This window comes from Pygocentrus nattereri, chromosome 13 (assembly GCF_015220715.1).
Source record: "Pygocentrus nattereri isolate fPygNat1 chromosome 13, fPygNat1.pri, whole genome shotgun sequence".
Taxonomy (NCBI): domain Eukaryota; kingdom Metazoa; phylum Chordata; class Actinopteri; order Characiformes; family Serrasalmidae; genus Pygocentrus; species Pygocentrus nattereri.
This window is the reverse complement of record NC_051223.1, coordinates 116,447-188,195: the sequence shown is the minus strand read 5'-3', so window position 1 is coordinate 188,195 and position 71,749 is coordinate 116,447. Positions and strand designations below refer to the sequence as shown.

Genomic DNA, 71,749 nt, shown 5'->3' with positions numbered 1-71,749 from the left:
GGCATGTCTGATGGTGCTGGACAGGGTGGTTGACTGTAGAGGTCTGTGCTGGACTGTTTTTTCATCCTGCGCCAGCCGCCCTCTCCCACAGGAAATCACAATCATTTGTCTCCTGCCCACAACAGCAATGTTTCGGCCCGCTCCCTCCCCCAGTTTCATTGAGGCAAACTGACGTCCGATATACACACACAGACAAACTGCTTATCCTTCTGAGTCACAGGGATATCTGACGTAGTTTATTCACAAATACATTATTCTCTGCTGAAATAACACTGAACAACACAACTTCATGAAACGTCATTTATCCCAGTAAACAGAAAGCATGAATTACACTCAATCAAATCAAGTCAAATTTATTTGTAGTGCTTTTTACAACGGATGTTGTCACAAAGCAGCTTCACAGAATTCCAGAAAAGACAAAGTTTTAACAGGAATGTAATGTAACTGTAGTGTTTTGCTGGAGCCATCTGATTAAAGGCTCCACCATCTCTATAAGCTACGAGAATTTGGATGTTCACATGATCGGTTGCTTTGCAACTCTTTAAAAAGACTTCATTCATTTTAACTGTTTTACTCTTATCCTTATATATATATATAAAATATGATTTAGTGGTCATTCGACTTTATTTAGCCAATTCATTAATTTGTGGGATTTCTCTTCATGCATGCTTAGTCCCACTCCTGTCTGCAGTGCCCTGGTTTCCCACCTGTTCCCGTGTGCGACACTGAAAATTTATCCTTATATCCTTTTACTTTGCAGACCTCTGTTTGAGTGTTTCAGAAAAAAAGCATCTCTGAAAGCACAACACATCAAACCTAAGATGGATGGGATAGAACAGCAGGAGAACACATTGGGTTACCCACTCAGGAATCTGGGGGAGGGGTATTAGTATTAGAATGGCGTTCCTAATAAAGTTGTTATATATATATATATATATATATATATATATATATGATGCATAGCTAAGGACCACAGAAACAACCATATTTGTCTTTCTTTATAGATACCAGGATGTTGTAAAGTTCAGAAATCATGTGTTTTATGATTTAGGTTTCAAAAGTTATTTATTATAAACACCAGCTTCAAAGCTCCAGTGCAGAATAAAGCACACCAAGCATGTCTTGCCTGATCGATACGTTTAGAGGAGGAAACGACTGAACCGTTTGATTTCAGGTTATCGGTTTAAATACACTCTGCAACCCCGAAACTTTGTGTGTGTGTGTGTGTGTGTGTGTGTGTGTGTGTGTGTGTGTGTGTGTGTGTGTGTGTGTGTTTGTTTGTGTTTGTGTTTGTGTTTGTGTGTGTGTGTGTTTGTTTGTGTTTGTTTGTGTGTGTTTGTGTGTGTGTGTGTGTATGTGTGTGTGTTTAAATAGAGGTTTACTCTTCTGAGTAGTCCGTTCATCAACTTGTCAGTTGTTTGTGTTTCACTGTTGTTCATTTTATTGCTAGAGGAAAGATGCAGGAGATCCAGAGGGCTGGGAGTTTTCTTCTCTCATTAGCTGGAAGTTTCACAGAAAGGAGCGGTCCTCTGACACCATACGTCGGCGGCGCTGGAGAAGAAAAATGGCACCTTCTGATCGCGTCGGTGCTTCAGCCATCTTTAAACTGGAGGGTGCACTGGTGAGCTCTCAACTTACAATACATCCAATGTAGACTTCTCTCAGTGCTCATAGAAAGAAGAGATTTTAGAAGACATGTCTTTTAACTTTATTTACTTTACAGGGAATTGATGCGGAAGCAAAGGGGGATGACAAAGGATCAAAATCAGACGCCACTAAATTGTTTGGAGCCAGTACACCCAATGTGTCATGTACCTTTGACCGTAAGTAACAGAAGTAGTTATTCTTAGAGTTTGTTTTCCAAAAGTCTGGTTCTACATCGGATAAATATTTACCCTGGAAAATCCCCATTTCCAAGATTATACTGTTCCAGCCATTAGAGCAGTAGCTTTTTTGCTGTTTCAACTGCAAGATGTGTGTTTCTTATTCCTTTCATGCATTTCTCAAGAAATGAACTAATGTTGAACCTGTTATTATGTTTGCAGGATGTTACAGCTACCACCTACGGGTCTACGTTTACCAGGCCAGAAACTTGATTGCTTTGGACACAGACAGTTTCTCAGGTGAGTGAACTACAACCCAACTAGTCTTGTGGAGCTAGACATGAACTCATACCGAGAATAAACCTTGGACAACCATGGTGAATTTTTTTAGAATATACAGTATCTCACAAAGGTGAGTATGCCCCTGACTTTTCTGCCAATATTTTATTAGATCTTTTCATGGAACAACACTATAGAAATGAAACTTGAATACACCCTAATGCACTCAGTGTGCAGCTTGTACAGCAGTGCAGATTTACTGTCCTCTGAAAAGAACAACACACAGACGTTAATGTCTGAATAGCTGGCAGCACAAGTGAGTCCACCTCACAGTGAAGGTGTCCACATTGTGCTCAAAGTCCAATATTTTGTGTGGCCACCATTAGAATTCACCAGAGCTGCACAGGCTGCTACTGGAATCCTCTTCCACTGCTCCATGATGACATGACGGAGCTGGTGGATGTTAGACACCTTGCTCTCCTCCTAACTTCCGCCTGAGGATGCCCCAAAAAGCCTACTTAAGCATGTAGATGTCTTTTGCATGTGCGGAGAACACAATACATGAAGTAAAGTGAAAAATTCCCTCTTGCAACAGGAATAAAATTCCATTAAACTGGACTATGCTTTAACTGGGCAAGTAATAAACGTTGACAGTGGGTTATCAGTGTCTATATATTGCCTCTGCCATTTACAGTTGTGATGATACAGCCTGAGTAATAGTGATGTTGAAATTGGCTGCCACATTCAAGAAAATATGAGCTCTCTGATTTCTGTTCCGAAAAACTGTTTTTTATTGTTCATTGAACTGTGTCCTGTCATGCCCGTTAAAAAGCGTGTTAAAAGGGCACCACTTAACCAGCATGTTCTTACATGTTCTTACCACCTAGCAATGATGAGAATTTCATCCACAGCTATTCCAGCAAGCTGCTGATGGAATCTATTTGAAATCTATTTGAAGTCATGTTTAGTTCATTTCTGTCCTGTGACCTGCAAGTGCAGCTAGAATCTCCTTTGCATTTAAAATAAAAGGATTTTGCTCCTCCGTCTTGGACACTAATGGACATAATGTGAATTTGTGTGCAGCTGGCCAGGCTTGGTAAACTATTTTTTACCATATTGTGTTGGCAAACAATCCTCTCTCTGCCTTCAACGTATCTGAAGTGATTTCACTTAACTGATTTTGTGCATCAAGCGTACCTTTAACAAAACAAAGTGAATCTCTGATATAAACAGCTTCTTTCTTGTGTTACTGAGTACATTTCAGACAGTGAAAGAGCACAGGCTTGAGGTATTTGAGGGCATTCACTTGATTGCAGTGATTTCACTGCAGTACAGCACCAAGTTTGACAGCTTGTCCTCTGGCAGGTATTCTCGGTATGAGATCACGCCTGGCTCCATGAGACTCTTACCTTGCATGTCTTTTAATATTAAAGTATTTTGAAGACCATATATGTCAAAACAGCACTATTTAGCACTAACCATTCTTAATAACCTATTTTGTGTTGGTTTGATTACAGATCCATATGTACATGTATCATATTTACACATGAGCAACACCACAGAAATCGTCAAGTCTACCTTGAACCCAACGTGGGATCAAACCGTTATCTTCAACAGTGTGGAAGTCTGTGGCGACCCCCAAACGCTGTCTCGCAACCCACCCCAAATTGTGCTGGAGGTTTTCGACAGTGACCAAGTGGTTGGTTTTTATAATTTCATTATCTTAAACAACTTGTTTGACATTATTTGTGTAAGTGATTATATTATACTATGTGAAATCTTTTTAATACGCCAGTCATTAAAAATAAGGAGAGGATAACTGAGTTTTTAAGTCTGAAGTATTCCCTTCCAGACCTTGAATCCAGTTCCTAGTTAGGATTATGTAAACAGTGGTAAATAAGTAAAACACTAGAGGGCAGATTTACTAAGAGAGGCATTAATAACTAACAGTCTACCTATTGTTTGTGCTGGTGGAGGTGGCCAGTTTAGCTGGTTATGTACTAAGAACATCCATGCAAAATACTTTGTAATTAACATATGACCATCCATCCCATCCATATGACCAGTGCAACATAAATCCATGTTTGGCTTTTTTAAAAAGCCTGTTTCTGCCAGCTAAGAGGAAGAAAAAAGTTAGTTGTATTCTTTTCCAATTATTATTTAAATTTGCATATTCATCTGAAATATTAACTTAAATGATTATTCCAGCATCATTAGTAACAGTTATGAGAAACTAAGACATAATATTCTGACATAATGTGTAAGAAACTCAAAAAAAGTAATTATTCTGACAATGTTTGTACAGGTGTTACATAACTCACAGCCAGTTTTTACCCCCAGTCTTGGTAAAGTGATATATGTGGTGCATTATAATCGCGAGTGGAAGTGGAGACTCCAGGACCAGCGCCGATATCTTGAATACAACAGGAATCGTTTAAAAGAGGGCTGTGTAATTAAATTTAATACTGGTTCAATATGGTACTGACGAAATCACTTCAATACTATCGAGTATTGAGAAATTCTCTGTTGTTTAAGTAGTCGTGTTAGCATCTATTTAGCGAGAGCTAATACGCATGCTTGTTCCAGAATCTCGAATGCTGATCTAAATCACATTCTGACCGTGTGTTATTAACATCAGCGCTTCTTGATCAGTCTGCAGTCCACTGTGGTCAGTAAATATATCCACCTGTCCAGAGACATTTCTGCATGCAGGGGACAAGGTCGAAAACCAATATCGGCTGGCTGTGATCTTTGGGCCCTCAGACGGCACTGCATTAAAAACAGACACGATTCTTTAGTGGAAATCATTGCATGTGAACATGATTTGTCTGCATCCACAAATAGAAGTTAAAACTCTTAAAATAAGTTGCTAAAGTCTAAAAGTACCTAAAACATATAAACAAGATCTAGAAACGCTGTCACCGGGATCATCCGGGACCATCCGGCTTATTATTATCAGCTAACAGTCCAAAAGCCAGCATCTGTGATGATATGGGGGTGTATTAATGCACATAGCATGGGTGACTTGTACATCTGTGAAGGCATCATTAATGCTGAATGACTTATATAGGTTCTGGAGCAACATATGCTGCCATGCAGATAACATCGTTTTCAGGGAAGGCTTTGCTTATCTAAACAAGATGATGACAAACCACATTCTGCATGTATTACAACAGCATGGCTCAGTATGGAGAGTCTGGGTGCTGAACTCCATGGTTAGTGTAGTGGGTGACACCTCTGCCTTCTACCCTGTAGACTGGGGTTCAATCCCCCACCTGGGCAAACACCCTACACTGTACCAATAAGAGTCCTTGGGCAAGACTCCTAACACCACCTTCGCCTCCCTGTGTAAAATGATCAAGTTATATGTCGCTCTGGATAAGAGCGTCAGCCAAATGCTGTAAATGTTAATGTAAACTGGCCTGACTGCAGTCCAGACCTGTCACACACATTTGCTGCATTATAAAATGAAAAACCCGACAAAGGAAACTCCAAAATGTTGAAGAGCTGAAATCCTACATTAAGCAAGAATGGGAAAACATTTCACTTTCAAAGCTATCGCAGCTGGTCTCCTCAGGTTCACAGTGCTCACAGAGTGTTGTTAAATTGCATTGTGTTTATTTTGCAGTGTTCCAACTTTTTTGGAAACAGGGTCATATTAATACTACTACTAATAATCATAATGAAATCTGATTAAATAATAAAACAATACAACTAATACCTGTCCTCCGAGTTTTAAAACTCTGACCTGCTGTATCCACATGAACATAAATCCATGAAGACTGATTTCATTTGCGCTCTAGCTAGATTTAAATTAGCAGACTTTGTGACCTTATTAGCACAATAACAGATTCGAAAATGATTTCTACATGATGTGTAAAGCAAATTTACCATTTTCTCTTAATAAAACTACTCATTCTGTAGCTGCTAGCATGTAGGCTAATAGTTGTAGTGTTGTAGCTTCTGATATAGCTAATGGTAAATAGGCAAACTGCTTAAAATTTATCATTTCAAAAATAGTGATCAACACATCAAAAACATTTTCATTCTGGTGCACACAGTGATCATTTACTTCTTTAATGTGATTTTATCCTCATATCCAATTTTGAGCGATACCCTAACTTTTTCACAAATATTCCTTTTAATGCATATACCTACAACAGAACGACTTTTATATGATTAGAAACGGTGATTCCAAGCTATTTAACTGTGATTCCAAACTTCTGAATGGTTGTGTATGTGTTGAGTGTAGGATGCTGTAACATCTATACTGCACACTGCAGGGTAAAGATGAGCCGCTTGGTAGGAGTAAATGTCTGCCCATAGTAAAACTGAACCCTGCTGCGGACACAACTCCTAAACTGACGTGGTGCCCTGTCATCCACATGGGAAAGCCTGCTGGAGACATACTGGTGTCTGCAGAGCTGATTTTGAGGACACAGGTGACTTTTATTCTGGTTTTCATTTTTCTTAGTCCCTTTAAACATTCCCTTTAAAAGGATTTGTGAAATGATGTAGTTGTAGTTAGGCATATTTCTGTCACTCTCTTCAGGGCAGTGAGACGGATCTACCCATTGTTCCCCCAAAAAGAGGGGACATGCTGTACATGGTGCCTCAGGGGGTTCGTCCAGTAGTGCAGCTCACCGCCATAGAGGTAAAGCAAACTGGAATTTACATAGATTCTACAGATATTTGCATACACAATGTATGCAAAAAACATCAATATTTGTCAGGCCAATTAGTTGGATAATGTCTAAGGACATTAGGAAAAGATTTATCACCTGACTGACCTGTATCATCATATGCAAAGATTTAAATGTCTCTGATATTTTAAGTGAAAACAGGTTAACACCTTCTATACAGAAAACATAGAGGAAACATAAATATGGCCCTTTTTATGCAGATTTTATTGCACAAAGAAGGTGAAAACTTTTGCACAGGACACATTTTTTGTTATTTTCTAATATTTTAAATTCAGTAAATAAACAGTAGTTGTGCAGTAAAATATGTGCATCTTTATTTTCGGACTGGTGCATCTGCATATTGGTTATCTCTTGGTGTGATTTGTGCAGATTTTGGCCTGGGGTTTGCGTAACATGAAGACGTATCAGTTGGTACCTATCACCTCCCCCAGCTTGGTTGTGGAGTGTGGAGGAGAGAGAGTTCAGTCTGCCGTCATCAAGAACATGAAGAAAAACCCTAATTTCTCTGGAAACGTCCTTCTTTTGAAAGTGGTAAGAACATTGTTGTTGTCCTGTTTTTATCCTGGGCACAAATTGATTCATAGGTTTTAAGTCTTAATGTACTAAAGTGTTCTCTACCTGCTCCTGAAGCTCTTACCCAAAGAGGAGATTTACACACCTCCGATTGTGCTGAAAGTGATTGATCACCGACCTTTTGGGAGAAAGCCTGTGGTAGGACAGTGCACCATTGACTCACTGGAGGAATACAGATGTGACCCCTACGGCTCAGTGGCTGAAGTGGCTATGGCATCTAAAGGTGCTCTCATGATCCCTTATTGAATTCTTAGTGCTATGTTAAAACACACTTACTTTGTTGAATGTGAATACTTTTCTGTAGTGAGTCACTTGTCACTTACTGTGTCTTAATTCAGGCACTGTGCAGTGAAATTCATTACATAGTGTTTGCATCTTTATAAGGTAGTATAATTTCAAGTGAAACACTAATGTTTTATTCTAAATGGCGCTGGTTAATCACCAAGTGGTACTCACTGAAGCTTTGCAGGAATCCCATGTGGGTGCACCTAAAACTGGTCTGTATGATATTCAGTCCAAAGTCTTTGATACAAGGTTTGTTCAATAATGTGAGGACGTTTGATGAATTGTCTAATAGTGGGGAAACCTGACCATCACAACTATTTAAGCTTGTTGGGTATCCCATTCCAAAACCATGAGCATTCACATGGAATTGCCTTCCTCCACTCTTCTGGGAAGGCTTTCCACAATAATTTTGGAGTGTGCCCCCTCAGTCAAAAGAGCATTTGTGAGGTCAAGCACTGATACTGGTCGAGAAGCTTTGCTTTGTGATAAAAGTTCCAATAAATCCCAAAGGTTTTGAGTGAGGTTGTGGTCAGGGCTCTGTGTAGGTCACTTGGTCATGGAATCCCATTTCATGAAGATAAACAGTTCTTGTGGTGATGTTGCTACCATAGGCAATTTATAACTCTGTAGTGGGTGATACAGAGTTGATAACAGAGGATACATGACATTTTTACACTATGCACTCAGCATTCATCAGTTGCTGAGCTGTTTTGGCTCCTGGATAATCTCTTTTTGCAATAATAGTACTTACAGTTGACCGAGACAGATCTTGCAGGGCAGACTAGTGGCAGGTGGCATCTGATGACCGTGCCATGTTTAAAATCAGTGAGTTCTTCAGTATGACCCACTCTACTGTGTGTTTGTCTGTGCGCTGTGTGCTATACAACTGTTAGCAGTGGGTGAACTCACTAGAAGGGTCCACATATAGTGTATATAAGTAACACTTATCACTTGGTCCCACCTGGTAGACTATATGCCTGATTTTGGTTCATTTGTGGTATATCTGGAATACATTACTAATAAATGATTGTCATGTGGATTTTCACCACCTGCTGGAGCGCTTTGCAGTCAGATGAAGAGCAGTTGCTGAACTGCACTGAGATGCAGTTTGTGAGTGTGCTCTCAATGGTACAGCGGTAAAACTTCACCAGTGTTCTATGACACAAGTGAGCTTTTTTTGAGGCTCTGTAGGAAGTAAAGATGCTGTTGCACCTTTTTGACCATGATGGAGGAGTTTAGAGACCAGATGAGATCAACAGAGATGTGCATACCAAGGAACATGAAGTCAGATACACACTCTACCTCGGCTCCGTTGATGTAGATGGGGGAGTGTGTCTGGCTCCTGTCCCTCCTGAAGTCCACTAGGCACTCCTTGGTTTTCTCTGTATTAGGGTTCCAGGTTGTTATCAGTGATAGGCAAATTGGTGTGGCTTCAGTGTAACAGGCAGACAGGACAAATGTGAAAGAGTAAGTCTTTCAAAGCACTTGGAGATGATGGGGGTGAATGCAATAGGGTGGAAGAAGAGCTGAAGCAGTCAAATGCTCTGGCACTGGCACAATGGTGGCAGTCTTGAAGCTAGTTGGGACAGCTGCCTGGGCCAGTGACAGATTGAAAATGTCTGTGAAGACCCCAGCCAGCTGCTTAGCCCAGGCTTTTAGCACATGACCAAGTGCCTCTTAGACACCTCCACTAAGGTTGGCTCTGGCCAAGTTGAAAACCTCCTGATCTCCAGACCTGAAAGCAGCATCTCTTGCTTTGAAAAGGTGGCAAACCTCTCTGTTCATTTGGGGCTTCTGGTTAGGGGAGGTTTTTATTATTTTGAAAGTTGTCACTTTTGATGACTGGGGTGTACTTGGGCAGCAGGGGCAAAGAGAGGTGGTCAGACTGTCCCATGTGGGGGAGGGGTGTGGCATTGTAGGCGTTAGCCACACTGGTGTTAACGTCATCTAAAGTTCTTTGACCCCTTGTGGTGCAGGAGACGTTCTGATGAAACTTTGGAAGTACAAATCTAAAATTGCTTGTTTTTTTTTTAAACACATAAATACAAACACCACCACCGCGGCTCCTTATCCGAAGCTGCAGCTGACCTATCAGTTCTGAATAGAGTGTGCCCTTCTAGTTCCATCACGCTGTTAGAAACATCGCCACTTAGCCAAGTTTCCGAAAAAAACCCCCATAAAACTGCGATCCGTAAGCCTTTTCTGTGTGAGGGTCCAGATCTTTAATCCGTCCAGCATATTCGACAGAGACCACACATTGGCGCAGAAGATCCTAGGTGGCCGGGCTATTTTGGTCTGTATGAATGGCAGGTTTGGTCTCAGTCAGCTCCAGGTTTAGCTGTTTGGAGTGGAATGGAAGGTCCAAAGTTTGTGCAGTGACGATTAATATGAAGCAGTGTCTGTCTGACATATCTGAGGTATGCACGAGTGAGTTGAGTAAAAATGCAAGATATCGGTAGGTAAATAAACACGATTTAGCTTAAACTGGCGAGATGCTCAGCCTCGCGATCTCAGTGTTGCCAACTCCTCAGCAAGGAAGGCGGCTGTCGGCTGTCCTAAAAGTCGCTAGAAGACACTAAATAACATCATCGCCTAATTTGCATAATTGTCCATTTGCGTGTATTTGAAGCCATAGAATAAAGGAATAATGCTGTGGGAGAGAAAAAATGAGTAAAAAACCACCTGAATATATTAGACCTACAAATGAACTCTGAGTAAATGAACTTCTTCTGTTGATTCTTTTCTTTTTTTCGCTCACGGCAGCACCCGCTACTCGCTGAGGACAGTAACTGAAGAGCATGTGTATTCACCTCAGAGTCTCCTAAAGTCTCCAATAACACCAGAAAAAGTCGCTAGAGGGTCTGAAAAGGGGGGCAGTCGTGGGCTGGAGGTTAGGGAACTGGACCGGAAGGTTGTCGGTTTGATCCCCAGGGCCGACAGTCCATGACTGAAGTGCCCTTGAGCAAGACACCTGACCCCCAACTGCTCCCCGGGCACCGTGGTTAGGGCTGCGCAGTGCTCTGGGCAAGTGTGCTCACTGCCCCCTAGTGTGTGTGTTCACTAGTGTGCATGTATGTGGGTGTTTCACTGTACGGACGGATTAAATGCAGAGGTCTAATTTCACAGTGTGCAGAACACAGAGACAAATGGTTCTCAATTCTAATCTAAACTCAATTCATCGCTAAATATAGCGTCAAAGTCGCTAAGTTAGCAACACTGCACCATCTTGGTCTTGGCTACCAATACATTATGTTTTGAAACAGATATTTTTAACTGCAGCAATGGACATATTAAAATGATGGTTAATTATGAAACATAAATACTACAGAGGTTTTGATGAGGGCTGTTTGGAGAATGAGCATTCAAATATCATAATGCAAATAATAAGAATTAGAATAATAAACAATGTGTGAATTCCACACTTTCCACAATGAAGTCTGAGCATCAGGGTTGTCACTTTTATGCTGAAAACAAATTTTCTTTTTCTGAAGTGGCTTTGATGGCAACTGCTCATCAGGAGCTCCGCATAAACATGGAGGAAAGAACCCTTCTTGAAACCCAGGTAGAGTACGCACAGTTAAGCTTTGCAATAATGTGGAACTCAGTTCTGAGCTGCCTGTATTGTATCCGTGTGTTTTTTCACTGTAAGTGTTGTGACTTTCAGTTTATGTATGGCATCTCAGCAGCTGTTGGCAAAATGGCTCCATCCATTCCACTCAGTGTATGTATGGCATAAATACTGTTAGCAAGCAGAAAATCTCAAATTTTGCTTAAGCATAAAGGGACACTCTGGCCAAAAAGTAGTCTCTAGAGCACGACCTTCTGGTGTAAAGAATAGGAACACCTCCTTCTGATGATATATCTTGAAGGTGGGAGGGACTTTAAAAGGGTACAATTGCCTTGGGTTGGATTTTTGGACTGCAAAAAAAAGCATTAATATATATATATATATATATATATATATATATATATATATATATATATATATTTTTTTTTTTTTTTTTTTTTTTTTTTTTTTTTTTTGGCAATTGCAGAAATAAGCCAGATAACAGATTTTACAGCTAGCAACAGTATAATAGTGGTAACTGTCTAAAGCTGAAAGATAAATTATTTTTAAATCACAATTTGAATTTTAATTACAGTCTATATTATCAACAATGGTGGCTCAACTTTTAATTGCCAAAATGTAACCTAACTTGCAGCCTGTAGATCAAAAGCAACCAAACCGTGTGCTGTTTATGGATCATTCTACCAAATTGGTTCAAGGTCAGAGTTGAAACCCCATTTTGGGCTTTTTTTGGAATTGTCAGATATTTAATGGCTGGGTTAGTAGTGATCACTTTAGCTAATTTTGAGCATAATTCAGAAAAGCTAGCCAGTACATGACTAGCGAACACATCTTTGAATAGTTGTACAAACATAAAATCATTAAAAAAACAAAAATATTTACTTAATTGCAGAAAATGTATGTTTCAGAAGTGATAGTTCTTAATGTTTCATGCTGATTTTCAGACTTTGGGGCCCATTTACTTCAAAACAATGGGATGTAACTGCTTACCATGGGCCCATGAAGGACAGGGATGCAGTCTCACTTCCTGCTCTAAAATGCAGGGGTGTGGCTAAAATAAGGCTCTGCATATGGAATTTAGCATCTCCAGTCTGACTGACTGCATGTTTTTGGACTGTGGAAGGAAACCCGCACAAACGGGGCAGAGTAGCCACTAGTCCCCCCTTCTTTCTATGAGATGACAGCTCTGTCCACTGTGCTGCCTGGCTTTACTTTAAAAGAAATCGAAATTAAAAATACAGTCACAATATTCCTCAGAAAAATCACAAATTTGCATATTTTCTCCAAATCATTCAGCCCTATAAATGTCTTCCAATCATCACTGCAGTGGAGAGAATGGGAAAATCAGTGTAAAGTTGGGCTGTCTAGATGTCCTACCTCAGTTTGGCTCCTTTTCTCTTGATGAAAGCGTAAAAAAACTCTCTGGCATCCAATTTGTGCTGCATGAACATAGAACTGACGAGCAAAGTAAGAGCTACGCTAATGTTAGTATGGCCTATAGATCATACATCACTACCCAGCAGTCAGGGTTTGTTAACACCCAAGAATCAAACACAAGATCAGATCAGACCTGCAACACAATCCTTTCCGGATTGCAGGAGCGTTTTAATTTTATTATTAGCCCATTAGCACCTCAGTTCTAAAAAATTTTACACAATTCTACACCAGTCATTTCACCAAACTCACTAGCTGCACTTCAGCTGCAGTTCAACCAATATAAACAGCTAATATCAGCTCAGCAGCGTAGAAATTGAGCCCAAGCATTAATAAACTTGAGCAAGGAAAGGATGGCAGGTGTCAAGGTGACACCCCTGGGTTAACACCACAAGAATTCCCAAAGAATGTGCGACATATTTGTGACCTGCGTGCTCAGTATTGTAGTGAGAGGACACTGAAGAACGAAAACAGGAAAACAATATGAAATTGTGATTGTTGTCAACACCGCCGTGCTGCCTAACACTGCCATAGCATTGTTGCTCCCCGCTTTGAACCAGAAACCTGATATTCACTTTGTATGCGCAGCAGAGGTGTGTCACTTCCAGTAGGGTCTTGCAGCGTTCCTGCACATGCGTAGTCCAGATCGGGTTTCTGGTTCAACTCGGGCAGTGAAAAACGTAATAATTACTAGTTTTAGGCCGGAATGCCCCTTTAAAATGTTCCCTGATTCCCTGAGAAATTAAAACACCACTCCCTGTTAATCTGCTGATTGATAACAAATGTGAATAATCACTATAATCTTCATCTAATCTTTAGCAATGAGTCAGTTTCCTCACCTTTAGCACCACGCCCTGCTGATTTGTTGTGCTGTTGTACTTTTTTGGTTTATGTGGTGTAATTGTGTCTGTTTATCATTAGTGTCAGATCAAAACCTGGTATCTTAGTTATTTAAAATTGCTTCAGTATTATTTGGAATAAAATCTTGTTATCTTGGAAATGAAAGAGAGGTACAAGGTTTTGTTCCAACAGTGACCATGGATATTTGCTCACGTAGCTAACTGTCTGGTTTTGTTTTTGCATGACATCAAACCCAACAGCAAGAGAAGGTGAGATTTTTGGCATTTCAATGATCTACTATAGAGGTAAATTCAACTTTTATTTATTATTATAAATCTTACATTTATAATACATTTTTCTTACAGGAGACAGAGACGATTGATTGGTGGAGTAAGTTTTATGCTTCCATTGGAGAACACGAGAAATGTGGGCCATACCTTCAGAAAGGATACGACACCCTGAAAGTAAGCTCAAGTCACTGTACATGAAATATTTACCTGGTGAAGGAGTGGTTTGTGTGGAGTGAAACAGAATGAACTAAGCCAGGATGTAATAGCATGAGACAACATTACACAGGCCATAAAGGTAAAACAAATATTAGGTCAGGAAAATAAGATCCACAAACATTCGGGATATTCCGTTTTATGGAAAATCACCTTTATGTGTTGTTTTAATGTGCACATTCTTGTATGTGTTCAGGTGTTCAATCGTGAACTTGAAGATGTGGCTGAATATAAGGAGCTGACCGATTTCTGTAAAACATTCAAACTGTACCGAGGCCAGAACGAGAATGGTGATGATGACCCCACTGTGGTGGGAGAGTTTAAGGTAAAATCTTACCTTTTTTATTAAAAAACTCACATTTTTCATTATTTTATTTTCAATTTATTTACAAGATTTGAGAATGAAGCTGCAGGTTCATGACAAATGAAGACAAATATTGAATACGTATGTTACTTCTCATGGTATTCAACAGAAGAGAAATTGTAAAATGTGAAGTGTCTGCTGTTTTTTCCTTTCACGTAAAATGGATTATTCTACCGGTTGCTAGGATTTAGTACAGCGTTCACTTTAGACAAGTGCCCTACTGGATAAACACAAACACTCAGCCTTCATATTTTCAGTCTCACTGCTCCCATTTCATGTATGGATATCTCTGCTGAACAGGATGTTACTTTACATGCGTTACTGGATTGTTGTAGGGATGTTTGTAGGTGGAGATCACTATGAGCAGGAAACTCATGAAAACTTGTTTGTGAAAACTTGCTGTTTTTTCTAAGAATGGAGGGAAAAGGTGGGTTAGTTTTTAACCAAACTAGATGCTGCTGTAATAAAACTTGCTGTATTTTATAGCTTGTTCAGCTGACACTTTTTAGTTGGTGTCTTTCTGTAGATGATATTGGACAGTATTTTGTCTTTACTAGAATAAGCTGTGCATATAGCTTAATAAAAATAATCATAGTCTAATTATTTGAGACAGGCTGTACGTTTAAGAGGCATCACCCAAACTGTAAAAGCAAAGAATATGTGAATTTAACGATGAGCTTGATGTTATTGTAATAGGCTGTCAGAAATGACCATTATCTTGTACACAAAAAGTACTTTCAAAGCGAATCATACAGTTTCTACATTAAACTACATTAGAAAATGATTTTGTGACTGTATCTGCTGTTTTAGTCTAACAGAGCTGTACTCCTCAGCAGCCAGACTTGAGCTCTTCACCACCACAGAAGGGCCACACCCTTCTACTCCTCTTTTCACCTAGAGGTCCCTTCTACTAAGACAATGAGAGCAGTGGTCACTAATATACAAAATCAACTCCCAGAAAATGATATGTTCTTCGCAGAGGAACGAATAACACAGTGTAATTTTTACATTTGTTTTCAGGGGGCCTTCAAAGTCTATCCGCTCTCAGATGATCCGGCCGTACCTTCTCCTCCACGGCAGTTCAGAGAGTTACCAGACAGTGGCCCACAGGAGTGTGTGGTCAGGATTTATGTGATCAGAGGAAATGACCTTCAACCCAAAGACAACAATGGTTTGGTAAGTTTTTTACCACATCCTCAATCAGTAAATCAGTAAACCTGTATTTATCCTTGAAAAGCAGGCATAGTTTTACATCAACCTCATCGATCATGAACCCCACACATAAAACCACAAACAAAAGCTCTGAAACACGACTAGAATGAGTCAAATAGAGGAGACACATTTCAAAACATGATATTCACCCCCGTCCATGCAGTCCATATATGGAAACTACACTGTTTTGTGATGTGAAGAATAGACATGTGACAGACATGACCATATAGGGATAAACACAAATAGGCAAAACAGACCGTTCTAAATACCATCACAGTAAAGACACGGACAGCACTGAACACGATGACATAACACAGCATTAAACGCATCACACAGCAGTGCATTTCACAAACAACCAACTAATACATTTATGTTTATTTAGCCATTCCACCTACACAAGGTCCTATATAAGGTATATATATATAATCAGTCTTAAAGGCACAGTAACAAAAACATCCTGCTTTGCTCCAAGCCTTTAATTTCAGTAAAATAATATGAACGCTACACTTTGCCTGTGCTTGAGTTCTTGTAAGCTAACTGCTTATAGAACATAACCAAGTTAACGTCAGGAAAGTAGGACACATTTAAGGGCTGACCTGTGGGGTAACAAACAGGTTAAAGAGCCAGTCACACTTGCATCTGCCAGCAAATTTCCCCCAAAATGCAGGAAACACTGTCTAAGCACAAACCTTTGAATATTTCTTCCTTACTGGCTTTAAATAAACACATGATAAAGAGACTGCATGATACAGCCAGAGCTGGAGATGGAATGTTTCTAGACTTTTGTGTTTTTTCTGTTTATGGTAAGCAAGTTACCTGGCTTGATGAAGCTTGGGCACTCATTCTTAATGGTTTATTGAAAAGAAACTTCTGTACATTTTAATGCACTGTTTTTAATTAATGTTAATTAGAATTTAATCACTGGTCTGATTTTAATTAATTACTGTTCATTTAAATTATTATTTTTAAAAATGAATACATTTAAAAAAAAATGCATTTTCAAATGTTATGGCACATTTTATGTTGTTTGGTTTTTAAAAATGTTTAACTCAGCAAATAAAAGGAAACTGCACCATATTTTGCAGATAAAAATTATTTTCACTTAAAAATCAACAAAACATAGACTGGTGTTCAAAATATGCATATGACTGTATGTAATTTATTTTAGCTAAAGATCATTGTGCAGCACTGTAATTATCTGGATTACTGTTCATTTTGTTTTATTGCTGTTTATGTTACCATGCAGGCTAATTACACTGACGCAGAGATTTCTTTTTCTTCACCAGTCTTCCCTTGTGGCCATTTCACAAGGTGATAGGACTGCAGATGTCTAATGTGACTGCAGCTTAACAGCTGTTGATACAGTAGTGAACATCCTGCTATTTATTTTCCACTTCTGGAAGCCTGAAACAGCTGTCCAGTGGCAGCTATTCAAAGGCACTAAACAAATTATGAGAAATATTCCGTGTAATAGCTTGAAGCTTCCATAATGTTTGTTTAATTATAAACAGAGAGTGGAAAACTCAGAAGAACTCCAGTTATTTTGGAGTCTTCCGATGTGCACTGTGCTAAGTGCCCCTACTGTGCACTGTGCTAAGTGCCCCTACTGTGCACTGTGCTAAGTGCCCCTGCTGTGCACTGTGCTAACTGCCCCTACTGTGCACTTTAACACATACCAGATCAAGCTGCACTCACCTCATGTCTATAGCACACAGTTCCTTGTCCATTTGGCCCGGTGTTTTTTTTCCCATGTAGTGTGACCCATACATCAAGATTTCCTTGGGAAAGAAGACCATTGATGACCGAGACAATTATTTACCAAATACCATAAACCCAGTGTTTGGAAGGTAGAGTTGTGATTTTCAAAGCTTGAGGCTCATTCATGACTTTGACCTGGATCTCATTAAAGATAACCACTCTTCATCATTCTTTTTCCACAGGATGTTTGAGCTGTCATGCTTTCTCCCTCAAGACAAAGACCTGAAAATCTCGGTCTATGATTTTGACCTGCTCACATGTGATGAGAAAGTAGGAGAAACAGTGATTGACCTGGAGAACCGACTCCTCTCTCGCTTTGGCTCCTACTGTGGTCTTCCTCAGACATACTGCATGTGAGAATCCTCTGATGAAAGGCTGTCAGACTCTACGCCTGGAGGGCCACAGCACTACAGAGTTTAGTGTTCTACTAGAGCCTGTTTAAGGAGAACCTGATCACTTCTTATTTCTCCCATTTGAAGAAAAAAGCTAAAGGGCACCTGCAAGTGATTCCTCAAGGAATAGGGGGAAATGGCTAAAATGAACAATTAAACCTGTTTCTGGCCATTTATGTGGAAACATCCTTTAATTTGGCCAATTTTGCCAAAACAACCATCTGTAGCTAAGAGTCCAAAAAGGCACACTTGGCCTTGCTCTCTCTGAGTATGATGGCCGTCCCTCTGCTCTCAGGCTGATGCTACGCAGCACAGACGTGTGTTAAATGGCATAACAGAGCTGGCAGTTTGTGTTCTCCTGCAAGCGTGTTCAGCTGTCCAGTGACATTGTGTTAGTGGCAATTTGTAAAGATGTGTTAACTGGCTTCACATGACTCGGAGGAAGTGTGTGCTAGCCCTCACCGTCCTAGCGCTGGTAGTGTCGTGCGGCTGGGGAAATCTAGCCTATTGGGTGGAACTGGACACAGCTAAATTGTGGAGAAGTTTTTGGAAAAAAAAACGTATATTGTGCTGTTCTCAGAACAAAACCTGATATCTCCATTTTTTATATTTTTCAGTTTTTGATATAATTTGAACATGCCTGTTGTTTTTTCATGATGAATGACCAAAAGTTCCATTTGACTTGCATTAAAAGTAAAGTAGGTTTTTCCTTCTCCTGTTACCATTTTGGAGATATATCGATATATTGATATATATACATATATACTTTTGTCCAGTGCAGTGCATGAAGCTAGTAACAAGACTGACTGACTAAAATTCTTTACTAAAGACTCGGACTTGCATCCCTGAGACTCAACTCAGATTTGGCTAAAGAAACTTATGAATATTTGTGCTACAAAGGGACACATTTGTGGGTGAATCGTGCATAATTCACTGGCACAGGGCAGCATGAGCTGAATTCAGGGTGTCACAAACAGGACAAAACTGCAAGCTGTGCCCCTCCAAAACTTCAGTTTGACCCCTCTGCTTCATTGTAAGACCTTCTGCCTTATGTTTTTGAGCTCTCCTGAATAAGGTCCCAGCCCAGCTAATGTGTTATTCCCGAAATAGATCTGGGCCAAACCAGTGGCGGGATCAGCTGAAACCATCCCAGATTCTTCAGCACCACGCACGCCTGAAAGGAGTACCTCCTCCTAGAACTGAAGACAATGGAAACACTCTATATTTCAATGGCCAAGAACATCACCTTTCTGATTTTGGTCATTTTCATTTACTTACTTCTTTTTGTGTCAGTTGATTCTGTCAAGACTTAAAATCTTGTGCTAATTAATTTGTTTTATATTTGTAGAGGTGAACAAAGAGATTCATCAGCACCTGGGTCCTGCCAGTGAGCGGATCGCACTGCATGTTCTCAGAACACAGGGCTTAGTCCCAGAACATGTTGAAACTAGAACACTGTACAGCACCTTCCAGCCCACTATTTCTCAGGTGTGTTACTGCTGTCAAGTACCATTACAAAATGGATCATTTCAGTTCTAAAATCTGATTGGCTGAGCCATGTTCCGAGCTGTCCTTTCATTAAGTAGACCTTCGTGTATGTACACCCAATGTCTGTTTTATCAGCTCCATTACCATATAGGTGCACTTTGTAGTTCTATAATTATGGACTGTAGTTCATATACAGTTTCTCTGCACAGGTTGTTAGATTTACCTTGTTCTTCAATGGTTGTGTTAGCGTGTGTTGTGCTAGTATGAGTGGATCAGACACAGCAGTATCACTGCTGGACTGAGAGTAGTCTTCCAACCAAAAATGTCCAGCTAACAGCATCTTGTGGGCAGCGTCCTATGTTCACTGAACAAAACCTATCATGGCACCTGCAGTGCTGAGAATGACCCACCACCCAAATAAAACCTACTTAGTGGAGCTCCTGTGGGAGTCTTGACCTTTGAACAACAGGGTAAAAGCATGCAGAGAAACAGATGGACTGCAGTCTGTAATTGTAGAACTACCACGTGCACCTATATGATAAGCAGATTAAATGGACGAGTGTAGATACAAGGAGCTATCCTTAATGAAGTGGTCATTCTGTGTGCACACATCAGTTGAATTCTCTATTAGCGTCCATTAACAGGTTGTTCAGTCATACAGTTACACACATTTCACGTTGTATTTTTTAGCACAGGGGGATCACAAGTCTGTCTGTAACTACATATTCTGTGTGATTGTAATGAGCGTGTTAATCAACATATATTCAAAACATATATTCATAAACATGACTTTGAGAACGACATGGGCATCACTTTGCTGACTCGTCAGATATCATAAGTCATTTAAGCAAAATCCCAAAGGTCAGTAGCAAATGAACATTTTAAATGTATAAATATAATGTAAATGATTCTGTAACCTCAGTTTGTACTGATTTTTACAGGGGAGTCTTCATATGTGGGTTGATATTTTTCCCAAAAGCCTTGGACTTCCTGGACCTCCGTTCGATATATCCCCACGCAAGCCTAAAACGTGAGGATCAATCAGAGTGAGTGATTAAGGAATCGGTATTTTGTACTGGTGCTCAAAAGACTAACCATTCATCCTTTCCTTCACCAGATATGTTCTGCGTGTCATTATTTGGAACACCACTAATGTCATTTTGGATGAAACTAGCATCACTGGAGAGCGTATGAGTGACATCTATGTGAAGGGGTACAAAGAAACATACGTTTTGTGAATGCATGATTATTGTTTTGTAAGACAAGATACAGAATTTCTGTTTCAACAGGCTTTTACTTGGTTTGTAATTCACAGATGGATGCCAGGCAAGGAGGAAGACAAGCAGAAGACTGATGTCCACTATAGATCCCTTGATGGTGATGGAAATTTCAACTGGAGATTTGTCTTTGAGTTTGAATATCTGCCTGCAGAGCAGCTGTGCCTGGTTTCCAAAAAGGTGATTTAAGTTGTTAGGAAAAGTGGCAATTAAGGATGCACTAATATGGGAATTGTGGGCTGTGCTGACACCCGATATATTTCAAGCACACGTTGGGCTGTACTGATGGCGATATGTAAACATTTGTAAAAATGTAGAAATTAAGAAAATGTCTAAAGCATTATAGAGAAATACATATGATGTGTACCAATGCGATAAAAAAAGTAATGCAGACAGTCAGTTCTTTCAATATATATATATATATATATATATATATATATATATATATATATATAATAAATTAATAATCAAATATTGATTTGGCATTTTTAAACAGTGTATCTGCCAATAGAAAAATGCAAAAAAAATCTATATGCAAGTATAATAAAATGAATCTTCCATCATCAAGAAAATTGTGAGATATTAAGTTACATGTTAGTTGTATAATCAGCATTTTATTCCACCTAACAAAACGCTTTGCAGCAATTACCAACCATTTTTAGAGAACTATGAGATCCAGTTTTTAGTTTATTGCCTTTAAACATCACTTACTGGTTACCGCTGGTCATCATGCAGCGTACAGCTCTTGCAGTATTCTAGGGCTCTCTGTGGTGGGACTTTTAAACTTTTCTTAACCTTCTGGGGTCCACAAACATGCTTGTGTGTCCAATTCGATGTTCTGTATATGGTTCTTTATCTTCGCACAGGAATATGGTTATTTAGCGATGAAGAGGGGTTAAGACATCTCAAAGATCAACAAACAAACAAACAACTTGTTTGTTTTACGTGAAGATCTCATAGTGTGTAAATCTTGCAAAGAAGGAATGAAAATATTGAAAAAAGGAATCTTAAGACATATGACATTAATATTTTACTGGCTGAAAAAAGTCTTCAGAAGCCTTATGTGTATCTGAGCACAGTGTTTTATTGCCAGAACTGCGGCTATGCTGGTATAAAAACAGTTTGTACATTTTGTGCCCCCTGGGTCATGACTTTTGATGTAGAATAACACATGAAGTGTTGGTACATGGTAAATAAATTTAATTACATAATAAATGCTAAGAAGTTGTATTTTGTAACCAGGCACACTTCTGGAGTCTGGACAAAACGGAGTTTAGAATTCCACCGCAGCTGATCATTCAGATATGGGACAATGATAAATTCTCACTGGATGATTATCTTGGTAAGATATCTTATGTACTGTTTGTGTATGAGCTGTTTGGCCCTGGCCGTTTGGTGAGGCATGTTTATTTATTACTGTGTAACAGGGACCGTTGAACTGGATCTGCATAATCTCATTTCACCTGCCAAAATATCTGAGGCATGCAACATGAAAATGCTGGAAAATGTGATGAAATCGCAGCGGAAATTCGACCAGTCAAAGTCCTTGTTTGCCCAGAAGTCAGTCAGAGGATGGTGGCCTTGCTATACTGAAAAAGATGGGAAAAAGGAGCTTGCAGTATGTATATAAATGAACTTATATGTACATACAGTACTGTGTCAGAGAGCAGAGCGCACTCTTTTCTTTTTCCAGGCAAAACAACCATTACGTTATTCATTATTCAACAAAACAAACAGGAAAAACATTTAACAAAAAATTACACAAACCCTTCATCACCAGGTATAATATCAGTCTGTTAGTGTTTCATCACTGAAAAAGGAAAATAACAAAAAGCAGAGAAATCACACTAGAATACTGAAACTAGACACCTGAAATGTGGATTAAGACTCAAGGCTAAATGTGAGGCCTCAGAAAGTAACAGAAGGCGGTATGTATGCTGCTGAAGCTATAAAAGACCATCTGTAATCATCAGTCAAGCATGCTGGAGGATCAATGTAAGGTTGTGGATCCCTTTGAAGTTCAATTGGTTTTGATTGAAGGCATCATGAATGCAGATAAGTACAATCAAATGTTTGTACATCATGTGGTGCCCTCCGGAAAATGGTTGATTCTGCAGCAAGATAATAACCCCAAGCACACTGCTGTGAAGTCCACCCCAGAGTCCTGAAATCGTTTGGAATTACTTGGATTGTGAGAAGCAGAAAACTGAGAGAGACTCTCAGCAGATTTCTTTCAACAACTGAAAGCAAGTCTTCTGAAAGAGTGGGAGCTGTAATACAGACAAAGGGTCAACACACTACATACTAATAAAATTGATATTAGTTGTTTAGACAAGTAAAAATTATTTTCAAAATTAGTAACATACTTTATGGCCATTTTGACTAGAAACTAAATGAAGTTGCTGGCAGAGTACTGAGTACTGAGTACTGAGTACTGAGTACTGAGTATACAATGTGTTTATACAGTGCTGAACATTTATTTTTCATTTTTCCATCCAAATAGTTTGTCTCAATGTAATTGATTTAAAATTCGTTATATACTTGTACTGTTATATACTGTACTATTTTGAATTGACTATGGAAATACCATTTTAGGGGAAAGTGGAGATGACACTGGAGATAGTGAATGAGAAAGAAGCAGAGGAGAGGCCAGCAGGAAAAGGCAGAGAAGAACCCAACATGAACCCAAAGCTGAATCCTCCCAAGTAATACAATCAGCATAACTGTGCAAAAATTGAAAACATCACCAGTGTATCTCCATTTTTGTTGATTTTTTTTTCTACATGATTTAAACATGGCAGCTATCCTTTGTGAGAATGGACCAATAGAAATGCTCCAAAATGACCTGGAGTAAAACCTACTCACCTAACTTACATTAAAGGAACACTTTTTCCTTCTACTGTAAACTTACTGTTTTGGCAATACATGTTTTTCTGAGGACAGAGATGATATGCTGATTTGTAATATCATATACAGTGTATATATACGATATACAGTTACCATATTTTTGTTCCTTTGCACATTTTAGCCGACCTGAAACTTCATTCTTCTGGTTCACCAATCCATGCAAGACCCTGAAGTTCATTGTGTGGCGAAGATTCAAGTGGATCTTCATTGGCCTGATCCTGTTAATCTTATTGCTGCTGTTTGTTGGAATTCTTCTCTACTCATTGCCGGTACAGACAAGCTTGGATTTGGCTGCAGAAATGATAACCATAGGGGGGCAATATTATAGTGTAATTATATAATTACAGCTTTTTAGATGTGATGCACAGACTTGGCTCCATATTACAGAAACTTTTTGTCTTAAGATCTGAAGGGTCAAGATGATCATTTCCTTTTACAAATTCTTATTAATGAAGGAAATCTTATCTTAATTTAGGAATCTTATTTTACAGCGTCTTATCTCAGGTTAGGAAATCTTAAACTACTTGATCGACATCAACAGTCAACTGTTACCTAGCAGCGGATGATACACGCACAGCTGAAACGTAAACACAATCAAAATAAAGTTAGTTAGCCAGTCAGCTTTAGAAAAGAGACCGTATTTAGAAAATGGTGTTGTGTTAGGAAGCGTCTGTAATACTGTTTTCTGATGTGGAGTAAATGGATCAGCTTATGAACTTAAGAACTGTTGTTCTGTAATAGCCTTCATCCTAAACTCAGTCCTAAGTGAAGTCACGGTGACTAAACAGATAAGATTTCCGACATTTCAGACATTCAAGTTTCTGTAATACAGGCTCTTGCTTGCAACGCTCACATTTAGCAGGCTGAAATAGCCTTTGGTGCTCTGCATCAATGACACTGTGTGTCTTTAGTGAACTCAAGTGCTAATTCAATAAGTATTTGTTGTTTTCTCTTTCAGAACTACATTTCAATGAAAATTGTGAAGCCCCTTCAGTGAGATGGACAAGTGTTTCCCTGGGTGCAGTAATGGAGAAGTGACATGCCAGAAGAACGTAGAGTTTATGTCCGCTGAGTGAAAGTATTTTAAAAGGCAGAACTCATTTATTCTTTTCACATTTATTGTACAACCCCATTTTCAAAAAAGTTGCGACACTGTGCGCAATGTGAATAAAAAACAAAATGCAATGATGTGCAAATCATTTAAAGCCTATATTTCTTTGAAAATAGTATAAAGACAATATATCAAATGTTGAAACTTAATTTTTTTAATGATGTGCCCATTTTGAATTTGATGCCAACAACACATTCCAAAAAAGTTGGAACAGGGGCATGTTTACCTTTTTTCATCACCTCTCTGCAAGTATGTGGGAACTGAGGAGACCAATTGCTGTAGTTTTGACAGAGAAATATTTTCCCATTCTTGTTTGATATAGAATTTCAGCTGCTTAACAGTTTTGCGTCTCATTTGTTGTATTTTTCCATAATCCTCCAAATGTTTTCAGTGGGTGTCGGGTCTGGACTGCAAGCAGGCCAGTTTAGCACCTGGACTCTTTCCATACAGAGCAGGCTTGTTGTAATATATGCAGAATGTGGTTTGGAGCAAATTCTTCCCTGAAAAAAGATGTCAGTCCACACGACAACATAGATCGTTCAGCATTAATGGTGCATTCACAGATGTTTGAGTGATTTCCACTACAGAATCATGCATGTTTTTCATGCAGTGCCACCTGAGGCCTCCAAAATTATAACCAGCACATACTGGCAAATACCAGATTCTGAACCTCTGAATGTTACTATATACCATAGATGATGAAAAAGTGATTTGCTGTTTTACATTGAGAAACATTATTCTGGAATTGTTGCACTATTTGCTCACGCAGTCTTTCACAAAGTGGTGAACCCCTCTTCATCTTGACTTCCAAAAGACACAGCCTCTCTGGGATGCTTTTTTTATACCCAATCGTGTTATTGACCTGTTGCCAATTAACCACCAGGTGTTTTCTTAGCACTACACAACTTTACCAGCTTTTGTTGCCCCCTGTCCCAACTGTTTTGGAATGTGTTGTTGACATCAAATTCAAAATGGGCATATCTTTCAAAAAACTATTTCATTTCTTGATTTCAACATTTGATATGTTGTCTTTCTATTTTCAATTAAACAAAGAGTTTAAATGATTTGCACGTCATTGCATTTTGTTTTTTATTTACATTTTCCACAGCATCCCAACTTTTTTGGAAATGGGGTTGTAATCAGTTCAGATTGATTGATCAGATATTTTTTCCAGTTAGTTTTCACCTGAAACTGTCTACTTGTCTGTTACATGATCACACTGTTAATCATTAGCTCTTTCATTGTTGATCACATCTCATATAATATCTAGCTCATGTATGCAACACATCTCCTGATTTCATTAACTCACACATCAAATGTTCACTGTGTTATACATTAAGTCTAATAAAAATTAAGTGGACTCAGTAAAAGTAGTAAAATCTAAATTTTATATACATTAAATCAAAGATGTTTGTTCTTATTTAGGTACTCACTCTGATGACAAGCATGATCATTGATTAGTGGGAACAGCCATAATAACTTGTATATCTTCGCTTTCTGGGTGGTTTCACTAACAGTCACCTGTTTATGTTGCTGCTATGTATTAAAAACCTTCACACTTCTATTAATATTTTCATGTTTCAGTTGTAGAAACAATTTTGGCTTTGCCTTTGTTACAGTGTCCATTCTTTTCAGGACACTTGCTTTCAGTTTTTAAAGAAATCAGCAGGGTTATTTTTCTAGACCTCCAAAGTTTCCTCTCAGAAGTTGGTTCTATTTTCTGTTTCTCATGATCCAAGTATTCCCAAACACATTCAGTGATGTTGAGATATGGACTCTGGGGTGGTCTGTCCAGTGGTCTGAGAGCACTAGCAGCTTCTTTGTTTGATTTGCAAATGATCTTCTTGCTTCTTTATTTCCTTTTCTTAGTGAGGGTTTCTTGATAGCTACACATTCTTTTAGACCTATACCACCGAGACGTCTTCTCACCGTGGCAGGATGGACAGAAACACTTGTGGATTTTTTCAGATCTGATGCAAGTTTAAAGTAGTAAAGCACTTATTAACTCCAGTTTTGGAAACTCCTCTGACGTTCCCCTTCTTTATGCACGTAGATTATTTTATATCTTATCTCTTCTGAAATATCTCCTGGTTGTTTTGATTTGAAATGAAATAAATGAAGGTGATAATAAATGATGGTCTCTGACTTTGGCATATTACCGTAGGTATGGTACATCGGAGTTCATAACTAAAAAAGTGTCTATAGCTTTTACTTCACTTGTGCCCAACTCTTCATACTCTATGCTGTGTGTCTCAGACATATTATACAATAGGATAAACCAACTAGCTTCAAATGAAAGCTGAACATCTTAGCTAACAAAGAGGCCATTTCAATATCAGAACAATCCACGGTGCATTTAATAAGTAGCTCAAAAAGTTAGTCCCACCTTCTCAGACTGTATCATTCAGAGCTCGTGCCAAAGGGCAGTCACTGTTAATGTTACATTTTTTTTCTAAAGGTTCTGATCATCTGTGCCAACCGACCCAAGCAAACATGCCTCCACTGGTGCGCTGTGGGCCGTGTGGGTTTGGCCAAACCTACCAGACTCCAGCACTACCATTCTGGAACGTGTCCCACGGAGCTGTGGAGAACCCTCAGTGAGTTAAGGATGAGTCAGCACTGCATGCACAGGACCATGCAGGACCATGCAGGACCATGCAGGACCATGCAGGACCATGCATCCTTACTGAAAGAGCAATGCTGTCGTTGATCAATTTAAGCATGTTTGCACGTTTGTAAAGGAAAATTTTCTAGCAGCAGTTTTTGTGGTTTCAGTTGACATTCCTCTAGCAGTAGTAGTGTTGTCAACAATAGTGATGGTAATAATGCAGGTTACACATTTAGGTTCATGGGAGGCAAAACAATAATCATTATTTTATTTTGCAGCATCTATAACGGACGGTTAATGTCAGGAATAAACTAATTTACCACATCCACTAATGTTAACAACTGAGCTTCATAAACAAATAACTTAATAAATGAAAGAAAACACGCTCCATATGTAAAAACTTCCTAAAACTGTACCCACAATTCATTTTTCCATCTTTAGAAAAGTAAGGTTTTAAAGTTCATATTTTTCACTTTGTACAAATCCAAGATTTAATGAAAAAACTATCCTGATGTTTTAGTAAATGCAACTCATCTGCTGATGTCAGGAGAGGTGAATAACTATAGATATACATAACTAGATGCCATGTTGTCCGTTTTTTATTAAATTAATAAATACGTCTGCGCTTCTGCCGTGTTGGAGCAGTCAAGACCAAGAAAAGTATTCAGTCTGCACTTGATGTTAAAAATACGAGTTTAGCACGAGCTCTGATAGAAACATCTCACACACATCAGCAAATCTGACGGTGTGTGAATCAGTTCTAAACTTAATACACATAAAAATAAAATAAACCCCCCAAAACACAGAAAGGAGGTCAAAGCTAAATTTCCTAAGGTTTCCTACTTGCCAGCTTCTGTTTCAAGTTCTCATTTCACCTTAAAATGACTAGAAGTGATTATTCAGCTCTCTCTGTAGTCACTGGCACTCGATCTAGGATCAGCCCTTCAGACAACGGCATAAAGTCAAGTAAATTGGACGACCTGAAAACTCCACATGCCAATCCTGCTACTGTAGTTTTGACAGAATTCTGGCTACAACAATCTGTATCTAATTCAGAACTCCATCCAGTTAAATCTACACAGGAACGCAAGCGGTGGCGGAGTGGCCGATTTGTTATTCAAGTAAAAATTGTCCTCATTATGCAAAGACAAATGTTTTGAGATCTTAGGCTTGAAAGTGTGCACAGGACACATTAACACTTTAATGGTAGCCGGGATCTATAGACCTCCTTCCACACCCTCGAACCCTAAACCTAACCCACAGTTAATGACTTGGCTGAGCTTTTAAATCCACACATCAACTCAAAAATGCTGATCCTAGGAGATTTTGACTTGGTTAACTGATCTTAATACCTATAGGACCCATCAAAATTGTCATGCTTAGCCAAGATCTTAGAAACCTTAGTGAATGAACAACTCAAGGCATTTGTGAATAGAAATTTAATCTCAGAGTTTCAGAGAAAAACGCAGCACAATCTACAAAAAGCTACTCACATCGCTTTAGATCTTTTCAGTGCCATCCATAAAAAGAAACATTGTGTAGCCATTTTCATTGATCTCTCTAAAGCCTTTGATACAGTTCCCTACTCTTCTACTCGTCTACAAAACATTGGTTTTGATCTCAGGGCTGCTCACTAGGCTCAGGGCTAATCTCCCTGATAGACAGCACCGTGTGGCCCTAAGACAAAGTAAATCAGAGCTACTTCCAATAACAAAGGGGATCCCTCAAGGTTTGATCCTTGGACCAGTATTATTTAATATTCATATTAATGATATTAGCCACTTATATGCTGATCACACCATCTTGTACTGCTCAACTGACTATGTTGGTACTACAGTAGATAAACTACAGCATTCTCCTACAATTGGCTTTTTACAACCATAAACTAGTTAGAAATTTTGAGAAAACTAAATTTATTCTGTTTTCCAGAGCCTCTAATTTGATTTGAGCACTTTTAAAATCACAACCCTGAAGGGATCTGACACTGAAAGAGTCTACGAGTACAAATACCTTGGCATGTGGCTAGATGGCGGATGCACTTTTAAACAGGTTAGCAAACTTACCTGTAAACTGAGAGAAAAACTTGGCTCCCTGTATCGTAACAATGTTTCCCAAAGCACACAAGGAAAAGATCATTGAAGCAACATTACTGCCTGTCCCGGATTACGGTGCAGTGTTATTCAGATATGCGCCTGTCACTACTCTGGAATCTATAGACTCTGTATATCACTCCGCCTTAAGATTCGTTACTGGTGACCCCTACAGCCCCCACCGCCGTAAACTATCTGAAAAGCCTGGCTGGTCATCTCTCTCTGTGCGTCGGGAGACACACTGGCTTCTCTTCATCTATAAAGCGCTGACTGGCCGTCTGCCATCGTACATCACAGAAGTGCTCAGTGTAAATAATGCAGTTTATCACTCGTTCCAGCGACTGGATCGGCGTTCAGGAGCCGAGAGCTTTTACAGAGCTGGGAAAATCTGCTTTTAGCTACAGCACCAGTGAGCTGGAATTTATTACAGGAAACTCTAAAACTTTTCTCTGTGGTGTCACAGACACGTTAAACTTTTAGTCTCTAACCACCTGCGTACAGCCTGCAACTGCTGCTTTTCATTTTACTTCATTTTTAATATGTTTTTTGCTGTTTTAGGCATGTCTTAGCTGTTGTTTTACTTTTACTTTTTATTATTGTGCTTTTATCTCTTTACTTTTTTCCTTTTATTAGCATTCTATCTATTTTATCATTGTCAATTTACTGTCATACATGTTATATTTCTTTTATTTCATTAATTTATGTTTTTACTTATTTTATCCATATCTGGTGTTACTTATGTTACTATATTGTAATTTTATTGGTTTATTGATTTAACGGTTTATTTTTAGCTTGTTATTATTAAAATGTACTATTATGATTTTTATAATTTTGTTATAACATTTGATTTATTTTTACTATCTAATTTCTTAATCCCTGATTTCTGTACTGCCGGCTACAGTGTAAATGAGGGTCTCCCTCAATGTATTTCACATTTTGAGTAAAGGTTGATTGATTGATTGATTGATTAATTGTACTGCTTCTGCAGGAGTTGCTAGAGAACAGATTTTTCGCTTTGTTTAAACTGAAGATTATAAAAATAACTGACTGTCGTTTTATTTAAGTGAACGCACCACGTCCGCTGACGTCAGGCGCAGTTTAACGTTAGTGAGCCGCGTTTTTCCCACTTAAAGCGGCTAAACAAGGCGCTTACGGTCCGCTTTCAACCTCCGACTGGGCCACTTTACTGAACCCCCCGAGATCAGAGTGACTCCCGGCACAATCGGCGGCTTTGGGAGAGGTGAAGGTGAGTCGATTAGCCGGAGTTCACGCGATTCTGACTAAGATAAATAAATAGTTAGCTAACCTAGCTTAGCTGGCTAGCTGCTTTACATTTACTGGACTAACGGTAGTTTAGCCTAGCTTAGCCTAGCCTAGCTTAGCTGAACCAATTAGCTAAAATTAAGCACAGGTCCTGTTGCCGTTCATGCGTGACGGTCTCCGCCTTTCGCTGCTGATAGTTTGGTAGTTCTAAAGAAAATCCTGGCGATATTTTAAGGATTTGTAAATCGCGTTGGCTAACCCAGCTAGCGGACCTGCTAAGCTAATGATCGGAGTATAGCTCGGCTCGGCTCGCCGCGTGGCTGTGCGGCGCTGCTGGGTGTTTAATGTGGACCGGTTCGGTCCGCGTCCTCTTTACTGTCTTAGAAAACGAGAGAGGAGAGAAATAGACGCTCTGGTGACATTTGGTGTTTTGCTTTATTAGCTGTTAAACGACTTTTGTTTTGTTTACTTTTGTTTATTTTCGTTTTGTTTACTTTTGTTTTGTTTGATCTTTGATCTAGCTTAGCAACAGGCCCCGGGTGTCTCGCCGTCTGTTCTGTAGTTTGGGAGCTGAGCTAACGGCGTCGTTATCGCCTCGTCCTGATAAAATCACGCGTTACGATCCGCGTCGGACCTGCAGCCCGGCAGACCTTAACCGAGCTAGGCTAGGCTAGGCTAGCTGAGAGGGGGGAAATAAGTAAGTACATTTTATTTATGTAGCACATTTAAAACCAAGATAAGTCCACTCGGCGAGGCTCTACGTCAGCCAGGTAAAGGTGAGTCTGGGTTTTGTTGTTATGCGCGCTTCAGCTGCGTGTCGGACCGAGGCTCGTCCGTCTTCCGCGTGTTTAACTGAGGGACCTCCTAATAAAGTGTTAATCGTTCGGGATTTTCACGGGAAGTTCGGCGTTTTCCTCCCCGAGAATAGACGAACCTTCCCGGGACTTGTGGGGTTTTGTTGGACATTACGAGCTGACACGGGGTTTCTGGTGTTGTCCGTTGAGGACCGGGTCTCGTGGTTTTCCCGGCAGCAGCGCGATGACGCCGCCCTCCGGTCAGGATTTCGGGGTGCGTTCAAGCAGCGAGCGCAGCGCTGTCGTCGTTCCCCGTTTTCCAGAGTGGCCCTGTGGCGAGTTGCAGGTTTTGCCAGCAGTGATTCCCGTAGCGGCGCGTTGTGTTGGACCTCCCGTCTTGCGGAGCGGCTGTCGCGCTGTGCTACATTTCAAGGCTGAGAAGCGGCGCGGCGGGCAGACGGGCTGGGAACCAGTCACGTGGTTTTAGGAGTCGGATTACGAAACACAAACGGGGATTAAAGGAAGATAGCGAAGGAAATCGCGCGCTCATTCACTGCGAGCGGGTCGAGATACCTGGCCTGGTTTACCTGGTCTGGTTTACTTGGCCTGGTTTAGCGTCCGCAGGACAGGCCGCCGTGCTGACCGGTTACCGCGCGCTGTGTGTTTAAGGCGGGGAGGCTCCGCGGCTGAAGTCCCTGCTCGCTTTTCCGAGAGGCCATTTTGGTGCGTGTGGATGAGGCGCGGACCTTTTGTGTGTTTTTTCCCGACTTCGTCGTTTAATTCACGCCCACTTTTCCGCACCTACATATCATTGGTTTTGTCCGTTGCGGCGCGAAGCCTTGCTCGCTGGACAGGCCTGTCGGATTAAAACCGAGCCGAGACGGTTTTGGTGCTTTTGTCGGTTTTCGCGTCGTGCGGCGTTCGTTCTTCTCCTAAAGCCGCCGTTGGTTGGCGCAGCCGCTCGGCGGGTCCCTGATGACACAGACTTGCTTTTAAAAGGTACGTTTGGTCACTTTCGCTCGTCTGGTGTGCGGCAGATTATTGGATTGGGGTCTCAGGCGAACATCTCGTGTTGATCGCGCGGCTTTTGTCTGTTGTTCAGCTCCTTATGAAGGCAGGCGGGCGAAGCCGCAGCGCGCCGGGCTGTAGCGGAGCCCCGCGGAGCTGCCTGGAGCCCGGTTTGTCTAACGTAGGACATCTGGCCCAGCGTAATGGATCTGGGTGCAGTTCCATTCGGCACGGTTTAATTATAGCCGTGACCTGGTTTATTACTTAGCTGCTCGTTTTCCATTCTTTTTATGTTAGTCGAACCCCGCGCCTGATGCTACTGCTGAGTGATGGAAGGGAGAATTAATCCGGGATAATGTGTAGTTCTGAGATCTGAGTTTAATTGCTTGCCCTATTTAGATTTTGGACTATCAGCACTTAAAGAGGAATTCCAGTTTTTCACAATTTCAGAGTAATTATATTGTTAAGATGTTCACAGGGGCATTCACCTGCAAAGTTAGGGTTCTACACAATGGTGGTGATAGGAACCAGACGTCTTAAGTGTTTAGTCCCTCTAAAAAGCTCTCATAGGATGTTATAACGCAAGCCGTTTATAAATATGTTGCGTAATGCCTGATATAAACTTTATATTTCCAAAAGTATTCACTCGCCTGCCTTCACACAAGCACAAACCTGAGTGACGTCCCATTTTTAACCCATAGGGTTTAATATGATGTCGGCCCACCCTTTGCAGCTATAACAGCTTCAGCTCTTCTGGGAAGGCTTTCCACAAGGGTTAGGAGTGTTTATGGGAATTTTTGACCGTTCTTCCAGAAGTGCATTTGTGAGGTCAGACGCTGATGCTGGACGAGAAGGCCTGGCTCACAGTCTCCACTCTAATTCATCCCAAAGGTGTTCTGTGGGGTTGAGGTCAGGACTCTGTGCAGGCCAGTCAAGTTCTTCCACACCAAACTGGCTCATCCACGTCTTTATGGACCTGCTTTGTGCAGTGGTGGTCAGTCATGTTGGAACAGGAAGGGGCCGTCCCCAAACTGTTCCCACAAAGTTGGGAGCATGAAATTGTCCAAAATCTCTTGGTGCTGAAGCTTTAAGAGCTCCTTTCACTGGAACTAAGGGGCCGAGCCCAACTCCTGAAAAACAACCCCACACCATGATCCCCCCTCCACCAAACTTTACACTCGGCACAATGCAGTCAGACAAGTACCGTCTCCTGGCAACCACCACACCCAGACTCGTCCATCAGATTTCCAGGCGGAGAAGCGTGATTGGTCACTCCAGAGAACACGTCTCCACTGCTCTAGAGTCCAGTGGCGGCGCTTTACTCCACTGCATTCCACGCTTTTCATTGCGCTTGGTGATGTAAGGCTTGGATGCAGCTGCTCGGCCATGGAAACCCATCCCATGAAGCTCTCTACGCTGTTCTTGAGCTGATCTGAAGGCCACATGAAGTTTGGAGGTCTGTAGTGATGGACTCTGCAGAAAGTCGGTGACCTCTGCGCACTATGCCCCTCAGCATCCGCTGACCGCTCTGTCATTTTACGTGGCCGACCACTTCGTGGCTGAGTTGCTGTCGTTCCCAATCGCTTCCACTTTGTTATAATCCCACTGACAGTGGACTGTGGAATATTTAGTAGTGAGGAAATTTCACGACTGGACTTGCTGCACAGGTGGCGTCCGATCACGGCACCACGCTGGAACTCACTGAGCTCCTGAGAGCGACCCATTCTTTCACTAATGTCTGTAGAAGCAGTCTGCAGGCCGAGGGGCTCGGCTTTATACACCTGTGGCCATGGAAGTGACTGGAACACCTGGATTCAGTGATCTGGATGGGGGAGTGAATACTTTTGGAAATATAACATCAGTCAATAAATTTAATAAGGCACCTTTTCACGTCAAGCCCCTCTAAATGACTTTATGTCCCTGCAGTTGGTTTGTGGACCTGGCTGACGGGGCGTGTCTTGGCCTAAGGCCGCAACTGTCTAAACAGCAGCTTTTAGTATCTGTTTGTTTTTTTTTGTTTTTTTTTTACAGATTGCATTAAATGAACCCAGTAGTGGTGTCGTTAGCAAGTATCTAATCCTGATTTAAAGTGGAGTTGTTGCCTCATCAGAGGTGAAAGGGCTGAGTTGCCTCACTGGGTGACTGTTTTTCTGCAAAAACACTTTGCATTCTGTATCAAGGGTAAACTCCCCTGCCTTGATCTTTGCAGTCTGAGCTGAAGGGACACCATGGCCCATTCTAAAGTGCGCACACGTACCACTCGACAGCATGCTGCAGAGAATACGGGCTACACCTACTCTCTCAGGTGAGCGTGTGACAAGTTTGCTGTTCAGGCTGCTAATTCATGTCTGGCGTACATCACAAAACAAGTCTTCCTGTGTTCTTTCTGCTTAACTTGGTCAATTATTTAGACAGAGGTTTCTTATCAGGTGTTGAAGACTTTTGAAGGTAGTGGAGTGAATTCCACGCCGCTGCTCCGGGGCATGGGTGTTGCACAACTGTCCAGCGTCGTACCGAGGATGATTGTTGGGTGTGTGTGCTGAGGATTTACCTTCCAGGCGCTCCTGTTTCATGGCCTTGTATTAATGTGCATGAACGGACATGGTTGAGCATGATATTGATGGCATTCACATAAATCTGTGTTTTGGGTGTGGCGCAGGGAACAGTGCTCAGAACGGGTCCAACTGTAGCTGCTTCTTTTTGAATCCATGAAATCCGCTTCAGAGCAGCAAGATGTGGTTAATTCTGAACGGAGACAGAGCCGCTAAGAATAGCCGGTCTAGGATGTTACATATTTCTTCAGTTTAGAGGCGATTTCCCCTTTCAGAAATGAAAACAGAAGTTCTACGTGGAAGTGTATTTGTGGCTGAGTGAGTTCTTGTGTAAGGGCGTGTCTGGTGTGAGTGCGTTGGCACGTGCCTGTGCCTTTACGGAATGAGTCACTAAGGCATGTACAGCCACAGTCGTACTACAGGAATTTTTGTTGTGATGTCTGTTCATGTTGTACTGTGCAAAAAGTCAGAGACCGTGTTTCATTTCATTTCTGTTCAAAGTACATCAAGCAGCATCATGTTAGTGTATATTTAACAGAAAATTATACAGAACCCTCAACAACCTGTAGATCATCTCATTCAGTCTTCAAAATTCAGTATTTAGTGCAACAATTATTTGCCTTCAGCTTCTATAGTTTTTGGGCGACTTTTTATTCATTCATTCATTCATTCATTCATTCATTCGTTCATTCGTTCATTCGTTCATTCGTTCGTTCATTCTGCAGGAATGTTTTTCCACACCTCGAAAGTTCAGTCTTGGAAGTAGTTTGCACTTTCTTGTGATCCAGGCAGTCCAAAACACATTGATGTTGAGATGGCCAGTCCACTGTTCTGAGATCACCAGCAGCTTCTTTTTGATAATTGTTGGACTCTTCGTTTTGAAACTCCTTCTTTCTTTCACATTCCCTTCCTTAATTTCCGCAGGAGCTTAGTATGAAAAACCTACTGAGTAACTATTGATTAGAAGTTAAACAAATAAAGGGTGTTTGTCTTCTGCATGTATGTGTGTATATTCATAGTACAGTGTGCAGCATAATGCAAAGTACAATGATGTATTTTAGACTTCTTTCCTCTTTGTTGACCATAAATGTAATGAATGCTCTCTTATAAGAGAGACGAGTGCTGTGTGTTGATTTTAGCAGCAGGGGCTCAGATTGCCTGGTTCCTTTGTGTTGTTGGGGCTGAGGAATGAGACTGTTCCTGTTGCACGTTTGACATTACACACTCCCTCTTTAGCAGTGAGTCAGAAAAGCCTGTGGGCTTCTTCTCTGCTTACATTACAAAAACGGTTGTTGCTTTTTTCTAAAATGTGTGCTTTTAGTGTAGCGGTCTTTCCCCCTTTTCTCCGTTTCTTTGTTTTTCTTAGGCCTCTGTATGGCAGAGGACTTCAAATCTGGACCCTGACTCTAGTGTCCGGCCCTGGATTCTTTAATCCCCGGTAGGCATGGCACGAGGTGAATAATCAGTTACATTAACCGTTCCGTTAACTATCTAGAGATCACAAAATCCAGGACCAGAAGCTGGAGTCCGGGTCTGAATTTGAAGAGGTACTGATATACTGACATCAAGTTTAAAATAAAAATAAGAACTACAAAGAACTACTGCCTAAGAACGTGCCTTGTATTTATACGTTAATATTTGCATGCTTACCAGAGGTGTGGTGATGTGCTTATTGAATTAAATTGATGAAAAGTGTCTTTATTCTGCAGAGCTATTATTAAAACCGATTGGTTTGGTTTTCACATTGAACCTTACTCTGATAGGGTGTGCACTAATGGTTAATTTAAGGTTCCTGTGGATAAAAAACAAAAAAAAAATCTTTAAAATAGATTTAAAAAAAATTGGATCACAAAACATCTTATTGTATGTCCTCTATTGCTATGAGACATGGTTTAGGATGTCCAATGCATCGTGTATTGAGTAAAAACAAAAATTGATTCGGTTCTTATCGATTGTTTCTTGATGTTTTGTGCTGTTTGCTCTGGTGTAGTAGAGGAACGTGTGTGTGTGTGTGTGTGTGTGTGTGTGTGTGTGTGTGTGTGTGTATATATACACACAAAAAAACTATTGGTTTTCTGTCCTAAAACGAGTTGCCCAGATTAAGTTGGAAGTCCTAGAGCCATGAAACTTGGTCAGTAGGTTGTCCCTCCTGCTACTCGGTGCATGACATGAGCCCAGTCGGCCTATTGTGCAGAAAAATGCACTTTGCCTAAATCAAAAGTTTTAGAGACCAAATTAATATTTTTTCTTGATTCCTTGGGTCAAAACAAACAACTTTGCAATTTGATTTATTTAGCTCCGCCTCCAAAGATTTTTTTGCAAATTTAGCATAATAAGCGAAACCTACTTTTTGGTACTAGTCCTACAGTTTTCACCCTGTCCACATGTAATTGGTGTCAAAAAATTCAGAAGAGCCTGAACTGAAATAATTATCAAAACATTGTTGACTTTTCTAAACAGTATGGCTGCCACATGCTAATGAACCCTTCTGGAACACTTCAAAATAATTCATAATTAAAAATTCTCAATCCTTTACCTAAAAACTGTAAATCTGACCGGCTTATTCAGTAGAAGATTCTGAGGTTATCTGTGGATTTATGTGCACATTTTTCATTAGGGGGTGGAGTAAATGCTACAGGCTGAAACTTTGCCTGCAGCAGCTACTAGACAGACTGAAAGGGACTCTATAAGGAAAACTTGATGCATTGAAATATATGGTTGCCACCGGCCAGTCAGCATTTAGCAGGACTTTGACAGGCTAAACGTTGAAACTTGGTGTCTATATTTAGCCAAATTCTAGCAACCAGTCAAATTTAAACAATTTCTTTTTCATGAATTTTCATGTCATCATTATTTCTTTCAAGTTCAAGGGCTGTTTTTTGCTCCTATGTGGTTAATTATAAACTATCCTTTATGGTCGGATCATGACACTCACTCACCAACCAGTGGGACATTTCACGTTTCTGTCCTGGGACAGTGTGAGACTTCCTGGTGAGCTGTTTTTACCAGCTGGAAAAGCGCGGCTGCAGTTTTTGTAATAGTTGTTATAATTTAAGAAAGAAACTGTGGTTTTTAGCTGTCTGGTGACGAGGCTCAGCTATCCTGTTACAGATGCTAAACGAGTGGCCAACAACAGCGCTAAGCTGTCTAGTTTCTCAACAGCGTCAGCTTTATTACGAACAGCGAGCGGTCACCCCCACCGCGTCCATGTCGGGGCATATCGCAGTATTCCGCTCCAGCTAGCAGACGCCTGCATTTCTCTGTTCATCATAGTTTTTATATATATTGAGTCGTCCTTTTAGGTTTGTTTAAACTGAAAGTGGTGCTTTTTTTTGTCTTGTTAGATCTACGGTATCATCCGTTCGTCAGGTGCGTGAGTTTTACTGTAGGGCAGGTTAGTTATGCCACTTATCTCGTCACTCACTCGGTCACAGGAAAACCGCTTGCTGGTTGCTCCACTCAACCAGGGAATGATGTAACTCCACGTTTCAGCTGTTGCTAAAGACTCATTTCACTCGTCGCCCCCAATCATGTCAAACCTTGGAAGTGCGCCCTGTCCTGGCAGCAGCGTCGCCTTCCTTGCAATAGAAAATGCCACCAGGAATTTTGCTAGAATGTGGAAATGTGAGAGGTGTATATCATTTATCGCCCAGGCCTGCGTATTATATATTATATTACTAACTGTCGCGAAATCTAGCACATCTAATTGTTAATGTTTGACAACCGTAAGTTTCAATCTGGTCTCTGGGTTTTGATCAAAACTTCAGAGTTGGTCTAGAAATACTCTCTGGCCTCTCAAGGTAAATCGTTATCAGAAAATGTTGACTCTTCCACTCACTGTGGTGTTGCTCCATCAGTTCCTCTCTGCGGCCGTGGCATTGCTGGCTTGTTTTGCTGTAACTCGTCAGTTATTGGTTCGATCATCTTAGAACTTTTGCTTTGTGTAGAAGTTCAGACTCTGATGGGTTCTGCAAAATGTGGTCCAGATTGGCCTTTAGGGGACTGGAGTGCTTTAGCACTCAAACACTCGCAACAAAATCAATAAAATGCTATTACATTGTTATTACAAGGTCGACAGATAAACAGTTGCTGTTGTGAGTCAATTCACTTGTTTGAATAACTTTGTAATTGCTAGGCGTGTAAGAGTGAGATTCATGATTCAATCTTACATCGATTCTTTTAGACAATGATAAGGTCATTTTTGATATTTGGAAATTTGCCATGTTTTTTTCCCGATGCGATTCCACACAGTCTGTTTTATATTTATGAATTCATAAATGCAGACAAAATATAATTTGATCACTTTATTATTAAATGTCTAATACAGCAGTTATAAGCAGAAATCAATGTAACGGTAGATACTGTAAACAAGTGCAGTTATCATTGTGAAATAAGGTAAACAGGCGTTTTACTGCAAATCTCCGCAGCAGAAAAGCTACTTTGCTTTACTGTTGTTTAGTAGTAGTAAGTGATGTTTTAACTAAGGCTGAAACTGCAGGAGGGCTCACGCTGCCGTTGCGAGCTTGAACCCGCTCATTGTCTCTTGTGGCTGTTTCTAATTCAGGGTTTTTTGTTTTTTTTTTGGACACTTTTTTTTGGGGTTATTTTTATTATTCAAGTTTTTTTTTTTTTAGCAAGAATTATTTAGCTGACTAACATTTATTTATGCCCTGAAAAAATGGCTACTAAAATAAAATAAAAATCAATTCTGCCACCCTGTAACTCAGCTTTGGTCTCTTTCAGGGCAGCTTTATTGAATTCCAGTGAAAGCCGAATCAAATCTTCCTGGTGTCCAAAGATTCACATAATAATGATCGGTGTCATATTCTCAGAGAAAGAGAGTAATGAGGACAAGTAGCAACTGAGGAATAAAAAAAGAAATTCAGAGGTTCACTGAGTCCTGAGGCAGGGAGGGAGGCAGGGAGGCAGGGAGGCAGGGAGGGAGTGGGCTGTCTGGAACAGGAAGTGAACTAAGTAAAGTAAAGCCCTGATTTCCCTCCCCCTGAACCTGCTCTGATCTGCTGATGAGCTGCGCAGCGAGACTGTGTGTGTGTGCGCGCGACCGGTGTGTGTGTGTGTGTGTGTGTGTGTGTGTACACAGTAACGTGCGTCTGCAGGAGCTGTCCATGGCATGAGCCTTGACGACAGGTGGGATCTGGAGAGCTGGGGCTGGACTCTGCTGTGTGTATTACTGTTTTGTTCTTATCTGAATGCGCAGGGAAGAGTTTATCTTCTTATTTAGCCCCAGGGTTTTTATTGTAAACAGAAAAAACGCCTCTCGGACGTCAGACCTGACATTTTATCCTGCAGCAGAGCGAGAGGTCACTGTTTATACCATCATGCCGTTTATACCGTCATGCCGTTTATGCCGTGCTCGCCAGCGCTCGGCTTGTATTCAGCTGTCTTGAACGGCCTACGCGAGTGTTGTAGGCCTGTCGCAATGAGATCAGCTCCAAAGTTCAGACGCATGAATGCTGGGATTGTTTCCAGAGAGATGGCAGTTGGTGGCGTTTTGTTTTTTTTCCTTCCTCATTGGAGGATTCAGTCCTCTAGAAATTGAAGCCAGGCACAGCGTGTGGAAAATGTTCCGCCTCTTTTTACTTCTGTGCTGTAACTCTGGCTGCTGGCGTGGGAGTGGTGCTGTTTTTCTATATTTGGAACTGAGCGTATTCCCCTGTCGTTTGGTTTTCCTGTCATTTTCATTGTTTATCTGCTCCTATTGTATTCCAGCACAGGACGGGCACACAACAGCCACACAACAGTCTGTCTTCAGCTTTTATTTAGGGAGATTAATCTATTTCAAGCTGTGTACTCTTTTATCCTCAAGTGCATATGGCATCTCTTGAGCCAAGATAATGCTGGAACCCGAGTCTGAGGACAGATAGTATTGCTGTATTCTACAGGTGAGCAGTGTGATCACATCATTACTGTAGCAAGTCCTTCTTCACTGCTTCAGAATGCGTTTCTGAGCGGGATGCAGAAATTCATTTGATTTCAAAATGATTTATTTAACTTATAACTAATAAATCAATACAGAACAATGCAGTGAATTGTAAATGGTTTAAGTGAGCATAAAATGACGTATGTAAATCAATCTAACGTCCTCCAGCTGTGCCAACATCAACACTCCACTCAAACTCATCCCAGGCTTGATTTTGAGGTTCACTGCCGAATACGATCACGTTGCACAATGATGACTGACTGATTCGCTCTTATTGAAGTGGAGAACACAGAATGCTTTCTGCTTCAGGGTTGCCATCTTCTCACAGACTGAAGGGAGCCATGTTCCAGTGATGGTCAGAAACTCTGACCCCCTCTTTCATTTGGTGTGTGATTGGTTCCTAGATGCCTCACAGTTTTGAAATTGTGCTATAATTCCTCTGTGGTGACCAGTTAGGAGCACTGTACACACATTAGGCACCGTCCAGTGCCAAATACTTCATTGATGTATTTCCTCATTCAAATCGTCAATGGATGTAGGGGTGTGGCTCGTTTAGAGGAGTGATTTAATGAATTGGACAGGATCCTAAGATGTATGACTTGAGAAATGGCTACCGAATCTACAGAGGAAGTTACTATCAGTGTTGTGTGGAAGATTTCCCCCACAGGGAAGGGGAGGGAGAGCTCAAGCCTGCACTGTACAGGTCTGAGAACATGAGCACAGATTTGGAGTGAAAGCAGTTGCACTTCGTTGGCATCAACAGTATGTTCGTTTTCCATGATGCGCATTGCCACAGTACTGCCTTGTGATGTCAGGGTCACAATGAATTGGCAAAGCCCTAATAAGAGGCTGCTGTTTATCCAAATACCAAAGTCCGCTAGCGGCATGCTAACTTCCTTTGGGACCATATCGGAAACTTGGTATTATGTTGGCGTCAAGCTAGAGGTGGTATAAGTTCATATTTGACGGCTATGCTAGTATAAACAGAGAGAAAACGCTTGTAACAGCTATACACACTTTACATTTGTTTAATGCTAAAGTGTGGCTGCAACAGATCAAATTTGATCATTAAAATATCTGAAAATGCCATTTGAATAACTGGGACTTTGAACCCATTTTTCTGAAAGCGAGTGTGTTGATTTGTATCACACTGAGGGGAAGTATTCACTCCTCAGTAGAAGGGGTAAGCGGTATGGAGTTGAAACAGACGAAGCAGAGGCTGAAACTACGGTTATAATGACATTTATACAATTCAGTGTTTTACAGAATGCACTGCATTAAAGCCACGTAAACAGACTTGCACTCACTTTGCAATGAAATGTGTTTAGTCAGTGTTCAAGTGCTGACCACATCCACAGTATGCTCAGAAATGCATGTTGTGACGCAAGTTACCATGGTAACGATAAAATGGTCATATTGCCCAGCTCTGATCAGTAGCGTTTGGAGGGTTTATGCTATGAACAGACTGGAACTTCAGTGGCTGGGCTTTAAGAAATGATCATTTTAAGGGTTGTAATTCCCGGCGCCTCTGCAGGTAACGAGGTTCCGTTGGAGAATCTTTTATTTTTTTTCTTCACCCAGTCACTGTGTAATATATAACCAGAGTTCTGCGTTTCTAGGCCATTATTTATGTCAAATGTATTAAATTATGGTGCAAAAACGACACTACATGCTGTGTTATAAACCCTGTGTATCGCTACGCCCCCGTGTTGTGCAGTGATTCTTTCTGTAAGGTCTAAATTTGAGAACTGTTTCAATATTACTTGCCTGTTGTGCCCTCATCATTCTCCAACGAGGGGATGAAATAAAGCCCGGTTACAGAGAATATCAGGTGTTAACCAGATGATGAGAGCCTCTTAATAGCAATTATCCTTGACCAACTGCTGAATTCCTCATCTGGTTGCATTTTATAGGCAAGAATTTCTTCAATATTAGAAGTATTAGAAGTATAATATAGAACCTTTTTACGTCCACTAAACTTTTAAAAAGCTCACCCAGTGCAATGCCATAAGCTTCTTTAATAATAACTGAGTGAATGTGTTTTAATTTTTATCACTGTTTTATCCAACAGTTACATCCTCTATCCAGCTCTTCTAGATATCCTAGATATTGTCGTTAGTGCTGGGCAATATGGCCTCATATCAATATTACGATTAATTGAATATTTTACATTAATTCATCGAGAAGGACCGCCATGGCCAAAGAGAAAAAGCAGTTTTTGTGTATGTCAATAACCTCAGGGGTTGACAGGGTCTATTTTGCAAGCTTGTTTTTATTTAGTTGACACCTTCAAGCTCTTATCCGTCCCTTGAATACGTGCACATTACACGTCTGTAAATAAGGGCTGGAGCTTAAAGCGTCCCGACTTCAAAGCGTCTGTTGTTTACTGTCTTTCCTGGGAAGCACGGTCAGTGATCTGAGCTCGGCACTGGTGCACATCTCATCAGAGTAGAGGGGAATGGGCTTTTGCTATGCATGTAGTCGCGCTTGAAAGACCTGAACGTTTTTGGTGTTACTCATGAACTCTAGAGCATGGGTGGGTGATTTGATATCATTATTGTGATAATTTGTCATATTAAGTCACAGTGTGCCTTTTTTTGACTGCTGTGGCTACTGTAAGTACTTAAACTGCATGTTTTATTATAAAGAGTATATTTAGGCCTGTTTCATTGAATTTTGTGCAGTACAGTATGTAAAATGTTAACTCATTATATTTATATTATATTATTATATTTTTTATATTTTTGCTGGGGCTTTTATTTACTGTTCTAATTTATCAAATGAAATGTTAATATACTGTGTTGTGAAATGTCTTGCCTTATGATAGTTTTATCAAATTGCCCACCCCTATTTTAGAGGGAATTAGGGGGCTTATTTTGTTAAGTCTGAGTAGTGTGTATATATTCAGAGCTCTGTAGAATAAACGTATTTTAAACTCTATTATTGGATCTTGACCTGAAAATCTGAAAACCTGAGCATCTTCACACCCCATCATTAGTGGCATAATTAGTTATGATGGCATCATTAGTTGTCGGGCTTATTGGCCCAACTCTGATTAAGACTCTGATTAAGACTGTAGTGTGTACCAGAAAAGGCCGTCATGATCATGAAATTTTAGCTGATGATCGTCATAAATAATTTGCTTGATAATCTTGTCTCTTCTTATTCGTTGTTTGCTAGTATTTAAATACAAGCTTAAAGTGGCCACCTTACTTGCTAGCTATGTTTACTTGGTTAACGCTGGCAAGGCTTCATATTGCTTGTTTGAAAGTCTAAGCCAAAAACGCTTCTGCCAGGATGCGTACTAAAATATTATAATTAACTAACAAATAAACTCCCCAGTGCTGGCCTTTAACAGGTTAAAGCATCAAGTTAGCAGTTACATCTTGTTTTCGTATGTATGATAATATCTTAATGAAACGTTTAGGTTTTTTTCTTTTTTTGGTGTGGGGGGGTTATAATTTATTATTATTATTATTATTATTATTATTATTATTATTATTATTATTATTATTATTATTATTATACATTTATTTGCATAAACTCACCATGCTCAATTCACATTTTATTTGTTGTAATAATTTGCTCCAATAATTACGGTCATCTCAAATAATTGAAATTAGGCAGCTATGTAATAATTGTCAGACCTAATACTACGTGAGCCTTTTAATGGTGAAACACTATTGACGTTGCACTTCAGCTCACGACCAGGCCTAATTCATGTTCACAATACCAGCCCTTATAGTCTATTAATAAGGTGTGTGTGTGTGTGTGTGTGTGTGTGTGTGTGTGTGTGTCTTAGCTCCAGCTACTCTTCATCTGCACTGGATTACGAGAGGGAGCACAAACTTGCTCCCGTGTTCGACTCGCCCAGGATGTCCCGACGCAGCCTACGGCTGAACTCCAGCACCTCTCACTACCGTGATGACAGTCTGCTGGACTCCTCCCACAGCTGCAGCATCTCCTACAGCACTGGAGGCTCTGTTCACAAGGAGAACAAGTGAGCTGGATTTATTTCTGAAAAGACTCTGCCTGCAGGACCAGAAACCTAGACTGGTTTTGTCCCTGTAGGTTCGGTTCTCTTTTCTTTTTATTAAAGCAGTGGTTTGGCTGAAAAATTAAATGAATAAAAAAATGTATTCTTATGCCAAGCTGGTTATAAAGATCTGTTTTGAGTCTTAAGTTTGCTTCTTTAGCTTTGCATAGGAGCTGCGAGCCTAATGTAGACACGAAACAACATGCTTTACACAGAAACAAATGCTTTACTCGAACCCTCCTGTGTGTGTGTGTGTGTGTGTGTGTGTCTCACTTCTTCAGATGTGTCTAATTGAGATCAGGTGCTGCACCTGTGCTGTAGCTAAAACAGTAGTAATTTTGCCCATACTTTTTATGCAGAGAGCAGTTTATTTGGTTTGATTTACTCTCTCATTGAATCTCTCTGTTCCTTTCAGGACATTAAAGAGCAGGAGGTCCCGTAGCACCACATCTGGTTCAGGTTCTCTGCTTCAGACTCCAGTGAAGAACCAGTCTAACTCTGTGCTGCAGGCGCACAACAGCAGCCTGCACAGCTTTGCTGCCAGCGATGCCTCACTCCTGTCCTCCCTGCTGGACGAATCATGCATACAGGAACGCACTCTCATTGACAGCGTCTGGGGTCAGTGCATCAGACTGGACTATCTGCAGTTATATCCACCATATATCATGGTCTCCCATGATAAGCAACTGAATGAATATTGTTTTCCCTTTTTGTTTTTTAATTAGGATTGGATGAGGATGGAGATCTCAAAGGTATGTCCTCTCTCAAACGGATATGGTACATAATACTTGATGGCTTTTTTTCCATCATATATTCTGAATGTGTACAAAAATGGACTGACATTTACTGGAAGAATGTCATGTTCATGATTGTACCCGATAGAGGTTGTGGCTTCTTTTTCATTCACTGAAATATGCTCCCTGTTTATAATACCCGGAACTATTTATGATTACAGATATTTCACTACAGTTCTGTTTTCTTGGAATACATATATAAATGTTACCTGGGGAACTATTTACACAGACAACAGGACTAGTTTAAAAATGACCAGGTAATTTTGTTTTGACCAAAAATGCATACTTTTACAAGTATGAATACTATTAAATTTTATCATTTACTATCAGTTTCTTGGGTGCAGATGCAGTCACGAGGGGTACGAGGCTTTTTAATTATGTTTTCTGTTTAAAAAGTTGGCAGTAGGTTGAATAGACATACAATTAAATGTCTTGGAAGCAGGTCATTCAAAACAAGCTTGGTTTCCATAAATACAGTATGCAGTGGGGAGTGAATAGTATGTTGTGAAACTTTGAGTATGCACACACTGTTGATTTCAATAAAGTGGGGAAAAATTGACTTTACATCCCTTTTTAAGGACCATGTTACATTTACAGTGTTTATACTTTGGGGTATAGAAGTGCACCCCTGCACTGTGTGTGTGCGCGCGTGTGTGCGCGTCTGTGTGCGCGTCTGTGTGCGCGTCTGTGCGCGCGTCTGTGTGCGCGCGTGTGTGTGTGTGCGCGTGTGCGCGTGTGTTTGTTTTTTTCCCTGACCGTGTAGATAAATGCATTTGCTCAGATATGAATCTGTTTGTGCCTGACCAGTTTGGTTTGACACTGTTCTTTCAGATCGGACTCTAAGAACTGACCGCAGTTTCACCTCTGTGAATAACAGTGATATGAGCACAACTCAGACTCAGACGTTCACCGTGACCAGTGGTTATATCTGCAAAGATTGCACTGCTGGCAGCTCTGATAATCGAGATGCTCTGCCCACCTACTCTTCCTCCAAACCCTGCTCTTCCTCTTCCTGCTCCTACTCCTCCTCCACCTCCGCTCTGCACAATGATGCCAGAGATGGAGCGTCCTCTCCCTACACTACAGTTTACAGCAGGGAGAAGAGCCGTCGACACCGATCCGGTGAGAACTCCTTCTGTGTAACTTGCAGAATAGTGCTTTCACCAAGCCCTAGCACTTGGTTAATGTGGTTTGACAGTTAAAAAGTTTTATATTTGGTGAAAGCAGCTCAGTGCATGAAGCCCTGTAGAGTTAAATGTTGCCCAGTGGGTTTCCATTCTTATCCTGAAAGATCCCTGTCCTGGATATATTGATGTTCTTCCTGCTTCATCTCAGCTGAGGGGTATTTCATAATGCTGGATTTTCCTCAAAGCTGCATGCATTAAAAACAAAACTGTTTGTCCAGAAAAAAATCTCTTGCCTCCGATTACAGCTTCCAAACCTTTGGCTGACTTGGAAATTATTATTTATTTAGGTATTCTTTAATTAACTTAAATATTTTGCTATTCATTCAAAGCTTTTAATTGAAAGCGCCAAAAAATAAAAATGGAAATAAAAGGGTAATTTTACCAGCCATGACACTGTGCAGTGTAGAAATACGAATGATATAATAATAATAATAATAATAATAATAATAATAATAATACATTCTTTAATAGTGGTAGATATAGGAGCAAGTGCTTAATTCAGATTTTTTTCCCTCTGATTTTTTTTTTTGTCAACTCAAATCCATCATTAACGCAGACAAAACCTCTATTTTGAAATTGCCCGCATGTGCACATCCTGTTTAATAACGTCATGCGATTTGAACCTTGTGTGTCATGAAGAACAAACTAGCCAAACGAGTCTTCATCATGGACGTAATTTTCTACTCTCGGCTGATCTTTATTAGAGCTAGACAAAGGTGAACCAGGTCCAGTGCATAGCTTTTAACTGTTTACTGGCTCTAACTTCAGGTCCAGCCTTGCTGTCTTGGTAACACTGAATGGCAAATTCCACTCCGATTCTGAAGGATGCATGTAATGTGTATTTGATCTAGGTCCACATTTGAAATAGCGAAGCACCGATACCACTTTTCCCTTCTGATACTGAAACCTAATCTTTCAGCGTCGGCTGATAACGTGACTCGCATAAGCCCCGATATTTATACAGTGAACATTTAAAAATATTTTATTTCAGTAAAACCTGTCCTGCATCACAAGAAAACATACTCTGCGTTTACTTGTTGGATTGTATTTATTAGATGCTTAAGAAAATACTATTAAAAAAAATAGTTAAGTATCTGTAGTATCTATTTAGTATTTGCTATTTTATATAATTAGACATAAAAACCATGTTTTGCATAAATGCAAAATATCTTTATTCTGCAGAACAGTTAAAAACAGCTGAACAGTTTATAGAGAAATCTGTGGTGTTTACACATCGGCACAGAGCTGAATGTTTCCCATCCAAACATCTTAAGTCATTTGTCTCATGGGTACGTCCTGTTCACTTGGCTGCGTCTGTGAGTTCAGTAAATATCAGTCATTCATGCTGTGATTAGCGACTAACCGACAGAGGCGCAGTGCAGACGGAGCTGTAGCTACAGTCCCAGCTTGCGGGCGGCTGTGCTAAAGGTGAAATCGAGGCTAAATGCTATCATTCCACCAATAGTCCAGTGGTTCCTTCAGCTCTCGCAGTAACATTAGCTCAGTCAGTGGCCGCACAGCGGGAGGCGAGTGATAACTAAAGGAATTAGCTCAGCCGTTCAGGTAAGCAGCTCTAGAAGTGTGTTTTTCTCACCAAATGCTGCTCATCATGCTGATCATTTTTGCTGTTGTGTGTAAGTTTGCACTGCTGATGTTACGTTCTGTCTACAGGAGCACACAAGCATCAGAAATTGCTTCGTGGCATCAGCCGTGTACATCGGTATCCCCATTGCGTCAGTGCCAGTATCATCATAGATACTTATACAGTATTTGGTAGCAGGGCAATGCTAATTTGAAAGTGGCTCATATCTAATTTGAAAAGATCAGATTGTATGTGCAGCTCTGAAATAATCAGAACCTACATCTATCATCTGAGTTTTTATGTGTAATGTTGATAATGGTAAAATATTGGTAAATCTGAGGGGGTAAAAGTTATTTTTAGGTATTATTTTTGCATTTTTAATGTCTTATGTGTACCCCTCTGCAATTAAAGCACTGTTCTCAGACGTCTGGTTCCTGTCACCACTACTGTGAACAGTTCTTACTCTCTAGATTGTTGGGTTTCACATTAAACCACTCAAAGACTGTTTACATCTTATCGATTTAATTATGCAGAAATCAGTGGAATTGTCCTTGAACAACAACAAACTGTATTTGGCCAGTCCAAAATACTTTATTATAGTAAGATAAATGTATGAAGTTGTTTAAAAAGACTTCTTTTAAAGATGTTATGTAAACATTATGTGGCAGGGATTATACACCACAAGGCAACTCGCAATGAATCCTTTCCAATTCTTCAACAATGTATATATCAATCCATTTTATTTTCCCTAAAAATTCAAGTCTTATGTTATGTTTGTGTTGTTAAGCCATTGTGGATCATGTGCAGCTCCTTGTGTTTTAAAGGAGTCTGGTTTATCTTTAGGTCTGCTGCGACTGGTCTTTGAGGCCTGCCTGCATTGCAGCAGGAAAGCTGCTGCCTCTGTAGTTTTGGTGTTTGCCCTGCTAATGCAGAACATTCTGCCGAAGACTGATCAACAGGGCAAAGGTACTATCTTTTTACCTGCCGCCTTGCTGTGTTTTACCCTTACACTCTTTCACTCTGGTGCAATTAATGATTTATTTTGCAATGGTGACCTGCGACCTTCCACTGAAACGTATTTGATACCTGATGGTGCTTCTGACCATCTGCATTCTTTCTCTCTCACTAGGAAAACAGGGTGACCTAAGAATTGTGCTTACGCTGTATAGGACCTAAATAACAACTGATCATCAGTAGCGTTACTGTAATGTCATAAAACTTAAATGGGCAAAGTCACTTTTGGCGTTTTTTTTTTTTTTTTTTTTTTTTTTTTTTTTTTCTTTTTTTCATGGTCTTCTATTGCAAAAAGAAGCAATGACGCCGTTGGTCTCTGGTCCTAGTAATCTCCATGACGATGTGATGTGCACAGTCTGTCCACTCTAATTCACTGGCCGATCCCCCTCCCCAGTAGTTTTTGAAGACTATGTTTTCAATATGGAGTATAGCTGTGTTTACAGTTGAAGACTTGATAGAGGTGGAAGCTAAAACATTGATTTCTGAAGCTTCAATAAAACAAAACAAGGAGAGAAATGATGGAGATTTTAACATTTTTAACATTATTTTGAGGACAGGGTTTTTTTTCTTCAGCTGTCTACATATCGCTGAATGCTTGTAAACAGACATGACTGTTATCAACCTCGATTAAATAGTTTAGTGTTGAGAGAACTTGAATATTCTAAGACAAGAAAATTCCTAAAGAAAGAAGATAATTTGTGAAAAATCTTAATCTTGTCAGATCTGAACTTGGACAGGACGTTTCTGTAATCGTATTGATCGCTGAGATATAGCTGCACACTTGATGCGAATTCGGTCTTTGTCAGCACAGTAGGCTGAGGTTCACACTGCATGCAGATCAACCAGAGAAGAGAGCACTCTTTCACCGCCAACATCAGCGCTTTCTTCATACGTTTATTGAGACTCTCTGCACTCTTATGCTCCTGGCACCAGCAGTTTTTATGATGAAAATGCCTGTCGTGTTGTTGGTTATTTGTATCTGTGTACTAACCTTCATCTCTCTACAGCCATGTTGTGGTCAGTGACCGACTGGTGTGCGAGTTTGTGCAAGAAGGTGGCCAGCTCCTCAGCAGCAGCCCTCACACTACTGACTCGGTCTGCTGGGCTAAGGGCAGCCAACAGTGTCAATGCCAATGGAGGTACTAGTGGTGGCTTGAATACTGCTGTAAGGGGTTCAACTGGTGTTAAAAAAAAAGATATATGTCTTTAAATTGAGTTTAAAAAATATGATTAAGAACAAGGTCTTTTAATTTAATGCATTCTACTTATCTTACCTTAAAATGTAACCTGAAAGCAGTTAAATAACATACTGTAATTATACTGTAAGCTCTTACAGTAGCTAGGTTTCCATCTGTGCATTTTATGCAAACTTGGGCACAACAAATAATAGAAACAGTAAATATCAAATAAAATCACCACATTCACCAAACTGCTTGTGTGCTCACTTGAGGTAGATTTTTTTATTTTTTTTTTCCTCTTGGAAGGAAATGCCATAAACTGATGGAAATGCATTTAGCACATTAAATATTCTGGCTATGGTTGCAAAACATGACAAATTAGCAAATACTAGTCAACTATTAAGATGCATCAAATGTATTTTTATCATCAACGGAACAAAGCATTAAAGTGATATTAAGTGTTTAATGGATAAAGTGCTTGTAGCCGATTAGTGAAAATTCTAGTGATGCTTCATAAAGTGAAACAAAACAGCAACAAGAGGTTTAAAGATTTCTTAGTAGAAGCTGTTTTCAAAACACTGTCAGAACAAAACCATTTTCTCCATTTTTGTTGCTTTTCAGTTTTTGATATAATTAAAAAATTTTGCCCTTTGCATTGTGTGTACATTTTGTTATTAACACACCAAAAGAAATGGCCTTGTTCTGATTCCTTTGACTTGCAGTAAAATTTTCTTTTTTCTTTCTTTCTTCTGTAAAGTTCTCATTTTGGAGAAACAAGGATTTGTTCAAACAGTGAAATGTTTTACAGATGCAAAACTAAATTGCATCACTACATTATTTCATTATATGTTGTTATCTGAACTTAATTTGAAGGCTGGATAGAAACCTGACTACAATGGCGATTTTAAAGCACGTGATCACTTCCACTTAAAGAGGAATCCCACCATTTTTTTTATCTTTAAGACGTCATTTAGACTGATTTAACATGAAATGCTCTGTTTAGAGATCCTTCACTCAGATTTATTTACAGTAGTGGTCATAGGAGCCAGACATCTGAAGAATTTAAAGCCTCTTAAAGCTTTCTCACAGAAAGTAATTACATGAAATGATTATGAATATGCTTTTTAATGAATGAGAATTTGTCTGTTTTCAGATAAGCTCATTACATAAAATGCATTTTTGTTAAATGCATTAATGGTGGACTGGTACTATTTGATGTACCACTCCACCATTAATGCATTTAACAAAAATACTGTCCAAACAATTGTTTAAAGAAATGTTTTCCATTGTTTACCATTCATCAAAATTCAGACCCAAGTACGCTGGAGTTTTTGGCTAGTAAAGTAAATGGCTATATTTGTGCTGTAGACATTGTGACCACTAGTTCCCATCACCACCACTGTGAAGAAATCACAGGAGCAGAAGCTTTAATATTGACTAATTCTGTTGAGCGAACATTGTTTGGGCCTTGGTTACTGCCTCCCTACTTGTTTTTGTTTCACAAAATGCAGATTGATGAGGTTTCTTACACGCGACTAGGTGCAGAATCAACATTGTGTTCTACATTTGTATTTCTAAGAGTCCGAGTCATCTGTTGTGTTCTTTCCTGGCTAAAGTGTCTCCTGTTTTTCATCTGACTGCACTGAAACTGGTCTTCCCACTTGAGGTGTTGGTGTTTGTGGTTTCTGGGGTTTTTCTGACTGTGGTGTGAACCCACATCACTCTCAGAACCTGCTGTGTCACATCCTCTGTTTCCTATTAACCTCACACATTCAGCAGAGCACTTCAGATCTGCCCTCTCTTCTGCAGTTTTTTTGCTTATCTGCTATTCTTTCACTGTGTCCACCACAATTTAACCCTTTCTGCTGCAGCGCTTTGTGGTGTTCTTGCTGAGCTTGACGTATTACACATAACCAAATGGACTCCTCTCCTGTGGGAATTACCTTGGTTACATGCAAATTCTGCCCTTCCCTGTCCACTTCTGCACACCCTGAGCCCTGATCAGATGGATAAGAGGAAGGCAAGCAGAGTGATTTGAGATCTTGTGTTGTCCTGTTTTTCTGCAGGTCACGCTGGTTACTGTGGGACCATGAATGTAAATGAACTGGTGACTCAGAAGGAACATCAGAATCTCAGTGGCCCTCTCTGTAAGTACACCTCTGTACTATAAGAACCTTGCCGTGCAGTGTACTTGGCACAGATATCAGCGATGAGAATCTCTTGCCATGCAGCAGTTTGCTTTTGTATTAAGTGTCCACACATGAAATTTCACATGACCAGTCCAGATCCAGTTCAGTTGTTTGCTGCGATTCAGAATTATTCTTCAATATATTTAATGCACAAATGTTACGTAAGGAACTGCTCTCACTTTAATATAGACAATTGAAATATAAAAGAACTAAATGAGCATACTATATTTAATGCTAATCAATTGTAAAGTTTGCATTGTGAAATCAGTGGATTAAATTGCATTTTACCCCACTAATACGTGTGTGTGTGTGTGTGTGTGTGTGTGTGTGTGTGTGTGTGTGTGTGTGTGTGTGTGTGTGTGTGTATTGGCTTTAGAGGTTAAACAGAGATTATCCATACTATACTGAAAATTATTCTAGAAACTTATGAAGAATTTTTATTGGATTGCATAATTATGAAGCATAAAAAGCATAATTATTTAGTCACTAATCTTAATGTGTCAAACAACCATTAACTTTTCATTGTTGGTGTTAATCTGTCTGTCAGATGTTGACCTGTTTATCAGGTGTTAATCATATTCTTACACACAGCAAACAAAACTAACATTGTTCCCTGAGACTGGACCACAGCCTTCAGTCAGGGGGACTGAGCATTTGTTCACAGCTGCTCTATTCAATCCATTCATGTGGCAGATCAGTTTTAGATGCATTTCAGAATCACAATCCTTTATTGATCCCAGAGGGAATTTGCAGTTATTACAGTTGCAATCATTTATGTATAAGAATAAACACTAATAATTTGCAATACGTACATGAGATTTAAGTTCTTATGAATACAGTAAAGTGGCAGTGACTGATAATAGATTAAACATCTTGTATAAAGCAGATCAAGTTGTTGTTGTTGTTGTTGTTGTTGTTGTTGTTGACGACGTGAACAGTATTATTAGGTATTGAGTATTGCACAGATGAACCACACACTGAGGGAGGGGACATACTGTGGTGCTCTGTGGTCATTTTGGTAGAGTGAGTCTTGCACTGAATGAGCTCCTGTCTCATCACCGTGTCGTAGAGTGGGTGGGAGCCACTGTCCATAATGGCCTGCAGCTTTGACAGCGTCCTCCTCTCCGACACGGCCGTCAGCGAGTCCAGCTCCACACCCGCAGCATCACCGGCCTTGTGGATCAGTCTGTTGAGTCTCAGCCTGCTTCCCCAGCATGCAACAGCATAGAGGACAGCACTCGCCACCACAGACTCGTAGAAGATCCTGAGCGTAGTCCGGCAGATGTTGAAGGACCTCAGGCGTCTCAGAAAATAGAGACGACCTTGACCCTTCCTGTAGAGGGTGTCAGTGTTCTTAGCCCAGTCCAGTTTATTGTCAATATACACACCCAGATATTTGTAATCATCCACAGTGTCCACACTGACCCCGCAGATGGACACAGGGGTCACCGATGCCTTGTCCCTCCTCAGGTCCACCACCAGTTCCTTTGGCTTTGTCACGTTGAGCTGCAGGTGGTTCTGCTCACACCATGCGACAAAGTCCTTCACCGTCGCCCTGGACTCATCCTAATCACCCCTGCTGATACATCCATCTATTGCAGAGTCATCAGAAAACTTCTGAAGGTGGCAAGTCTCTGTGCAGTAGCTGGAGTCCATGGTGTAGAGGGTGAAGAGGAAGGGAGAGGGGACAGTTCCTTGTGGAACTCCAGTGTTGCTGACCACTCTGTCCGACACACAGTGGTGCAGGTGTACATACTGTGGTCTGTCAGTCAGGTAGTCAAAAGTCCAGGACACAAGGGGGGCATCTACCTGCATCACTGTGAGCTTATCGCCCAGAAGACCAGGCCAGACGGTGTTAAATGCACTGGAGAAGTCAAAAAACATGACCCTCACAGAGCTGGCTGGCTTATCCAGGTGAGCATAAACTCGGGTGAGCAGGTAGATGATGGCGTCTTCAACTCCCAGGCGGGGCTGATGGGCAAACTGGAGGGGGGTCCAGAAAAGGCTGGACTATGGGTCGGAGCTGATCCAAGATGTGTGAGATGGACTGTGACAGGAGGGGGACAGGCTATCAGGAGGGGGGGGGTGGTGAGTGGAATGGGCTGCTGAGGACCGGCAGCAGAGGAGTCAGGATTGGGGAGGACAGAGCCTGCAGTGTCAAATCTATTGAACAGATTTAACTTGTTGACCCCGTCCACACTGCCCTCTACTCCTCTGTTGTTGGTGGACCTGAAGCTGGTGATGGCCCTCATTCCACTCCAAACCTCCCTCATGTTGTTCTGCTAGAGTTTCCACTCCAGCTTACTCCTATATTTGTTCTTTGCCTCCATCATAGCGGTCCTCAGTTCCCTCTGGATCGTTCTCACATCCGCTCTGTCTGCAGCTCTGAAGGTCCTCTTCTTGTTGAGGAGAGCTTTGATGTCCTTTGTTACCCACGGCTTGTTGTTTGGTCCTGGTTGGTACAGTGTAGAGCACACAGAAGTTAATGTAGTCCACGCTGGGCAATCTTTAGCCTCAAAGCAATCCTGCAGTGCCTCGTAAGTCTCCTCAGACCATCTGCTTGCTGTCCGCGTGGTCACAGGCTGACTCTTCACCAGTGGCACGTAACAAGGACTGAGAAATTTGTTTCTGAACTAATGATTTGTTTTTTTTTTTTTTTTTCTTTCATCTTGTTTTGTATTGTTTGATCTACAAATGGGTCATTCTCATGAAACAGCCTCAACACATGATTAGAGACTCGCCAGTTGAAAATAATGTTTTCTTTGTAAACCCTAAGAAAAAAAATCCTTGATGGTTGCTTTGGGGTAATGAGCTAAAATCACCAACTACTGTGTAATTTTTAAAAATATGTAGGTGCTAGTAATTAGCTAATTAATTAGTAATTAAGGGTAAAATTCATTATTTACGGATTTATCTGCATTTGGGTGGAGTATTTTCCACTCGGAATGCTATTATATCCTACACCCAGGTGTGGATTGCAGGGCTCTGCTTGTTCTGAGTAGCTTACTTAATGTTGTTTGACGTCTGTCGTGTCCATGGCTTTTGCTAACATTGCCAAAGATCACATGGGCTAAATACAAAGAATTAAACCTGCAGGGGTTTTTCTCTTTGTCGTTCCTTCCCCAAAGGAAATGCTAGTTTCTTTAGTCTGTGTATTTAGTGTGATGTTTGATGTGGTGTCAGACTTGCTTGCTCAAAGATCTGCTCCATTTCCACTTGGGAAAACTTATCATAGCTATGTTCTTTGCAAAACATGCAACATTCATTTATTTTTATTTTTTCTTCATATTCCTCACCATCTGAACAAAGTCTTGAGAATTTTGTGGTTTTTTTAATTTTATTTTAAAATGTTACTAAAATCTGTTTAAAATCAATTAAATCATTTAGCTTTCTTTTGAATTATTAATCAGCTGTCACTATTTAGAAAAAGCATTAGGTTTTATTTTTTTTAGTTGGGCTAAATGAGAGTAACTCAAGTAAAAATGTTGTTGTAGGAGTAGTTGATGTTGTTGTTTATTGTTATTATTGTTATTATTATTATTATTAATAACAATAACAACCAACAACATTATTATTATTATTATTATTATTATTATTATTATTATTATTATTATTATTATTATTAGTTTATTTTCCACATTTTCTGTTTGCTCACTCTTGAATCCAACAGGTGACGACTGCAAAGGGAAGCAGAATCTGAAGACCTGCACGGTCTACACATGGCGGTCTAGGGCCCAGCAGCTCTTAGGGGTTCTGTGGTTCCTTTTCGTTTTCACAGGTTGTGCTCTCTACACATGATGAGTAATGATGGCTCAAGACTTACTGAATGCATTGCATTTACATTAATTGATCTTTACATTAATACATGTGATTGCTACAAAGTTGCATGTTTATTGGTTGCAATCCGTAAAGATAATGTTTTACTCTGCTTTCCCCATTGGTGGTGTCCAGGCAGCGGTCTGCTGAAGGCAGAGCAGAGGCTTCTTTCAGCAGGCTACTTTGTCACGCGGAAGATCCTGTCTTTTCTGTATTTGGCTGCAGTGTCTCCAGGTCATTGTAATGTGATTTTTAGGCTTTTTGAAAAAGCTCTGCATGATATGTGATGTCCAGCAACACGTATTCTCATCTTTGTATTTCAGTCTTACCCTCCCCAACAGCTCTCTGTCTCTTTAAAGGGAATTCCACCAAATTACTTCCAAGATTTCTGCATAATTCATTAGTTTGATGTGAAATGGTTTGTCACTCGTCACAAGCATAGCCATTTTATTTGCTGTTCCACAAGACCGTGTGTCCAAGTTATTATGTGTAGTGTTTTTTATGGTAATTCTGAAAACATTTTCTTCTTTAGGGGCAGTTTTGCATTACAACATCCTGCATGCGTCTCTCCAGCATGAGTGGATTTTAAAAATACATTTTAGCTAAAATGTGTTGGGCATCAGGTTCTGTATTCATAACCATAATTACTTTCTTTTGAGGTAATTTTTAGAAGCATTTGAAGCTTTAGACATCTGGTTCCTATTAATTGCCTCTGTGAATATTTCAAATTCGGTACAAATTCATTTCTTTAGGACAGCGAATTTCACATCAAAGGATTTAATAATGTACACATTTTGAAAAAACCCTGGTGTGGCAAAATGTGTGCAATTTTTGAGACACATGTGTGACTTTATGCATTCAGTTTGCACAGTGCTAACTGGTGGCTATAACCTTCAATTATTTGTTAGTTACATTATCCTTGTAGCTCCAGTGCAAATCTACAAAAGCAAGCATCAGAGCCCAAGCACACCTTAACCATTGTATTTGGAGTAAAACTATCATTTTAAAATGTCTCCTTGTTTGTTGCAGCTATTTCTCTGTACGCTTTATAATGTGCATTCTTTGTCAAAAATCCAAATTATTCCTAGTCATGACAAGTTTATGCTGTTGGCCACCCCTGAGAATGTTTCAGGCTGGGTTGGCTTGACTTGGCAGAGGGCCCACATCTGACTAATGAGATTTATTCCAGCTAACCCGGTTCCTAGAAAGGGGGTGTTGCTTTTTAGTTGCTTAGATAAAGCCACAACCAGGGAATATAGAACAAGGGTGGTATCCCTGGCACTAATGGACTGAGATGTTTTCTTGCCTCAAAATATTTTGACAAACAGTCGGTGCTTTTGAAGAAATGCATTTAAAAGCTATAAATGGATCATTTAAATCGAATCTTCAACTCCTGTTAGTGGCTTTAACTATAATTTGGTTAAAAGTGGTTTGAATGTTTTCGGCAGCATGTTCTTTCCTCACACAGAAGTTGCAGACTCAGGGAAAATCTTAGCTGTTGTAGCTGATTTGGTGGTGCTCTTCTCCCCTCAGTTTGTGTGGTTGAGTGGGTGTGTTTGCATGACTAACATAGTAAAGCAGTTGCAGCTTCCTACTTTTCCCTCAGCTGATTACTCACCCTAATCTCTGTGGCTGCAGTCCCTTTACCTCACTAGGCCATTATCTAATCCACTCTAAGGCCCAATTTGTGTGTGTGTGTGTGTGTGTGTGTGTGTGTATAAAGGCAAGGCAGCTTCGGGGGCATTCTGGTGGCTAGGAACAGCATGGTACCAGTTGGTCACACTCATGTCTCTACTGAACGTCTTTTTCTTGACACGGTGAGTTAATAGAAGGTATGGTAAGGATGCGCTTGCTGCCCAGCTTACACAAAAGATTTATAAAGCACTGGATCCAATAAGATGAGCGTCCAGCCTTATCCACAAGGGATGGTGTGGCTGCAAGCATTTATTCCAAACACCTGATTCTAATTGATTAAGCTCGGTCCTTAACAGCTGATCATTTGTGCTCCTGCTTTGTTGGAATGAAAATCTGCAGCCACACCAGCTGTTGGCAGATTAGATTAGTGATTTCTGCAGTACAGTCACAAATCTAGAGGAAAGAAAGCACACTGTAAAGAATGTGCCTGTGTTAGGGTTCGATCATTGAAAAGGGAAATTTACTAATTCATCAAAGTTTGCATATACCTCTGCCATTTATTTTATAAGCCAAAATTACTGTGATAATGTCTGTCATTGGGCGGCACGGTATCAGGCAAACATAGGAGGCCTTTAGAGACGTTGAACACTTCACAAGGCTGGTTCAGACCACCTAGAATGACTTGGTTAACCATCTTAACCATTTAATTTTTCAGAAATGTCGAACATTTTAAGCCAGTTAAGCAAGCTAATTATGTTTTCCCACTTCTTCTTGCTTCTATTTAAGTTCAAATAGGCATGCATTTTCAGGATTATTCTTAAGTGAGTTTTTCTGCATCACAGGTTTTTCCCTTGTGTATCTTCTCTTCCAGGTGTCTGCCCATACTGCGGAAAATTCTCCTGATTCTTCTTCTTTTTCTGCTGCTCCTCGGTAGGCCTCGTACTTGCTGCTGATAAAAGCTCTCCCTTTGATATTTGTGAAAGTCTGTCCTGACTTGTTCTCTTTTGTGTAGCTCTTTGGTACTGGGGTCTTTCCAGCTTGTGGGCCATTTTGCCTGTAGCAAACAAGACGATGAGAGCGACCAACTCTTTGCTTAGCTTCCCCTCAGCACAGACACCCATGGATAAAGGCAGCGAGAGTCAACCTGGCAGTGGGCCGTCATACACACACCATGAGGTACATAAATAACACATTTATGTTAGCTTCCGGGTGTGGAAAATATGGTCAAAAAAGTTTCACGATTATTTACCCTTGTTGGGGGGAGGGGGGGGGGCACTCTCTACCTAGCCAAGATATCAGATCATGCTCCCAAGTTGAGAAGGTACAGGCTAACGCAAGCTTCCTCTGAGGCACGTTGTTTGAGCATTTTGCGTGCTCTGCATCATTTCTCTTAAGTTAAACAGAACCAGGCATTTTCTTGGACTGCCAGGACCATCTGAATTCAGACTTGTGGTCTCCCAACTTTAAGTTAAGCTTTAGATTAGCTGTGCTGTGTGGGAGCTCTGTTGAACTCTGATTAAATTAAACATGCATTGTACTCAACTGTATAATGACGTAATTTATCATGATAATGATAAGATTTCGTCATATCGCCCACCTCTGCCCTGTAGAAATTTCAAACAGCATAGAGTAAAACGGCCTCTCTGCTTTCAGCAGGACATGACCTTGGCAGCTGCGGCATACTCTGAGAGGCTGACCCAAATAGAGCAGAGTCTGACGCAGCTGTGGGAGCGGGTGGTGGCATCTGGCAGCAGGCAGGAGCAGCGGCATGAGGAAGTGCTCAGCCTCTACACTTCTATAAGAGATCAGCTGCACACACACACAGACAGAGAGAGCATGGGCCAGTGGGTAAGCACACTAATGGAGCAGAGAGTCAGCCTGCTGAGAAAACAGCTGGAGAAGGAGAAGCAGCAGTCGCAGCAGGTGAGGGGGCACAGGAAGTGATGCAGTATTCAAGACAGTAAAGCTGGAGAGTGACTGACTGACTGACTGCAGAGCTCTCTCTCCCCCCCCAACCCCGACCCCCGCCCCCCTTCTCTGATTTTGTTTCCCTCCAGCATCAGGAAGAGTTTGAACAAGAGAGTCAAACTCAGAAGTCCCGGTTAGCCGAGGTTGAGACTCTTCTTAAGAACTTAGCACTTAAAACGGAGGTACTGCAGTGCACTTGCATTTGCCTTACTGTTGTTTATGCACCTTCAGCGTGTACACTAGGGGTAGGCATATTTGCTGTTTGCATTTAGATGAATACCATTTGAATTATCCTTGTAAGAAAATATTTTATTATAAATAATAATCAGAAACCTCCTGAAAAATACAGAAGGTGTAATACTCATTGCATTTAGATGCACCAATATGGAATTTCTTGGACAATATGATAATTGACAATTAACAATCCATATTGTGGCCAATACAGATATCATAAACTCATGTTATGTATGAAGTAATTAAATTTTTTTAAAGTTAGAAGTTGGTATTTTACATTTATTTTCTTAGCTACAGCTATTTACAACAGTAAATGCTCAAAAATAAGAATTTCTAGTAATAAAGAGACACACAGAATTAACTAATCAACTAAAAATGTTGGCTATAAAAATCTTATATATGCTGCTAAAGGTTGCACACTAAAGGAACGCTCTATAGAGGACTGAACATACGTGGGGGGGATGTTTACGGGAATAGCCCCTGCAAGGTAATTTGTTTGGGTAAACGGGCTAATAGACTTAGCTGAACACTGCATATGTGTACCTGCTTCTAACTGTCCTTTTTTTTTTAAATGCGACATGCTTAATTTATTTTCTGAATTTGAAGGAATTACAGAGAAGACAAGATTCTGAGGTGCCGTCCTCGGTCAGGTCAGTCAGTCGGTACAGTTTACAGTTTAAAGTGTGTGGGTTTTGCATCTGTAGTAAATGTTAATAGTACAGAAAAGCTTCTGTTCACCACCTGAACATGTTTCTCCTCAGTGGGGACGTGGAGGATGCCTCCCGTTTGACTCTACTGGCAGAGGTACGCAGGCTGGAGGAGACATTGGAAAGCATCAGGACTGACCTGCAGGGGGTGATGGGTTGTAAGGGCAGATGTGAACAGCTGGACTCCCTCCATGACACAGTGAGTAAAATACTTGTTGCTATTAAAACCACCTGCTTGCTTTACCATATAGTTTAACTTTGTTTTAGCATTTAAATGGATCTTTCTGTGCGGTCTAGCAGCAGTGATCAACAATACACCTTTTTCTTTACACTACTCTTGAAACTGAAGTTAAGAATTGCTTGTCATTATAATATTTTTTCGATAATTACTGAAATATTGGCCGCTTTAGATAGAAGGCGTTCAGGGTGTTTAACATCATTCTTAATCTTATTCATCTGTGTCATTTTCATGCAGCTGCCATATTGGCTCTTCTGCTGCGCCTCAGTGAGGGCACGGATGGGGAGTTAAAAGTGACTACCAATACTGAAAGAAACAAAAATAATTGGTCTTGATTCGTAGATGGTTCCAATTAATTAATGGTTTAGAGGCGTAAACACACATACTGATTTTAAAATACTTTTAAAGGACTCTCCATGCTACACTCATCTAACTTTTTACATCTCTATGGATTCGAAGATTTGATAAAAACCTTAATGTAGTCTTTACAGACTCATTTGTTGTATTTAGTACAGACTATGTCCCAGAGCTCTGCGAAAGCCTGAATATTATTAAATGTAGCTATAGATGCTGCAGCTGTAGCGCTGGATTGACTCTTTGTATGGATTTAAAAGAGGAGAAAAAAAAAACTGAGCTGATAAAAGAATGTGGAATTGGCTATTAATAAAATATTAGTGTTACTTTATTATCCAACATTAGGTCTGAACTGTGTGGACAGACTGTAGGATGGCGATTGTGTTGAGTAGTTTGACCAGTTTACACAGCTTTTAGACAGTTGGGGTTAGAGAGATTATTGATATCACTACTTAAACATTCTCATGTCAGTTGGCTTATACAGCAAAACAGTAAACATTTCACTTCTGTATTCTGACAGCTGTTTACACATTAATTTGTAAAAAACACAGGGATGTGCGCAGATATTGGAGTACTTGGATAACCGTTCCAGGTGCCGTTGTTCAAATATTGAAAGCACTGTATTGTCAGTATGTGTGTATGCCCATGTTTGTGCTGCATCATGTAAAGAAAATATACATGCCAACAGTTCAGTTAAAAAGCTGTGAAGTTTAATAAGCTGAAAAAATGAGTTTTGCTTGTGTCCAAATAAGAGATTTCTCTGTTCTCGGTTTCCCCTTTTTTGCAGCCTGAAATTGCTTGACATCATATTATAATTATTTTATACTCAAGTCTGCAATAGAACGGGTTTTGTATAATTGAAAACAGGTGTTCTAGGAGTATTTATCTTTTTTTTTTTTTGTTACATTGGTAAAAATTTGAGTTTAGGCAGAAAAAGCCATCTTAATGGACACCAGCACCAGTTACTGAAGGGCTCTCAGCACTGGTGGAATGGTCATTTCTACTGTTTTTCACCTTCTACTGTGCAGGTGTCTGAGCAGGTCAGGCTAGAGCTGCGGTCACTGCTGTATGGCCGCGAGCAGCCAGAGGGAGCAGAGCTGCCAGATTCTGTGCTGCAGTGGCTGTCTACTCGGTTTGTGAGCAACTCAGACCTGCAGGCCTCACTTATTTCCTTGGAGAGGAGCATTCTGCATAATGTGTCCATTCAGCTAGAGCAGATGCAACAGAAGCCCTCTGCAGAGACGGTCACTTCGGCTGTCCGAAAAACCACTGACGAAGCAGGCTTATCTGAAGAGGTAAAAGAAGTTGAAGAAAGTAAAGATACTAATATTCCATTGTCTCCTAATAACTATTGAGCACTCACAATTTTTTTTTTTTCTTGCCAGAATGTGCAGCTTATTGTAAAGAATGCACTGAAGCTCTATTCCCAGGACCGCATTGGCCTTGTGGATTATGCTCTGGAGTCTGGAGGTACAAGAGGCACATATAGGATTGTTTGAAAGCATCCCTGTCTGGGCAAAGTATATTTGATTTTGGTGAATTATCATTGGTGAATGATGGTCTTTCACTGATGTCCATCATGGTTGCCTCATGTTTTTAGGTGTGTATGAAATCAGTGCATTTCTGGCTGTGTGTCGTTTGGTAAGGGATCATGGATAAATTGTGGACATTTGTAATGTTCTGGGACAGAAATCTGTAGCAGAAGTGTTTTTTTGGCCATCAGAACAACCCACAGCACAGAAAGCAGGAACCGTATTTGTTGTCGTGCCATTGCTCCTCTTCAAAGGGCACGCATCATGAAAACCTCCCTTTTTTGAAGTAAAATATAAACATTGTCCAAGTTTCAGAATGTAATCTGCACTACCTAATACATGGAAAATATGCTGCAAAAATACCTCATTTTGAATCTGTGATGTCACAAGACACAGTTAGTTTACATCTCAAATCAAATCAAATCACATCTGACCGCCTCTTCAGCCTGCAGCAGTTTAGCTCTGTCCATTCATGCTGACCTTTTAGGAAGTGTTTCCACTCCCAGTGCTTTTTAAAGGAGGCGCAATACAGGACAGCCAATCGGAACAGAGCTCATTTGTCTTCTGTCACTCTTAAAGGCACAGTAACAAAACCGTCTGTTTAATTCTGAGGGATATGGAGAAGATGGAAAATGGGAATGTAAAAATGATTTGACCACTTTTGGTCTGTAAAACCACACACATGTTTTAAGTGGACAGTGGATAATGGGTTCCATAAAGGAGAATTTCAGATTTTCCAAGAAAAATGTGTTGATGTGAAATAGTTCTTTATTACGGTGGTGGTGATTGTAGGACTGCAACTAACGCTTGTTTTGGTATTCGACTGATGTCTAATCTCTCTTAGCAAGCACAGACCATGTTTTCTGATGGGTAAACTAACAAACATTACGATACTAACATTAGCCCTGATTCACGCGTGGCATGAGTGACGCGCAGCGCGAGCGCGACAGCTGGAACACTCTGGCCTTTCGTTCATACAGCGTTTGTGCTGCAGAGCAGCGACAAAGATTTACAGACATTCCTGTTTCCAGACAGATAAATGGTCAAAATGGTCAAACGCCGGGTCTATTCGCTAAACCCCGTTTTGCTTCAGTGCGGCGGATCTGCAGCTTTGCACGCGCCTGTGTGAAAAATGAAAATCAACACTTCACACGTTGCTCCCACCACACAGACACAGTATGGGTGAAGTCATGTGACATTGTGACATCACGACTCCAGGGTGCTTGGGTTTCAGATGCTCATACGTCACCTTAGCTATTCACTATCAAAATGACGACCTGTGAAACTTCATAATATCTTCTGAATTTTTATATGTTGGTAATAATAAAATGGTGGCAAAAGTTTTATTTGAAGACTTTTGCCTCACAGCACCCAACATGGTACCTTTCTGCAGTGAACCAATTTTAAAAAATAGAATTTGGTCTAAAAGCTTATTCGGCGCTGTTTTAAACCAGTGTCTTAGGCATCAAGAGACATATTTCTAATTGTCTCATGTAAGAACTTGTGTGAGGTAGATTTTGAGATGGATGGATGGTTTAATGGCCAATCCCAGTTAGGGGCGCAATGATTATTCGACTTGGTCGACTAAAATCGACAACCAAATTATTTGGCAACCATTTTAGTAGTCGATTAGTTGGTGGCGTGATTACGCGTCTTTCTCACACTCACTAGGAACGTTTTGACGTTACCGCTTACTGGAGACTTCCAACAGCGCGATGGCGGCCTCAAGAACAAAATCTTCAACAGTGTGGAGCTAAACTTGGGATAAAAGGTTGTCAGTTGTGCTGTTTGAAAACCGACCTTAACTGGCAAGAGAGCACATCCTCAGTGGTGGAGCATCTGAAGAGGAAACCCGTTGGCTCACAAGCGAGGGGAACCAAACATTCGCAGAGAACCTAAAACTGTTTGGAGACACTCCTCGCCTGGTGATGGCACAACTTCTGTAGTTCACACACTACACTGAGTGTAGTTCTGATGGTATATGTGCTATACTAGTCAGCTAGTTTGGGATGCTGCGTTCAGTTTACGGAGGAAGTTCCCTGTAAACGCACAAGGTAGCTGGACAAAGGGCTACTGCTGAATTTCAATTTTACAAAATCATTCAAATTTCTCTGTCCAAGTTTGACACAAACATTCGCCACTTCCCATCTGCTCCATCAGAGGGGAGCGAGACTCGCAGGACAGGAGCTGATTTTCCTCCCTTTCAATCAAGACCAGTGCTTGTAGGATTTAGTTTCAGCAGAGTTTAGACAGACAGCAGAACGCACAGAACATTTAAAAATGGAACACTTAAACTTAGACTTAAACTTTTTTGTAATTACTTGGTTAAAAAGGAAAATGATAGTTTTGTGTTTTATTGCTGCTACATTGCACATGGTTATAAATTTTGACACAAATACATTGGAGTTTCGTTCCTTTTATCTTTTGTGTTAGCAGGAAAGTTCATTAAAACAGCGATTGGTGTTCCTCTTCGTTGTCTTCATTGTTTGTTAGCAGATGCACAAAACAACCTCAAGCAAAATGTAAAAGCTAATAGCTACAGAAGTTATTTGGTAGTGTAGTGATTCGTTTAAAATGAAGAATCGTTTAATCGTTTCAGTAATCCATAGATTATCAATTTGGTCGTTCGTTGCAGCGCTAATCCCAGTCCAGGCATGTGTTCAAATTGATAAGGTCCTCATGTGCTGGGTCAGGACATCTAAATGTGCAGTTCACAGGGGTCCCCATGACTAGGACTAGGAACCCCTGCAGTAAAAGCCTCGGACATCTGGTTTGCATCACTGCTGCTGTAAACTATTCTGAATCGGTCACTTTCTCTAGAATGGCGCGTTCACATAAAATCATTCTGAATGACTTTTCAAAATTTCTGGATAAGTAAACCATCACAATTTAAATTCTGTATCTGTAAATATCAGGGAACCAAAACAAGAGAAATGCATACATGAAATTCTTAATAGAAACTTTTTTGAAACATTTTTTGTTTAATTATGTAAAGCTTTTTATCACATTGGCTATTTGCTGGAATTTTCACGCACCTTTTAAAAGTACATTTTCATTTCACTGCTTGCAAATTGCACAAGTCGGTGAAAATGTTATTTACAGGACATGAAAGTCTTCAGTTTGTAGTAACCTGGGTTTACTCATTCTTTTATCACTGTCTGTAGGTGGCAGTGTCTTGAGCACACGCTGTTCCGAGACGTACGAGACCAAGACTGCCCTGATGAGTCTGTTTGGTCTGCCACTCTGGTACTTCTCCCAGTCTCCTCGTGTAGTCATACAGGTATGCTAAATTTTAAATAAGGTTGCTGGAAACTTGCAATAACGTCCACACAGCCTCTTATAACATCTTCTTCTCTTTCTCTCATTAGCCGGATGTACATCCTGGTAACTGTTGGGCATTTAGAGGTTCTCATGGATATTTGGTGATCCGTCTGTCCATGAAGATCATCCCTACGGCTTTTTCTCTGGAGCACATCCCCAAAACCCTTTCCCCTACCGGCAACATCAGCAGTGCGCCACGCAATTTCACCGTCTATGTAAGACTTGCTATTGAATATGGATAGAAAATTCCACCATGGCTTATCTACTAGCTACGTTGTTGCTGTTTCAAAGGGTTGGTAATTTTGTTTTTGTTGAACGGTCTGAGCTGTAAAAATAAATAAATACATAAAGGTGGTGGAGGAGGTGGTGGAGGTGGGTGGTGGTGGAGGTGGTGGTGGTGGAGGTGAATCTGACGTTTTCAATTCCGTTTTTGGGCCACTTTCATAAGTGAAGGAAATCTGATGTAGTGATGCAGCGTGGGAATCCATGTGACTTGTACAACAACCCAACTCAGTCTTCATAATTTTGTGATGTCACCAAAATGCCTTTGCATTTGCTTTAGGCTTTGATTTAGTTTTGGAGGGCATGGAAGATTAAAATGCATGATGAAAACAAATAAATAAGCACAAATTTTCTTTGTTTTATTCTGTACATATTTTTCAGCATGGAGGTTTTAGTGTATATTCTCCTACTTGAAACTAACAGTTGACGTTTCATGTTAAGTATATTTCTCTCGAGGAATGACGGAGAACAGCTGTGTTTGTTCTCCACATTGTGTGGAGAGTTGATCTGCACATGTGGAGGAGGAGTTCAGGACTGAGCTTTTTAGACAAATGTCAGATATAGGAAACCTTTAGAAGATGAAGTGAACAAGCAAGCCAGAAAATTGGATTTGGATCACTTACCGGAGTGGTCATGGTCATTGTCATTGTCCATTCAGAAGCTTGTCATTTTTATTTCTTTTTGATGGCAGCAGCTTCCTGATATAGACCAACATTTGAGTGAAGGTGCTGTCCTCATAAACAGCAGCATGGGTAAAACGCTTCTCAATCTAATTGATGAGGTATTGAAATGTGACTGATTTTCTCTCTCTACTATGTAACTAAAGGGTCTGGATGATGAACAGCAGGAAGAGGGACAGGTTCTTGGGCGATACGTCTACCAGGAGGACGGAGAACCTCTTCAAACCTATCCAGTCAAGGTGAGGGAGATTTTGGGGGCTTGTATAGTTTGAATCAGGTGAAAGCCTGGTTATGCCTCTGTAATGTCTTCGAGAGATTATTTATGAATCATTTCTGTGTCTAATAATAATAATAATAATAATATTAATACAGATAATGTTCAGAAAACTCTACATTCTACGTACACCTGGACACAGAAATCTGTTTTGCATAAATGCTGCTTTTTCCTGTGTGACATGCAAATTCAAATCATCTAAGAACATGCCAGCACTTTTATTCCATGCAGTTATTCATTGTATGAGATTGGAAGGTTGGCTGGTGTGTTTTCGTTGAATTTGTACTTGACTTTCATCTTCAGATGATTAGAATGATTCTAATAATTTTGATTTCACAAATTATGCAAATAATGCTGTATTTCTATCAGCTCTGTGCAATATATATATATATATATATATATATATATATATATATATATATATATATATATATATATATATATATATATATATATAAAAACTACATTCCGTTTATTTATGTATTTCTTTGGCAAATTATCGGATTTTATTGAGTTGATGCCCCTCAGGTGAGTTTATAAACCCTTATGAGTTTGTTTGGAGGATTTTTTTTTTTTTCTTCTTCAAATTCAAGCAACCTCTGTGCTAAGGCATGATTTTCTTAAAACTTGCAGACTGGCTTTGTGTTCTGTTCAGTCTCTGTTCTGTACGGTTTGTAATATTTCACCCTTTTTAGGAAAACGGCACAAATGCCTACCAGATCATCGAACTCAGAGTGCTGAGTAACTGGGGTCACCCAGAGTACACTTGCCTCTATCGTTTCCGAGTGCATGGCAAACCGACACAGCAGTGATCATACCCTGAACTGGATCAAGACTTCAGAGGAGACACTGTGCCATCCATCCATCCATCCATCCATCTGTTCCAACCCTGGGGCGGAATAAACATGACTGCTTGCTAACCCTTTTTTTATATCTGCACTTTGTACTCCTTTGTCCCTCAAACAAGACAGTACATCTCTATCTTGGACTATGGTTATGCTCCTCTTCATTCTGCTGACGTGAGGCCCCTGGTGGCCAAACTTGGACTGGTCTGAATTGCACTCAAAACACCCACTAAGTCAAACCTAAATAAAATGAACTATAATGTATTTTAAACTACACCTTGTAAATGTTGTTAATAGTTTGTCTGCTTTAAGCATGGCTGATAATTTGCCTTCTGCCCTATTTCTGCGTAGCGTAATGAGTTTCAAGTGCTCAGCAAAACAAGGCTGTTTAATCACTATTTATTTTTTATGTATTTGAGTTGAAGAAAACTTTGTATTGTGTATTTTGTAAATACTTTTCAGATTATTTTACCAAGGGACCACAGGTTGGCTTTTGCAGCGAAGCTATATTTTGGTTGTGTGGAATGTTCAAATAAAGTCATTTTTTTACAAGGTTTGTCTGAAATGGATCAATTGAGGTGTACGTGTCTTGTCAGAAGCTGATGACCGTTAAACACGCAGCTACTGTTTTGACTACCTTTTAGGAATCTTCCCCTAGAGCAGTGGTTCCTAACCAGTGACCGTGTGTGTATAAACTGGTGTATATATATTCCAGCATTTTTCTGTGGGGACCAGCTGAGGTCATTCGTTTCACTTCCTGATTGGCTTCTTATACAGTGGTCAGCGGGAAGATGTGAGGCTGCACAGACACCTTGATGATAAATCTCCAGCGTGCAGTTCAAGTTACTGTATTGTGATCGTATGAAAGGGAACCTAAATCATCCTATCCGTGACATAATTACTACCTCTTATTATTATTATTATTATTATTATTATTATTATTATTATTATTGGCTTTGTGTTCAATACCTTGTACAATTGGAGAACAAAGCATAGCAAAAGGAAGACAAAGTGAAAACAGACTCAACTAAAAATGTAAGTAATGCATTATAAAATAATGATAATAGTAAGACGTGCCTTTATTTTTGGACTAAAGACAGCTTGAAATGAACGGACGTGAACAGAGAGCTTCTCTCAAATGGTCTTCAGCCTGGGCGGCTTCTTTCAGGAGGCACATGCTGGAAGGCAAAAGCTGCAGACCTGTTCCCAACAGTGGTTCTAGTGGTTCTAACCCTAACCCTGACCTGCACATCTGCTCCTAAAAAAAAAAAACCCAACCAAAAACACCCTGATGGAACTCATGTAGTCAACAAGCCCTACTGAATTCAACTGGGTATTGTAGTGGAGGCTTATGATTAATGAATTGCAAGGTCAAGATTTGATTAGAACTTTTAGCAAACGAAAGTAGCAGGTCCTTGTCCTGTGCTGTCAGGGTTAAGAATCCAGATGAATGAGCCGACTCTCTTGTTTGCAACATTTTCAACCTTTTGATTACTCATTCTGGGAGGAACACGCCCGACCCAAATGCGCAACTGAACCAGTAAATGTCGAATACTGCGGGTTCACAGCTCCATGAGTCCGTGTCCGATTAAAGTATCGACCATGTGAAGAATTCACTTCACCTGCCTACACAGTGGTGGTGATGGGAAGCAGACAGCTGAAGCGTTCGGTGTCACTATGAACTCTCACACAGTTGTTGCATGAACAGGGTTATGAATATGCTGCGTGACGTCTGAGACATTGTTTGTTTTACGGTAGTGTGAAAAGAGTTTGACCTAAAAGTGTGTAAACTCAGCTGCGTTCACTGGTCGGTTTGGATAGTAATGAAAATGTTTGGCTCCTGGTTCTTACCAACACGACTAAAGAAATTTTTTACAAAGTCTTTTTCTCTGCAAGAGACCATTTCACATTAAACCACAATATCAATATACAGTGCCTGACCAAAAAAAGCTACACACACTAATATTTCGCTGGACCGCCATTAGCTTTGATTACGGCACACATTCGCTGTGGCATCATTTCCACAAGCTTCTGCAATGTCACAACATTTATTTCTGTTCAGAGTTGCATTCATCCCCCCCCCCCCCGCCCCCCCAAGAGCTCGTATTGATGATGGGAGATCTGGACCACCGTCTTCTCCAGCACATCCCAAAGATTCTCAGTGGGGTTCAGGTCTGGACTCTGGTGGCCAATCCATGTGTGAAAATGATGTCTCCTGCTCCCTGAACCACTCTTTCACAGTTTGGGCCCGATGAATCCTGGCATTGTCAATATTGGAATATGGAATGGTCAATATTGGAATATGCCCGTGCCATCAGATCAGGGAAGAAATCCATTGATGGAATAACCTGGTCGTTCAGGATATTCAGGTAGTCAGCTGACCTCATTCTCTGGGCACATCAACGTTGCTGAACCCGGACCTGACCAACTGCAGCAACCCCAGATCACAGCACTGCCCCCACAGACTTGTACGGTAGGCACTAGGCATGATGGGTGCATGATCTGGACTCATCAGTCCACATGACCTTCTTCCAGAGTCCAGTCTTTAGGCTCCCTAGCAAGTTGAAGCCGGTTAGCCTCACCGATAAGTGGTTTTCTTAAGGCTACACAGCTTTCAGGGACGCTCCCTTTATACCCAATCATGACACTCACCTGTTTCCAATTAACCTGTTCACCTGTGGAATGTTCCAAACAGGTGTTTTTTGAGCATTCCTCAACTTTCCCAGTCTGTTGTCACCCCTGTCCCAAATTCTTTGGAACGTGTTGCAGGCATCAAATTCAAAATGAGTGAATATTTACATAAAACAATAAAGTTTATCCATTTGAACATTAAATATCTCGTCTTTATAGTGTATTCAATTGAATATCGGTTGAAAAGGATTTGCAAATCATCGAATTCTGTTTTTATTTATATTTTACACAGCGTCCCAACTTCACTGGAATTGGGGTTGTACTATCCAAAACCATCTGTGAGCCTTCAGGTGTCTTCTGAGATTTTATTTGTAAAAGCTTGATAGTATAAAAATTATACAACCGAAAAATAAGTTTTCTTTAGGGACTAATTTGCCTCAAAACACCCTGCAGGTACCCCTCCACCCTGAATAGATACA

At 40.4% G+C, this 71,749-nt stretch overlaps 2 protein-coding genes across 14 annotated transcripts in view; both read left to right on the top strand.

The window, feature by feature from the left end:
* myof (myoferlin) overlaps positions 1–24,569 on the top strand; it is a 67,015-nt gene extending 42,446 nt beyond the window's left edge. For 2 of the 3 annotated variants that reach the window (XM_037544234.1, XM_037544233.1), the window contains 25 exons: positions 1,451–1,621; positions 1,724–1,823; positions 2,046–2,123; positions 3,620–3,801; positions 6,386–6,544; positions 6,655–6,756; positions 7,175–7,336; positions 7,436–7,601; positions 11,155–11,225; positions 13,766–13,774; positions 13,871–13,969; positions 14,205–14,333; positions 15,393–15,548; positions 17,340–17,431; positions 17,525–17,695; positions 18,845–18,993; positions 19,083–19,222; positions 20,164–20,252; positions 20,340–20,435; positions 20,538–20,679; positions 21,742–21,841; positions 21,927–22,117; positions 23,095–23,204; positions 23,528–23,675; positions 24,365–24,569. In XM_037544234.1, coding sequence (XP_037400131.1) covers positions 1,451–1,621; positions 1,724–1,823; positions 2,046–2,123; positions 3,620–3,801; positions 6,386–6,544; positions 6,655–6,756; positions 7,175–7,336; positions 7,436–7,601; positions 11,155–11,225; positions 13,766–13,774; positions 13,871–13,969; positions 14,205–14,333; positions 15,393–15,548; positions 17,340–17,431; positions 17,525–17,695; positions 18,845–18,993; positions 19,083–19,222; positions 20,164–20,252; positions 20,340–20,435; positions 20,538–20,679; positions 21,742–21,841; positions 21,927–22,117; positions 23,095–23,204; positions 23,528–23,675; positions 24,365–24,403 — 3,051 coding nt within the window. In that variant the 3' untranslated portion in view covers positions 24,404–24,569. Of the gene's footprint in view, positions 1–1,450; positions 1,622–1,723; positions 1,824–2,045; positions 2,124–3,619; positions 3,802–6,385; positions 6,545–6,654; positions 6,757–7,174; positions 7,337–7,435; positions 7,602–11,154; positions 11,226–11,327; positions 11,385–13,765; positions 13,775–13,870; positions 13,970–14,204; positions 14,334–15,392; positions 15,549–17,339; positions 17,432–17,524; positions 17,696–18,844; positions 18,994–19,082; positions 19,223–20,163; positions 20,253–20,339; positions 20,436–20,537; positions 20,680–21,741; positions 21,842–21,926; positions 22,118–23,094; positions 23,205–23,527; positions 23,676–24,364 lie in introns of all 3 variants that reach the window. The other variant, XM_037544232.1, reaches the window with a different exon arrangement.
* Positions 24,570–30,392: 5,823 nt separating this feature from the next.
* zgc:152977 (SUN domain-containing protein 1) lies at positions 30,393–69,195 on the top strand. 11 transcript variants are annotated; one of them, XM_017684227.2, is made up of 24 exons: positions 30,393–30,461; positions 34,490–34,585; positions 44,576–44,773; positions 45,225–45,427; positions 45,535–45,561; positions 46,435–46,725; positions 49,216–49,338; positions 50,394–50,525; positions 52,631–52,711; positions 56,424–56,531; positions 56,705–56,803; positions 58,293–58,386; positions 59,076–59,134; positions 59,217–59,380; positions 59,858–60,127; positions 60,262–60,354; positions 61,013–61,056; positions 61,168–61,312; positions 62,734–63,000; positions 63,091–63,175; positions 66,402–66,517; positions 66,606–66,773; positions 67,667–67,759; positions 68,490–69,195. In XM_017684227.2, the coding sequence occupies exons 2-24, from the start codon at positions 34,509–34,511 to the stop codon at positions 68,604–68,606; spliced, it is 3,054 nt and encodes a 1,017-aa protein (XP_017539716.2). In that variant the 5' UTR covers positions 30,393–30,461; positions 34,490–34,508; the 3' UTR covers positions 68,607–69,195. The 11 variants fall into 11 exon arrangements, with proteins under 11 accessions (XP_017539716.2, XP_017539721.2, XP_017539715.2 ...); XM_017684226.2 differs by lacking the exon at positions 30,393–30,461 and adding an exon at positions 31,403–32,271; XM_017684232.2 differs by lacking the exon at positions 34,490–34,585 and having other exon boundaries at positions 30,400–30,461.
* Positions 69,196–71,749: the final 2,554 nt, after the last annotated feature.

Coding starts and splice junctions, on each gene's coding strand:
- zgc:152977 (XM_037544309.1), top strand. CDS start 37,757: ATGACACTCACTCACCAACCAGTGGGACATTTCACGTTTCTGTCCTGG. Junction 46,726..49,215: donor GAGCCGTCGACACCGATCCG/GTGAGAACTCCT, acceptor GTTTATCTTTAG/GTCTGCTGCGACTGGTCTTT. Junction 56,532..56,704: donor GTTCCTTTTCGTTTTCACAG/GTTGTGCTCTCT, acceptor GGTGGTGTCCAG/GCAGCGGTCTGCTGAAGGCA.